This window comes from Passer montanus, unplaced genomic scaffold (assembly GCF_014805655.1).
Source record: "Passer montanus isolate IOZ18808 unplaced genomic scaffold, ASM1480565v1 scaffold198, whole genome shotgun sequence".
In the NCBI taxonomy this organism is placed as follows: Eukaryota; Metazoa; Chordata; class Aves; order Passeriformes; family Passeridae; genus Passer; species Passer montanus.
Window position 1 is genome coordinate 374922 of NW_024366569.1, and position 72089 is coordinate 447010.

Sequence of the window (72089 nt, forward strand, 5' to 3'; positions counted from 1 at the left end):
GGCAATAGGTGACACTTAGTGAGTGCTTATTGAAAGATGAATTTTGTCTTTTCCATCTCGTTGATAGTTTTCCACACTGAAGCATGCATTAACAAAATTAAAAGAAAACCAAAAATTGTAGTCATTAATCTCTGGAAAAATCTTGACCTGCTTCAAAGGCTGAGTACAGTAGGGTCGGCATGGGAAGATTTTTTTCCAAAATGTTTTTACCTCTTGGCTGAAATCTTTTCTGTTGTCAGATTTTCACCAATTATTTTTTCCCTTTCTCTATGAAGAAAAACAAACTTTTGGATGGAAATTTAATTTTACAAAAATCCTTTTAAAAGTAGCATCAACATATAATTTTTGGCTAGCCCTGTATGGAGCACTATAGCAAAATAATACAACCTTAACAAGAGATTGGTATATTTCACAACTTGCTAAGTGATAGGTGACTATTATGAATCAAACAACATTTTCATTGAGTTTTACTTTGCCTAAATAAATTTTCTCCTGTTTTACAGTATAAGCTGTCTTGTACTGAGCATTAATCTAGTTATAAATAATAAACCCAGCCTGGTTCATAAACCAGCCCCATGGCTGACTGACAGAAGCTTCACCCAATAACATTCTTCCCAAGGAAGAATGCTCCAGGACCGGGGGGGGCATGAAGATCAGACCAATGAGCTGTCTAGACCCAGGAGTTTTTAATTGCCTATTAAAAAGTAAGCTCTGAACAATAAAATATGCTGTTTGCTAATGACCAATGGAGGTTTGTTGGTTGTATCTGTCTTCAATGCTTGACCACTGCAGTAACATTCTCCTTACTACTTGTCTGCCTAGCATTAATTTAAACCTGTCAAAATGACAGTTCCTGCTACTCAAGGATCCTAGAAAAAAGCCTACATTAATTGATTAAAACAACCCTTGCAATTAATGTGTTTTTCAAAAAGAATGTGGAAAAATCTTCAAATTACTGGGGGAAAATGGGACCAATTTGGAGATCAACTCCTAACCTTAACAATAATAAGCTGTGGAGATCAGAGTATGCATTTGCACACAGTGTTTGCACCTATGCTTCTGCAGTGTGTACTACCAAAAAACACATCTGTTTAAACAACTTTAGTTACACCTTGAAAAGTGTTCTGGGGAGGCAAAAAGAAAGGATTTTTTTAATTTCAATTTGGCTTATTGAGGAGAGGTGGAAACTCCATAGATCTTTGTAAAATATAGAAACTACCTTCATTTTTTTGGGATCTCGGGAGAAATACAGTTTGTGCCTCTTACATTTCCTCCCAGGTTCTTCTGTGTCACCAGTGAAAACTTAGTTAAATATTCTACTGCAGTTTACCTAGTGAATTGATTTTTTACTTAAAATATATGTAAATTATGTAGCTTAATAATGGTGCGAAGGTAAGGGAAGCAAAGCAGTGGTTGACAGCTGCAATCACAGGTAATGAGTGCACTGGTATTTCCAGTACATCTTTAACATAAGCAAAGTTCATATTGTAAAGGTAAAGGAACCCCCTGCTGATAGTAAACCTGAAGAAATTGAAGACCTGACACTGTACCTGACACTAGGTGATATTCTCCTGGTGATTGCAGCAGTGCTTTAAAGGACTGAGTTATTCTAAGTGGTAATACTGGAGTGATTTTTGCCTTGTGAAAGTTGCAGTGCAGTGCAGATGACTCAGCCTTTATGGTGATATGGTAAGAGTATTGATCTATTTCCTGCATTCAGGATTAGTATTTATGCATTTTTTCCTGGTTTTGCTAGCCCCCTCTTTTTTGGTCACCCTTAGAATTACAATGAATGGTACAGGCAAGTTCTCCTTTGCATAGCAGTAGCACTCTTAGCCACACATCAACAGAATGTAAAAAACTTATTTGGACAGACAACCTACAGAACTGAGACAGTGTTCAGTTGAGGCCAGTGCATGTGCATACGTCTTTTATGTCTGTGATAAGCAAGTGACAGACTTTTTTGTTTGTTTGTTTGTTTGCTGTGCATGTCAAAACTACTCTTCTACTTTGTTTAAAAAGTTCTGGTATGTACCAGAGCAATCAAATATTTCCTAGAATGATCCTTACAAGAAAAATATTGTTGTTTTCTTTTGGCAAAATCAGAAGGATTTTTCTTCACAAAATTATGAAATTCTAAGTAATTCTTTAGAGTTACTGTAGGTACATTCCAGAATTTTCTTGAAATTATTTCTTAAGCATTTTTCTTAATACCTAGTCTTTTCTTTGATGTTTGTGAGAAACCATTTGTTTGGGCCCCTTGAGTATTAAATACTGACAATTCCAGAGATTTATGAATTTACCATTCCATCAGCCCTTTCAAATAAGATAACATGTCTGTTTATAAAATAAATTAACATAGGTTAAAGACCTAATCTATGGCACTATTTTCTTATTTCTTTCACATATATAAGGCCCCGTGGAATTGTATGAATTACTTGCATGAGATCTCACAATTAATATGCATGTTTAAGATTGGTCTCCCTCCTACTCACTATGCTTTATGGTAAACCAACACTGGACTTTATTTGGCTACTATGGAAACTCAGTGTGTTTTGAAGTCTATGTTGTTTGTTTTTCAATAGAGACATTTATATTACCCCCATTAAAACCAAGATCACAAATGAATCTTTTCTTCTTTCAAAACATACCCTTGAAATGTACTTTGTGAAGGCATTTCGGTTTACTGCTTTGAGTGTCACAGTGATCAAACACTGTTATCTCCTATAAAAGCAGGTGGGAAGAAGAAGAGCTTAATTCAGTGCTGTGATTTCTATCAATTAGAGAGAGTAGTGAAAGCAAAGAAGGAAACACTAATAAAGCAGATTTTTGTTGTAGTACTCTGAATGCTTCCTAACAAAAAGGACCTCTTAAATTTATTAGAACATTAATCTGCTTTGAGGTCATTGAAAATGCAAAAATATATCAAAGTCTACATGGCAAAATCTGGACATTTTAAATTCAGCAATACTTTAATACAATTTAAAGGAAAGTGAGGAGCAAGTTACTAGAAAAAAAAAAAGAATATTCTCACTCCACAATTTCCTGTAAATTGAGGTCCTACTGCCTTTTCTAGTTCTAAAGTTGAAGTCTGAAACCTTGCAGAGGGATAATAAATATAATGGACATGTCCTGTTAATTGGTACACAGTAGGAGGCTGACCTAGATTGCTTCTTTTTGGAATTAAATTTCCAGGAGGATAGAAAGAAACTATATTAAACAAAGCCTTTTCCAATTTACATCAGTGAAAGAGAGAAGGGTACACTTCATTACCAGTGTTATATGAGTCCACATTTCGCTCATATAGTCCTTCTTAAAAGGTAGTTCGGGGGATATGAATAAATATTTTTTCAAACTCACTGACCTTTAGTGCTCATAGAAGCTTTTCCAGACAAGTTTGCCCAGGCAACACCTGTTGTTATTAGGGTGTCCCATGTGTGTAGAGAGAGAATTGTGCCAATTTCTATGTTTTGTGGTGATTTTCAGATATAGATAAATGACCAGTAAAGATAAAGGAAGTCTGAGTAATACACAATATTGCTATGTATAGTGGTATCATCTAGTTCTTGGTCCTTAGAGGTGAAAGGGAATTTTACGGAAATATAACTTAATATATTTTTGCATTATTACTCAGTGTGAGTCCAATCATATAAGCTTCATTTAAATAAACTACTCATGCTTATGTAAATAATCCTGTTGGTATTGCCTGAAGAAAACCTACTTGTGGAAGTAAATACTGTTATAAATTATACATCAGCAAGATTATGTTAAAAATTGTATTGTTGCCTGAAACTTCAATGCCAGTTTTTTCATGTTACCTTTTATTCTGTGGTGTCTTCTGGGTGGAGGTTTAACTTTATTCCATTTTCGCAGAATCCACCTTAATGAAGCCACCATGCACAGCTAGAAAAGGCAATGTACAGCACAAGAGAATATCATAAAGCATCTGAAAATACAAACCATTATTTTAATATTAAGCTGTCTAGAAGAAAAAATATAAAAATTGCATTGCAGATTTAGAAGAAATATCAAAATTTTGTATTTTAACTTGCATATTAAAAATTACTGTTATTTGAGTGCAGACATTACCATGTATATGAAGGGTATGATGAGACAAAAAACTTTTGTCCCTCTATCTCTTCCTTCTTCCTGCCCATTCCTACAGGACGACATGATAACTCTTGAACTAGGTGTTTTAGATCTAGCTATCTGCATGAGAAGCTTAGTTAATATTCCAGAGCTCTATCTAAAAAAAAAAAAAAGAAAAAATATTATAGTCTGATTAGTTGTAATAGTAAAGCTGGAAGCTGCCAATACTCATTGACATAGAACACAGAGGAATCCAAATTATCCATGTAAGGCTTTTTATTTTTCACTTCAAATACAGTGAAATCATAATCTTAATAATTTGCTCATAAAATTTAATGTATTTCACTTGTAAGTGCATCTTCCTTAACGTAATCTGAAACATCTCAGGTTTTATTCACAGCTCATTGAGAACCATAAAGGCCAATTATAAGCAAGAATCAAGCTAAGTAATAAAATCCCAACCTATCCTGTGAGAACAGGTCTGTTCTGTTCTATATTCTGTCTTTATCACAAGATATAAAATCAATTTAATATAATCACTTTGAATTACTAAGTTCTGCCAGGGAAATAATCAGAAGTATATACATTAACTAAGGCAATGATTATTTTGTAGTTTACTCCTTGAATTGCACCAGTACTGCATGTTTATTAAATTTTATGCACTACTTTAGTTACTGTTATGGAAAAAGCACTTAAAATAGGACTTCAAAAGAAGATCTCCATTGCAGATAGAGTACTACACAATAAATTCTGCCTGTGCTTCTTCAATTTATCTCAGATGTAACCCTTATTAAAACCACAAATACCTCTTAATTCTCAAAAATGTTTTTACTTAAAGTACATAGAAAAGATTCTGAAAGCAAAAATATACCATTTCACCCTGATGAAAACTGTTGTGGATTGATAAAGCAATGGATTTTCTGACTAAGTGTCAAAAGCCATGTTTAAACATACCAGCATCTCACAACAGGAAAATGTCTCTAGCAGTCACTACTATTCATTTTTTAGGCTCTTGAAGGCCCTGTGAACTGTCACAACTATATGATCATAAGAATTCTTCCTATATTTTATTTTCTTGGTAAATTTTTGCTTCTAATCTACTACATATTCCTAGGCCAATCATTTCAACTGCATGTGTACCAATGCATGCAGCTTGGGAAAAAAATAGGAGGAGCTGGAGCTCCATGGCTGGTCAGAAAGTTGGGATATTGTAGGAATATCTGAAACATGGCATGACAACTCACATGACTGGAGAGTCACAATGGATGACTTCCATAACCCAGGACATCTCCCTGGATGCCCCGGATGACTCAAAATCCTGGCAGGGGTTCGGAGATCATGGCAGGAAGTCAAAGACACTTGGAAATTCAATCTCAACCCATGGAGCAAATTACCAACTTTATATGAAGAATTGCAAGTCACAAAAGTTTAGATAGCATAACAGTAGTTGCCACAGGGTGAAAGGTGAAATATTGAAGAATTTTACTATGGAGGTCTAGGGGGCAAGATGGAGGGATTTAGGCATTGTCCTGTCCTTCTTTCTTCTTCTTTCTAACCTCCATCTTCTTGGTGAAGGTGGCACTTTGGGATTTGTGTAGTGTGGAAAGTCACTGTCTAACATAGGTGATAGGATAACTGTAAATATAGAATACATAGTTTATAGTATAAAAGACAACACCAGCCCAGGGATGGGCAGAGTGTGCCTCAGACTGACCTGCAGAACAGACCTTGGCAGGCCAGACAGAAAATGTTTTAGATAAGAAATAATAAAGAACCTTGAGAACACAAGCCGAAGACTCCTGATTTCTTCTTCGACAGGTGGGTTGGGGAAAAGAGACTTTTTAACACACCCCGGGATCATCTCGACCAGAGGAAATCCTGAGTGATAACAACAGTCTGCAAGATTCTGAGTCTGTTTGAAGCAGAAGATGGCAAAGTGAGCAAATACCTGTTGAGACCTAGAAGTTCACTGCCAGGGAGTGCTGAGATTCAGTCAGAAAAGCAAAATCTCAGGGTGATTTGAAATTACCCAAAGACATCAAAATCTACAAGAAAGGGTTCTATGTAAAGACCAAGCATAAATAGGAGGAAAATACTGGTCCACTGTTAAACAGAAGTGAATTAATCACCAGTAATGCTAAAAAGGCAGGCATAGAGGTTCTTTATGCTTCCTTCAGCTCCATCTTTACCAATGCTTTTTGACCCAGGCCTTGGGAACAACAATCCACATTGATGATAACACAGGCCAAGAGTCAGTGAGGGAAGATTTGGTGTGTGAACTTTCAGAGTTCACACCTGAGACAATATCCACCCGAGAGCTGTTAAGGGTGACATCATTGTGAGATCACCCTCCATGGTCTTTGAGAAGTCATGGATATCTTCCCAGAACCCTGGAACAAGGCTGTCACTCCCATCTAACAAGAATGACTTAAATCAGGAAATTATAGACCCAGAAGTCCTACTTTGGAAAGTTATGGAACAAATGCTCCTGGAGGCCATTACTAGTCAGGTGAAGCACATGACTAGGAAAAGCCAGCATGGATTCACCAAGTGCAAGTTGTGCTTGACAAACTTGATCACTTTCTACAACAAAGTAACCTACTTTGTTGATGTGGAGCAAGGAGTGGACATTGTCTACCTGGATTTCTTCAAAGCTTTTCACAGGGTTTTCCACAGCCTCTTCTTAGAAAAAGTCTTGTGTTTAGACCAGTGGTCTGTGTGGTGAAACTGGCTATTTACCACCAACCCAAGAGTGCTGGTAAATAGTTGCTTTTCAAACCTGGCACAAGTGGTATCCCCAGGGATGAATATTGGGCTCAATGCTGTCTTAATGTTTTCATAAGTGGTATCCCCAGGGATGAATATTGGGCTCAATGCTGTCTTAATGTTTTCGTAAGTCCCTGGAAAATAGGATTAAATGTAACCTGATAAGGTTTGCCAGTGATACCAAACTTAGTGGTGAAGTGGGAACTTTGGCAGGGACAGCCACCCTGCAAGAAGACCTGGATAGGCTGAAAGAGTGGGCTACCCATACAAGTGTGAGGTATTGCACCTGTAAAAATATAACCCGGGAGTGCAGAACAGGCTGGGATCTACCTGGCTGTGGAAAGGTCTTGGTGGACAAGTTCATACAGTATGAATGACCTCTGTGATGCTGTGGCAAAGAATGCCAATGGGATGCTGGGCTGCCTCATAAAGGGTATGACCAGGAGAGAGAAAATAATAATTTTTATTTACTTGGCCCTGGTCAGGCCACAGCTGGAATACTGCACTCAGTTTTGGTCCCTACTATACAAAAAGATGTGGCCACGCTAGACAGGGTCCAGAGAAGTGCCACAGAGATAAGAAAAGGAAGCCTTCCCTCTGAGATAAGGATGAAAGTGCTGGACTTGTTCAGGTTTGAGAAGATTTCAGTGAGAATTTATTACCTTGCTCCAGCGACTACAGAGAAGATGGAGACACCTTTTTACAATAAGTAAAGAGGAAAAGATGAGGGCTAATGGGTTATTCCTGGGGAGATTGAAGTGAGACACTTTTAAGATCCAGGTGGACAAGGTGATGGGTCATTTTTTCTGGACTGTACTTCTGCACTTTTGACAAAAAAGGTTGGTTGAGATAATCCTTGAGATACCCTTCCAGTATTTAATATTCTGTAATTCTATTTTTTCTATGATTTCTCTAATGTGGCACTGAATGACAGTTTTTTTATTTTCATTTCACCCAAAAGGAGTAATGGATGGAGAATCAATACCTTAAAACCTTGTTCTCTGTGGGTTTGTAAGTAGTCCTTGTACTCCTTATTGCACCATGTAAAACCTTAAAACAATATGTTCACAGCATCAAAGTCTTGTTGACAGCTTTAATATGTATTGTGAGACTGAAAGAAGGCTTCATTAGCCCTCTAGCACTAATATTCTGAAGGAATTGGAGAATGAGATATGAACATAGCAGCCATTCCAAGGAATCAAAGTTGGTATAGATGGCAGGAAGAAGCCTTTTTCCCCTCTTCTTCCTATTTCTTACAAATTATTCTGTAAATAAATATGCCTTTTTTTCTGAATGTATAACAGGGCTGGTTATCTTAGGCTCTGTTAATAGATATGAAAATTTTGGATATTATTTGCAAACATTTGATTAAGGAATGTACAGCCTCTTTAATTCAAACCAATTCCTAGAAGTAACCTAATTCTCCTTGTAAGGTAGTGCTGACAAAATTTTCCCTAAACCTTGCACAATTATGTTGGTTATTGCCTTTCTCTTTCCCATGAGGACTATAAAGCTGAAAAGTGTAGTTACATTTTTCTCCTGAGGAGAATACTGCAACTAGATTTAAAACCAATTCTCAAGGAAAGGCCTCCAATTTTTCCCTCTGAACAAGAACCCCTTCTCTCTAAATGCAGACAAACAAACTTGCCCTCAACAAGAAAAGTACTTGGGAGAGAAAGAAGCAGAAAAATCAATGTTCCAACAAGATCAAACCAGCTCCAGATGCTCTCTGGAATTTTTGGGGGCTTGCAGAAATGTTATTGTGTTCATTAAACTCTCGGCAGCATTTTCATTTTCACAATGAAAGTAATGCTTACCTTGCCAGTCCATTAAACTCTAACAAGGGCCCCTGCAGGTTCATAGTTCCAATTATGACACAGTTTATATAGGACCCTAGCAATAAGTATTTTGACTTGCTCCACTGTGCGTTGATCTTTGCTCCTGCAGTTTCCAAATAAACGATGTGCTGGAGGTGGAAACTCAAATGCCTGCTTTTTCTTTCAGAAGTAGAATACTGGAAACACCTTGGCTAACATGTAGCTCAGATTCTCAAGGAGACTTTCCCCTGGGCTTTTGTTGCAGTTAATTACTTGTTTTCGACTGACACAAAAATTTGTATCAAGTCTGAAAATAATATTAGGAAACAAACTAAACAAGCTATATAAATATGTACTTAATGTTAATATACATAGTATGTGATAGTATGATTATTGAGTAATAAAAAGAAGTGAAGAGGTTTGTGCATGGATAAGGTATTAACAAAAATTATGGTTTCAGACACTGGGGTTCAATTTTTGAGAGTATATGTGAAGATGCTAAGAGTAATGTTTTTCATTACAGTTGTAAATAATGAAAAAAGATTTGACTGTAAGACTGATATCTATTTGTTATACCTATGAAAATAATTTTAACCCTAGATATTCAGAATTGCTGGCTATGTTTGCAGGCATTGGCAGGAACACTAATTTAACTGAAAGCAAAATAAGTGCATTGCAAAGTTTCTGTACATAACTAGCATCTGCAAAAGACAGTCTTATAAAAATTGATAATTTTTAAATTAAATATAAAATATTTTGGTTCATTATACAGACATTTTACACTGCCATTGTAAGTAAAAATGGAATATTTTTATGATGGTAAAAGTATAAGAAATGTTTTAGAAAATGTTACCATGTTGTCTCAGAGTGATAAGATGTTTTTCAAGAGGGCCCTTAGGACTGAACTATTTGTATACCAGATGTTTAGGTATGACTGACATCTTCAGTGACATTAGTGGTATTTTATGCCAATTTTTGTCTACAGTCTAGGCTAGTAGACACTCTAGGCAGAGATATGAATAAAATAGATTGTTTCTGACATTCAGACAAGAATGTTGAAGCAGTGGGGAAAAAAAGTGAAACTAGTAGGAAAGTTCATTAGTCTATGAATATTACTTTCATTCCACTCGTAATGTCCTTTTGTTTCATTGATGCATTGGTTTGAATATGGGATTCTAAACCTGGATTCTTCTTATGCTGTTAGATCATACAACTAAAAAGGAAAGTTCTCTTTAGCACTAAATATTGGCAGATGGAATGGCAAAAGAAGGATAAACTGAAGATCAATAATCACTACAATACACAGAACATAAATTAATCACTTTTATACTAAAGGTTTAAAGGATGCATATGCCATGTGACCTCAGAGTTTTTCAGTCTCCTAGGGTTGACATTCCCTGTAGGACACTGGCAGATGTTTTCATCTTGCACAGGTCTTTTAAATACTCAAAAATTGTTGATTCTAATGAGTTGCATTATGTAAAGGGTCATATTTCAAATAACTTGATGAGATAAAATGGGAAAAGCAAACAGTCATTGTCAACATATGTTTTTGTATTGTTAGTTATGTATCTGTTTGCTGTACATCTTCTCCATGTGTGTATTTGGTCTTGTAAGACAGAAACATTTCCAGGATCCAAATGAGTGAAGACAAACAATTGCTAATTCTCATTCAAACACACAGCCTCACATCAAAACAGTTTGGTTGAACAGGAGACAAAAGAAGACAGGCTGAAGCAAGACAGCTACTCCATTACAAAACCCTAAAATATTATCACTGGTTGTATTAAAAACACTATATTTTGACAGTTGGGGGTAACTTCATGAAATAGTAGTAACCTTTAGGAACACATTTAAGATCAGTCCAAAATTAGTCTGTGAAAGGAATAATGAAATGAGAGTCCTCTAAGTTGTACATGCTGAAGGCCAAGCCAAATTCTATAGAAGCAACAGGGTTCATAAACCTTCCTGGTAGAACTTCAACAATCTGTCATTGAAGGTGAATTTTGGCCTGGCTCATCTGTGTCACCTTGGTTCAGGTTGCTAAGGAAATTGCTAGGATGTGAGGAAGTTCATAGACATGTATAGTAAAACAGGTAACATTGCAGGCAGAGATAAGATTCTTCAGATAATGCTAGTTAGCAGCCCAAGAATTCAAGAGAAAAAACACTCCTGTCAGACAATATAAAATCCTAGGATAAAAAAAGAAACAGGTATCTAGAAGATGGCAACTCAGCATCACTTCTACAAGTAGCAAAGATCACAGAATCACAGAATCACAGAATCACAGAATCACAGAATCACAGAATCATAGAATATGCTGAGTTGGAAGGCACCCACCAAGATCAAGTCCTGGTCCTGAGCAGTACCATCCCCAAGAGGCAGAACATGTGCCCAAAACTGTCCCCAGCACTCAAAGTGAAGCCATGCCATTGCAGAGCAGAGTGGGACAATACCATCCATTGCCCAGCTGGCAATGCTGTGCCTGATGACCCCGCAAGACACACTTGGCCCTCCTGGCTGCCAGAGCACTGCTGGCTCATGTTCAACTTGCCATCAACCAGGACTTCTAGGTCCCTTTCCATGGCACTGCTCTCCAGCCTCTCATTCCCCAGTCTGTCCATACATTCAGAGTTGCCCCATCCCAGGGGCAGAATCCAGCACGTCATTTATTGAACTTCATATGGTTGGTGATTGCCCATCCCTCTGATTATTTGCCATCTCTGTGCAAGGCCTTCCTCCCTTCCAGGGAGTCAAAAGCTCCCCCCAGTTTTGCATTAACTGTGATCTTAATACCCTTTCCGGTTCTGCATCCAAGAAGTTAATGACGATCTTGAAGAGCGGAGTCTGAGGATGAAGCCCTGAGGAACCTCACTACTAGCAGGTCACCAGTCTGATGTAACCTGATTCACTGTAACCCTTTCTGCCTGATCCATGAGCCAGTGGCTCACCTGTTGCATGTGCTTATCCAGCTGTGGACTCTTGCTCTCCTCTCCCTACCTCCCCTGATGGCTGCCAGGGCAGAAGCTACTCATCACAGGGTGGTGTTGCGGTGAATGCCCAAGTGTGAGGACATGAGGCTTGACTCCATTTTCATCAGAAGGCTGATTTATTATGTTATATATTATATTAAAATACTACATTAAAACTATACTAAAAGAACAGAGAGAGAGGAAGATCAGAAGGCTACAAAGACCAAGAATAGAATAGGAATGCATAACAAAAATCCTGTGACTGCTCACAGCCTCGGCACAGGTGGCTGTGATTGGTCACTAATTGAAAACAATCCACATGGACCAATGAAAGATGCACCTGTTGCGTTCCACAGCAGCAGATAGTTATTGTTTGCATTTCTTTCCTGAGGCTCTCAGCTCCTCAGGACAGGAAAAATCATAGCAGAGGATTTTTCATAAAATGTCATGGCTACAGGGTGGGGGTTCTTAGTAGGTCTATTATTAGTTAAAACATTTATTATAGTGATGAAAATATAGTGTTTAAATTATAGTAATTAAATTATGATTAATAAGATGTAACAATTACAGTGATTATAATATGTAATTACAAATATAAATATGTTCTTTTATATAATACAAAACTGCCTGAATCTCTGAACTGTATGCTTCTATTATTCTTGGACACATGGAAGTAAATATGAATAAAAAAATTTAGGAAAATATGATCCCTTATTTTTATAATTATCTAAATTGTAAGCATTATAGATCCTAAGTTTTACATTTGTCTCAGGTTTTTGCTGAAACATTTAGAACAGAAAATCACACTTGGCATCTCTCTATTTATATTCAAAGAGAGAATTATTTTCCACATGTTTCTAATTGTCCTGTGTGGAGGCGTAGCAGGCCCAGGGCCTGCAAGGCCTCCTTGGAGGTCAGAAGCCTGAGCTAGGAAATGCGAAATCATCATGACTGGATCTTAGAAGCCCCTCTCTTCCGCCTTTCGGACCCTGCTTATCTCTCTGTAAGCCTATAGGTCACTTTCCCCTGACCCTTACTATTGGACACTTTCCAAAACCCCTGTAGGGTATAAAACCCCCTGATTCTGCCTGGTTTGGCAGAAGAGCTGTCACTGAGAACCTTCGCGGAACACCTGAATAAAGAATCCTGTGGAACCTCACATGGCCTTCTCCTCTCTCCCCCTGTGTCTGCTGCTGCGGCACCTAGCAAGCTAAAGAGCTGAAATCACTGAGCTGATAATCACTAAGAGCTGAAAATCACTATAGCTTGCTTAGGCTGCTGTGCTGAGCCTCCACTGAGTTATCCTGGCTCCGGCACCCCGCTGGGCATCAGCCTGGCAGGAAACTGCTGTTATATGGAGGGATGAACATGTACTCAACAGAGCTAAACCTAAGTAAATCAGCTCAGTAGGAATAAGATGGGCTGATAATGTGGTGTTAATTTTTTTTTCACTAAATTAAAATATAGGAAACTATTGGCAAAGCACAAAATACAAAGCTGAAAAGAATTTTACATATCATTTAGAAACATGTTGACATATTATTTTTATGTATCCTGGCATATGTACAACGAAACTGGAATGAATTCCTATTTCAGAGGCCGCCTGAAAAAGAGCCACTTTAGTTTATAGTGTTTGTACATAACTGATCTAATTTATGTTGAGGTAATATGGCTTTTCCTATCCATCTCACACTAACTAGTGGAGTTAGGGAAATGGAATTTATTTTTGGGACCCCCTACATTCACACTTCAACAGGCAAGGCTGACCTTGGACAACACTTCATAGCAGCAGGTTGACCCTGTACAGCACCTAAGTCCCCATCAAGTCACTTGCCCACTCTCCCACAGAGACTGGGGAGACAGGACAAATGTGAAAGAAACACATGGATTGAGAGATAAAGAAAACTGTTTATGGAAGCAAAAGCAAATAAGGAATTTGTTTGCTATTCCCCTTGGGCAAGTGTTTATACATGTATACCAATGCACATAGCATGGGTAACAAACAGTTAGAGCTGGAGGCCATGGTGCAACAGCAGAATTATGGTGTAGTCACCATTACAGAAACATGGTGGGATGACTCACATAGTTGGAGCATTGCACTGGATGGCTACAAACTCTTCAGAGGAGACAGGAAAGGGAGAGTGGTGGAGGGGTGGCCCTTTATATTAGGGAGGTTTTGGATGTCATAGGTATTGAAACTAATGACGATGAAGTTGAGTCCCTATGGGTGAGAATTAAGGGAAAGGCCAGCAAGGCTGACATCCTACTGGGAGTCTGCTATCGTCCACCCAACCAGGATGAAGAGGTGGACAACTTATTCTGTAAGCAACAGAAAAATGTTTCAGGATTGTCAGCCCTTGTTCTTGTAGGTGACTTCAACCTACCAGACATTTGCTGGGAACTTAATACAGCAGAAAAACGCCAGTCTACAAAGTTTTTGGAGTGTGTGGGGGATAACTTTTTGTCACAACTAGTGGGAGAGCCCACCAGGGGAGGGACTATGTTAGACCTGTTGTTCATAGAGATGGACTGGTGGGTGATGTGGAGATTGGAGGTGGAGGTTGGAGGTGGAGGTTGGAGGACACTTGGGGCATAGTGATCATGAAATTATAGAATTCTGAATCATTGGTGAAATAAGGAGGAATATCAATAGGATCTCTATGTTGGACTTACAGGGGGCAGACTTTGGCTTATTTAAGAGACTTATTCAAAGAGATCCTTGGGAAACAGCCCTTGAAAACAAAGGAGTCCAGGAGAAATGGATGTACTTCAAAGCAGAGCTCTTGAGGGCACAGGAATAGTCTGTCCCTATGTGGCGAAAAATGAGTCGATGATGCAAATGTCCAGTCTGGATGAGCAAGGAGGTTTTGAATGAACATAGAAATAAAAAAAAAAAAAAAAAAGTATCATTTTTTAAAGTAGGGACTGTTTTCCCAGGAAGTATTTAAGGAAGGTGCTAGGGCATATAGAAAAAAAAAAATTAGGGTAGCCAAAGCTCAGTTTGAACTTAATTTGGCAACTTCTGTTAAAAATAATAAAAAGAGTTTTTACAAATATATTAATGGTAAAAGGAAGGGTATAAACGACCTCTGTTACTTATTGGATGAGACAGGCATCCTAGTAACTAAAGACGAGGGAAAGGAGAAAATGTTTAATGCCTTCTTCGCCTCAGTCTTTAGTGGTAAGACAGCTTGTCCTCAAGACAACTGTTCTCAGGGGTTGGTAGGTGGTGCCAGGGAGCAGAATGATCCTTTTGTTATCCAAGTCAGAGAACTGCTGGGACAGTTGGATATTTATAAATCAATGGGATCAGATGGGAATCCTCCTAGGGTGATGAGGGAGCTAGCAGATGAGCTTGCGAAGCCACTCTCCATCATTTATCAAGAGTCGTGGCTCACTGGCGAGGTTCCAGATGATTGTAAACTGGCCAATGTGACACCCATTTACAAAAAAGGTAGGAAGGAGGATCCTGGTAATTACAGGCCAGTCAGCCTGGCCTCAATACCAGGTAAGATAATGGAGCAGTTTATAATGAGTGCTGTCAGACAGCACATATAGGATAGCCAGGGTGTCAGACCCAGTCAGCATGGGTTTAAGAAAGGTAGGTCATGTCTGACCAACGTGGTCTCTTTCTATGACCAGGTGACCTGCCTGGTAGATACAGGAAAGGCTGTGGATGTTGTCTATTTAGAGTTCAGCAAGGCCTTTGATACTGTCTCCCACAGCATAGTCCTGGAGAAGCTGGCAGCCCACAGCTTGCACATGAGCACTCTTCAATGGGTTAGGAACTGGCTGGATGGCCGGGCCCAGAGAGTGATGGTGAATGGTGCTGCATAGCCAAAGCTCAGTTTGAACTTAATTTGGCAACTTCTGTTAAAAATAATAAAAAGAGTTTTTACAAATATATTAATGGTAAAAGGAAGGGTATAAACGACCTCTGTTACTTATTGGATGAGACAGGCATCCTAGTAACTAAAGACGAGGGAAAGGAGAAAATGTTTAATGCCTTCTTCGCCTCAGTCTTTAGTGGTAAGACAGCTTGTCCTCAAGACAACTGTCCTCAGGGGTTGGTAGGTGGTGCCAGGGAGCAGAATGATCCTTTTGTTATCCAAGTCAGAGAACTGCTGGGACAGTTGGATATTTATAAATCAATGGGATCAGATGGGAATCCTCCTAGGGTGATGAGGGAGCTAGCAGATGAGCTTGCGAAGCCACTCTCCATCATTTATCAAGAGTCGTGGCTCACTGGCGAGGTTCCAGATGATTGTAAACTGGCCAATGTGACACCCATTTACAAAAAAGGTAGGAAGGAGGATCCTGGTAATTACAGGCCAGTCAGCCTGGCCTCAATACCAGGTAAGATAATGGAGCAGTTTATAATGAGTGCTGTCAGACAGCACATATAGGATAGCCAGGGTGTCAGACCCAGTCAGCATGGGTTTAAGAAAGGTAGGTCATGTCTGACCAACGTGGTCTCTTTCTATGACCAGGTGACCTGCCTGGTAGATACAGGAAAGGCTGTGGATGTTGTCTATTTAGACTTCAGCAAGGCCTTTGATACTGTCTCCCACAGCATAGTCCTGGAGAAGCTGGCAGCCCACAGCTTGCACATGAGCACTCTTCAATGGGTTAGGAACTGGCTGGATGGCCGGGCCCAGAGAGTGATGGTGAATGGTGCTGCATCCAGCTGGCGGCCAGTCACCAGTGGGTCCCTCAGGGGTCTGTACTGGGACCAGTTCTATTTGATGTTTTTATAGACGATATGGATGAGGGCATCGAGTCCTTCATTAGCAAATTTGTAGATGACATTAAACTGAGAGCTTGTGTTGATCTATTGGAAGGAAGGAGGGGCCTGCAGAGAGACTTACATCAGTTAGATAGATGGGTGAGTCCAACAGCATGAAGTTTAATAAGACTAAGTGCTGAGTTCTACATTTTGGCCATAGTGTTACAAGCTGGGGACCATGTAACTGGATAGAGTGCAGGCTGAAAGGGACCTGGGGGTGCTGGTTGACAGCCGATTGAATATGAGCCAGCAATGTGCCTTGGTGGCCAAGAAGGCCAATAACATCCTGGCCTGCATTAGGAATTGTGTGGCCAGCAGGAGCAGGGAGATAATTCTCTGTGAAGCCACACCTTGAGTACTGTGTCGAGTTCTGGGGCCCTCAGTTTAGGAAGGATGTTGATGCTTGAACGTGTCCAGAGGAGAGCAACAAAGCTGGTGAGGGGCTTGGAACACAAGCCCTATGAAGAATGTTTGAAGGAGCTGGGGTTGTTTAGCCTGCAGAAGAGGAGGCTTAGAGGTAACCTCATTGTTCTCTACAACTTCTTGAAGGGAGGTTGTAGACAGGTGGGGGTCAGTCTCTTCCACAGGGCAGCAACTGACAGAACCAGAGGACACAGTCTCAGGCTACGCCAGGAAAGGTATAGGTTGAATATTAGGAAAGAAATTTTCACCAAAAGAATAACAAAGTACTGGAATGCACTTCCCAGAGAGGTGGTAGAATCACCATCTCTGGATGTGTTTAAAAAAAGGCTGGACATGGCACTTAGTGCTACAGTCTAGATTCTGAGTTGAGGTGTTAGGACATAGGTTGGACTTGATGATCTTAGAGATCTCTTCCAACCTCATTGTTCTGTGATTCTGTGTGATTTAGCCATTTCAATGAAAACAATGCCTCAGCATGTGTATCAGTTTCATGGGAAAACAAATCTGATAACCACCTTTCTTAATGTCCCACCTTTCTTAATGTCCCACCTTTCTTCTCCTTGCCTTGAGCTTTTATTACTGAGTATGATGCTATATGGTATAGTATTGCTGGCCGGGGGCTATGTACAAATCACGAATGGGACGGGACTGCTAGGAATGTGTCTTGCTGGTTTTTTTTCCAGCATCAGTCTCATTACATGGTTATGACAATGGGAAGATGCCAGCAGCTCACATCCCAGGCAGCAGACCAAGAACTTAATGTTACAACTTACATTATAAGTTTTTTAACCAATCACACAAAGCAAAAGCATATTGACAGTAGTTCTATCCAACCACTATAAGCACACGTACCTTTGGTTAAAAAAATGCTTGCTTATCTCAAATACAATTTGTGTTTTTAAGCCTTAAAACACAATGCACAGAGCTCCATTATAAGCTTAGAACTTCCTAATACCTTGCCAGATATACTTTTCTGCAGATTAGGGAATTATTCTAGACAAGTGTTAATACACAGACCATTGTTCCATTTTGTCCTTACTTCTCTACTTTTTACCTAATTTTTCTGCTAACTTATTTTATGGCTACTGCTTAGCTCTAATCACAGTTCTGCTGTCTCTGAGGCTTGCCTTTCACAGCTTTCCCAAAACCCTCTGATTTTATGAATTCCCACAATATAGGATTTCCTCTTGGATGCTTCAGGTCAACTGTCCATGCTGTGGCCCCTCTCAGCCCATTGGAGGTTCAGGTGAAGAAACAGAGAAGGTATTGCAAGCACTACGCAACATCAGCTAGAACAATGGCTTTTTACCAGCATTGCTCTGGTCTCCAGTCTAAAACACTGTATCATCTGAGCTGCTATGAAGAAAAAGTAGCTTCATCCCAGGAAGACTGAGAAAAATTACATAAAATATTAAAAAATCAAAATCAGTGTTTCAAAGACTAGTAAACACCAAACTCAAGCCTATTACAAATCCTTACTGCTTCCTCTCACATTTATACTGTTAATACAAGATATATATGGCCCACAGTGGCTGATCACGAGGTAGCAATGTGCCCGGAGGTGACCAAGAAGGTGTCTAAATGGCATCCAAGAAGGCTGATAGCACCTGGCCTTCATCAGAATTAGAGTGACCAGCAGGATCAGGGAAGTAGTTCTTGCACTGTGCTGGGCACTGGTGATGTCACACGTTAAGTGCTGTGTTCAGTTCTGGGCCCCTAACTACAAAAATGACATTGAGGGGCTGGAGTGTGTCTAGAGAAATGCAATTTATTTGGGACTAGGCAAAAGTCTGATGAGGAGCAGCTAAGAGGGCTGGAAGTGTTCACCCTGGGGAAAAGGAGGCTCAGAGGAGGCCTTATCACTCTCTACAACTGGCTCACAGGAGGGTGTAGCCAGGTGGGGGTCGATCTCTTCTCCCAGGCAACAAAAGACATGACAAGAAGACATAATCTTAAACTGCAACAGGGGAGGTTTCATTTGAACACTAGGAAGAATTTTTTCATAGAAAATGTGATTAGACATTGGAATGGGCTGACCAGAGTGGTGTTGGAGGTGTCTAAAGAAAGACAGAAATGTGGCATTCATGCCATGATCTGGTTGACATAGTGGTGTTTGGTAAAAGGTTGTACTTGATGATCTCTGAGGCCATTTCTCATCTATCTTATTCTGTGATCTTGTGGTATATCAACTATTGTATTTATTATTATACATATGAATTATATAGACGCAGTCATTAATTCTTGCATTACATAGGAATCCTGTTACTTCAGTACAATGAAATCTCTAAGATTGATAGGATATGAGAATCTGACTCTGTTTATATAATGACATATCTTACTACCTGTCTCAGAATGTTCTCCATAGGTGCACCTTCAGCTGGTTTCTATGGCACTTTAAATTTCAAATTAAATATAGGCATTTGACTTCAGTCTCAGATCTTGCTGGGTATGTTGTTGAAGGAAGATGACAAAGTAAATGGCTTTTTTGCTTGATAGTTATGGACTAACTAACATCTAAAAACTGTTTCACTTTGTTGCTGAATTTAATTCAGCTGCATTCTGTGTTCCTATTTGCCTCACATTGCACAGTTAATAGAGCTTCTCTTTCCATCTTAAATTTAAACGAGATTAATGTTGTGAACAGTTCTTTTTAAAAGTTTTGTTTAATAATCTGGAAATCAACCCAAATAATGTACTATAGCTAGCACTAATCTTAGTATTTATTGCAATTCAGTGGAAATGTGTGTGTATTTACATGTGGTTCCCAGGTACACAGGTCATAGATCTAAGACATCCTGATTGTTGCCATAACAATTTTTTTTTTCTCTTTTGGAGACTTAGCCAATGCAGAATATGTTCTTGATTGCAGCAACAGCTGTAGATATTTCCAGGGGTCATATCACTAGCAAGGTGCCTGACATAAATCTTGGATTAATTCAAATTTGGTTTATAGCTGAGTGGACAAGTCCCGTTAATGGTAATTTCCCATTCACCGGAGCTTCTGGCTTTTCTTAAATCCATATGATTAAAAAAATAGAAAAAGTTTAGGAATCATTATTCGAAAAGATTCTATCTTCCATGTCTTATTTGCTTATCATTATTCTGAAAGGTTCTATCTTCCATATCTTATCTTATTTGCTTATATTTCAGTCAATTTTCCTCTTGAGAAATTTTGCTTTGTTCAGAAGGTGGTGTGTAACTCATTCATGGGACATGATTTTCTACTGGCTACGCCTGAAATTAATCACAAGACTACACGCAAAATTGTCCCGTTATCTCTCATTTTGAACTCTCCTATTAAGTTTCCTTTAGCATTTAAATTGAAAACGACATGAGAAGTACAGCCAGCTCTCCAAGATAAGTATAAGTAGAAATATATGTGGAAAACATGGACATAGTTAAGGTTTAAAAGAGTCTGGAGATTTTTAAAATGCATGATTTACAGGTAAGAGGCTGCAGACATCATGTAAACCTCTTTCCTTGCACTCTGGTTTTGCATATCCCAGTCACATATCTGACTTTTTTACACACCTGTGTAAAAAAGGTTTTTAGGTTTACTGTCTTTCAGTAAACCTAAAAATATCTTCTCCACATTAAATTCTCTTCAGCAGTCAAAACAAAACACCCAAACAAAACAGAACAAAAAAAAATCAAGTTTTCCAATAACTACCATTTAAAGGTTTGCAAGATATCATAGTTTTATACAGATGCTGCATAACATCTTTAACCTCACTAAGCCTTTGCAGTGGCTTGAAAAGTATTTCCCCTTGCCAAATAACAGTTTAAGGACTAAATTTTTTGTGTGGACTAGACTTTTGCATTAAAGATGGGAAGCACAAATAAAATACGGGATTAATTCCACTGACTCCACTGGGAATACACCAGGAGTATTTCATTTTTCATTGCAACTATTTTGGAACAATCTCTTTAAGAAGTCACATTTAGAGGACTGGTAATAGCCAATTTGATGGCATAAAATTTTGGAAAGGGCAGATAGAGCAGCTATCTAGCTAGTGTGTACTCAGATGACTGATTCAGTATGAGCTGAAACTTAACTCATACTGAGGGGATTTACTTTCATACATGCCCAATACATTCCCATATCCAGGTTGCCAATTTAAGCTGGTCATCAATTCATCTGTATTTACCCTGGTGAAACAGTAGAAGATGGAGTCCCCTGAGACACAGTATTTAAACTCCTGCCTGGCTGTCAGACCAATAGCAGTCGTAAGTGCTGCTACTCTGGCCACAATTAAGCATGAGTTTATATGTGTTGCTAGACTGCAAGTAGATTGACATGCATAATTCATTTAAATTTCATAGTCTGTTCAAAAATTCTGCAGGTCTTGGGATGCCATCAAGATCCACAGTAAAGCTCTTCCTGGCCTTGTACCAGGGATTGTGGATGTGTGGTAGGGGTTATATAAATCTAATACCTTGAGGATCTGGAGATTGCAATTTAGGATTCCTGTTGTGAAAGATTTACAGAAGTTCTGTAGCAGACATTTGACTTTGTTTTTCTTTCCATTTCAGCATGTTTAAAATTCAGTGAGAGAAATCCTGTAACTGAAGTGATGAGTGTCTTTTATAGCTACGTGGCTATTAATGAATATAAGTATGAAACTGATATGCTAGCCATGAGATTTACTATAACAAAATTCCATCCCAGCTTGACCCAATATAATAACAGATCCCTATATTACTTTCAGATATCTCATCTTGGGAGCATGTGTGTGTGATTATGAGATGTAGTGACGGTAACATAGAATTTCAGAGAATATTCACATTCCTGAATTCAAGCACTTGTCTACATCCTAGGAGATTCTAAGCAAAATGTTGTGTGGAACATCTACTGTTTAGTCTTGGGCATCTTCAAAGAAACTTAGATTACTTTTTTATTTATTCATTAATAATGATTATTGATTAAAAAAAATCAAGACCTTATAAATTCAAACATTTTCAGGAAAGCTGAAACAAAATTATAGCCAAAGTTACACAGCTCAACTATTTTTTTCTAACAAGGTCAGATATTAACAATAAAGCCATGTGTTGATCTCAGGGCATCTATGCAATGCTTGCAATGTTGAAGTTTGTTTGTTTCTTTCTTTCTTTCTTTTTTTGTTTTATATCCATCCTCAGGTAATTAATTTTTACCAATCAACACAGTTTACATCAATTTTGAAAAAGCTTTTGAAGAAAGATATTGGTAGTTTATCCCTTGAGATCTGACCTCACCAAATGTGAATTGCCAGATAGACAATGGAGATTGCTCTGCAAAACAAAACCAACAACAGTAATAATCATATCTGACAGCATCATGCCAAAATAACCAGCCAAATAATCACACTCAGCTAAATAAAATATCTCAGTCTCCAAATGCTGTGATAGAGAACCAATTTGCTAATTAAACAACATACCTGTAATTATATGACTTTGCTGCAGAAATGTAAACATTTAAAAGAATACAAAAATTTGTAGATGCATTGAAATACCTTTTTTATTTCCCATTAAGTCTTTCTAAAATTATTACACATTAATCTCACATTTAGAGAAGTAATACTATCAGATGGTGAGGTTTTTGGTTGTTTTATTTTTTTTTTCAAAATAGATAATTTAACAAATTTATTCTTCTGTGCTAAAAATAAAGCAAATGAACCTGACATGTGCAGGATTAAACCTAATTCTTCCCAAACTTTTTACTTATTATCTTCTTTATGTCTCCTGTGTTAAAAAAAAAAAAAAAAAGTCTTTCAAGTTTTTATTTTCTCATTGACTTCTTTGATATAGCCAAATGTTTCTCATTTTGAATTCCATTGAATAAAGGAAATGCAATATATTTCAATTACAGCTGGGCTAATCTCTGCCAAATTGCCTGGTCCTTGTAAAAGTATAATGTGAGCACTGAATGTAATTCATAAAATTAGACAACTTTAGCTGAGTTGCCCAAATCAGAATTATGAGTTTAGATGACAAAACTAATTTAAAGAATGGTATTTCTGATACCTACTTTATAGGAATATAAATGCCACCAAGAGTCAGATGCATGACAGCATTATTAAAACATAGCAAATGTGAAACCAACTGGCTCAATCTCTAAATTAGATTTAAAAATTCAACCATATGAGAGCAAGCTATGTAACTGGCATGATATCAGGAAACAGTCCACATTAGGGGAAAAGAAAGTGATTGTGGTATTTTTTCCCTACATTAAATTATTGCATGCATTTAACTTCTCATCTTTCACCTTTGAAGGTGATCAAAACCTCATGGGTGATGTATTGTAAAAGCAACTGCCTCTCTGCAGGGGACTAGTGATCAGGCTCATTATATGAAACAAGCCTCACTTAATGCAATAAATGTGTTCATACTTAAATAAAACCAGACATGATTTTTGGCTCAAAACAAGCAACATAACATGTTTCATTAGTGTGGTCGTGAATAGTGAAACAGTAAAAAGAGGTGTAAAGACAGGCTGAATTAATATGAATGAAAAGAGAATATTTCCATTCTTCCTTGCGAGCCAAGTATGTCATTATACTGCTATAAGGGTGTAGCACTTACCACAGATATTAACTCTGAGGCACGTTCAGTTTGCTCATCCATGTAAGTAGCTCTGTGATCCATTACCTTGTATTTAAATTACTCTGAACCACTTTCTGCAGTGAAAATTAATGTCAAGCTTGTTACAAATAATTTAAGACCCAGTGAAATCTCTGTTAACATTAATTGGATTCACCTGGGGAAATGAGTGTAAAAGCCAATGAATATTAACTACCACCCACTTCATGTAGAAGAAGGTGTATAGCTATATCAGATCACTACTCCATCCAGGCTGGAGAGCTCTTCTTCCAAAAGCCAGGTTGTGCCCAAAATTGTGGCTGTACTTCTTCCACTACTGAATTTAGAGTTTATCTGTGTCTCCATGCAGAAGGGCTGCATTGGACTAGGTGTATACCACCAGATGTTTCTGTCAGCTGAGCAGGAGTCTCTGATCTGCCTCTGTGAAGACAGGTAGGGAGTAGGTTGTTCCTGCACTTTTAGAAATGTGGGTAATTTGAAGTCCGTTGTGTTGATGGACAAACTGCCTGATCACATTGTCTCTTTGTGTGCCTGTCTTCAAAATGTTATCATTCTGTCTCTGAAAATGTGACTTTTCTCTCCTTACCATGAAGCTTGTCTCCCCAAAGGTCTGGACTCTTGTGTCAGCACTGTGAAAAAAAAAAAAATGTTGCCTTTATTGATCTTTAGGGACAATGCTATGCAATATTGCTGTGAAATATCAAATGTGAATATTGGAAAGAGAACAAAAAAGAAAAGACTGCTGTTGAAAAAAAAAGGATGCAGAATAAAGGCCTGACAACTAGAAAAAATTGTCCTATGTAAGCTAAGGAAAGATTTGTGAATTTCTGGGTATAATTAATACAGGCATTTCCTGAGCTTCAGGAAATAATTTCCCAGCATTACTATTTCTGGGTATAGATTTTCATAAATGAGAGGAGTCATAAATTCTAGTTTATTCACTGTGCTGATCCACTTAATGCTTTCTATATTAAAATTTCATGGGCACTTGTGACAGATTTAAGTTATGTGATATTTAACTTTCTTGTTTTAATTTTTAATTCTGGGAGAGATGTTACTTTCTAGATCCTTTCTGGCCTTGCTGTTCTGATTAATTTCTCTCTGCAACATCATTAGAGAGATGATGTTGCATCATCTACATCTCATCCCTACATCCATTCCTGCACCAGATTTTTGCTTTTGTATTTTTCCTATTTTGTGAGAGAGGTTCAATTTTGAGAGTTGGCACATTTAGATTCAGCTTCAGATGCTGTGGAAACTTGAGCTTGGCAAAGAAAAGTGTATCTTACATTTGGCAAGAAATGAAGGAACATTATTTTTAAATATTTTCTTTTAAAATTAAAGTATTATACATTTAGAATCTTAAATGTTCCTCTGAAAAAAGCTTTGAACTTCACTTTCAGATTTTGTGTTGCGTTTGTCAGTTCTTTGGATCTACATGTTCCACACACAGCTTTCACTAGCTCTGTTAAAAGAAAAGAATAAAAGCGCACACAAATTTTACGAGAATAAAGAAAGGAGAAGAAAATCCTAATACATCTTTTTAATACATTACTAATACTAAGACATGTACAAATTTCATTTTATTATTTTTGTCAGTTATAGTATTTTTCAACTTTTGGATAATAAAGTTTTTATATTGCTCATGTACAGTATTTTTCTGGTTAGGTGTGGGGATTTAGGGGAGGAATGCAAAGAAGAAAGCTAAATGTAAATTGTAGAAAGAGCAGTTGTGTTAATAGAATTCAAATCAGCACTTTGGATGAAGATCTGAACCTCGCAACTTTTCTGAATATAAGTGCAAACCCCAGGGTAATAATAGCTCAGTATTTCAAAAGTCGAGCAGATATACAATAACAAACTCAAGCTTTTGAAATTGAAACACTTGCCTGGTTTTCATTTGCTATTCCCATATAAACACAGAACATAAACTGCTTCCCATTGGCACCATTTTTACAAGGCACGAACTGTATAATTTGGGAGCATGAAATGTGAAACAGGCTAGTTTTAGGAATTAAACAATTAGCTAAACCCACATTTAATTCCAAATAAGAGTTCCCTTTTCCTTTTCTGTAGTCATATGCCCAAAATGAACTATTTTTTATATTAGAAACCAAGACTTACCTCCAACTCACTTGGACAGGTTAGACTTTTGTTTGAAAGAATAAAGTTAAAATCCAATATGATATGTTATGATGTATTTGAGCTTCTTTACATCATCCTTTGCTGAACTAACATATATTTTCCCCATCCCAAGCCTGTAATAGACTACTCAAGCTTGTTTTCAAGACCATAAGACTGAAAAGGAGTATATCCTTGGGCTCATCTCCACTTAGCCTTATTCTAACTACCAAGGATGCTTTTTAAAAGCCTCTTTATCACTGTAAGTATATTTCTGTCCAGTGCCTGCTCTAAAATTAGAACTGAATTAGAACTCAGTGTCCAGTTCTACAATGTCCAGGAACCTATGAAATATCTTTGACCTATAACACCTAACACTTAACTAGGAAGCATCAAGAAATGCAGAATTCAACTTGAAAGAACTACTTATAATTGTTAATGAGAAACAAAAAAGTGGAAATAAGAAGGAAAAATGGAACAAAACCTGTAGTTGTTTTAATTGCCTGGATAGTAATGGAGATGTTATATATAAGAGACCATATATGGCTTAAATTAGTGGTTAAAGGTTCAGTAAAATTTCCTCAGACGACATATTTTGACAATAGGAAGCATAGAAGAGAGACAAATGTATGTTATTTCAGCCTTGGATCTGATATTTAAGAGCTCTAGCCAGGGAAGGGCCAAGGGACTTTTGCTGCAGTGAGACACCTGATTCAAAAAAATAAGCCTTGACAACCTGTGGTATATTTTCAAAAGAAGAGGCTGACAATGGAGCAGAGTGTATGCTTATCAAGTTTTCTGATGACAGATAATTGAGAGGAGGGGCTGATACACCGGAGGCTACTGCTGCCATTCAGTAGGACTTCAAGCAAGAATCTGAAGAAATGAATTGACATGAACCTCATGAAACAATGGGAAGTGCAAAGTTCTGCACCTAGCAAAGAACAACTCCAGGCACCAGCTGGGAGACACCCAGCTGCAAAGCAGCTTGGCAGAAAAGGACATGTCAGTCATTCCATTGGACACCACATTGACCCTGAGCCAGCAATGCCATTTTCTTTATTCCATCATAGTTGTTTCTGATTGCTGAACTAAATATCCATTAAGGTAAGGAAAGATGGAGGAAGGGAGAAGGATTGAATCCATACTTTTGTTATTAGTGAGTTCAGCTGATAAATGAGATTTGTCAGTGGCTCTTGGTTGCCCCAATAAATATTTGCATAAAATGGAAGTCCTCCAATTGGAGAGTTAAACACCCAGCCTGTTGTTCACATTTGTCTGAGAGCAGCATTCTATTAATATGTGCAGAGCTGGTTTAGATTTTTTGCTGTAGTTTGTATTAGCTTTAGGTTTCTTAGGTGATCATGCCTAAATGGATTGTCTGCCTGGAGAGGTCTACTCTCCAGCAAAAGAATGTCTGAGCAGCCAATCTTGACAGAATTTTTAGAAATGCTGGTCATTAGACACCCAGCAGTTTTGGAATGATAAATGTGAATGTAGCTTTGTACTTAAAAACTGGTAGAAATGTAAATCTTCCTGGGAATTCTGAGTAGTCAGTAGGACTTACATGGTGAACTTGCATAAATGTTAATGTGATTTGTGTATAAATTGTAATAGTGCATAAATGGGGCATAAGTGTAATAGTGCATAAATGCTAATAGGTAACATAAGAATTGAATTGGGGATGAAGTTTTTTGCTGTTTAAAATAGTGTTTTACTGTGATGTCAGATTCACAGATGTGGAGAGCGCAGGTCACTGCGGGACAGTAATGAAGTGTGGAAGGGTGTAAAGTTCTCTTTCAGCCACAGGTAAGGTAACTGGCTTGGCAAAGTGGTGCTGTGTTTAAATATGACTGGTTCAGTCCTTTCTCCAAAGAATTCTCTGAGCACATATCAGGAGCCAGAGTAAGTATACAGCATATCCTTAAAGAAAATGTGCAGCTAAGCAGTGCTGAGGATGCTGTACTCAAATGATAGAATGATGTGCATCATCAATGCCACAAAATTACAGAAAAAATATCTGGAGAATTCTTGTTTGTCAAAAGATTTTAATGCCTGGTATCCTATGCACTACATAGCAATGTTGTCATTCTGTGCATTTCAGTTTTTTGTTAAAAAATTATACTATTAAATAGAAGCTTCATCTGCTTTTATAACTATTCCTCCTTACAGAGAAATTAATAACATTGTTCAAAGGCATACACATAACTTTCTTTCTCTTTCTGCCAATTTTATTATCTCAATTAACTAATGGTACTATTCCCAGAGCCAAAGATGCTAATGCAGAAAGCAAGATGTCTCAGCAGGTCAAGGCATTACATTTGTTTACTGCTACTTAATAAATAAAAGCAAGAGTTAAAAATTAGATTATTATGCTGTCACTCCTTTAGTTCACTAGGCTTGGTTATAACTATATTTACTAGTTCTCCAAACAAGCATCTGCAATCAAAAATCAGATCCTCTGTTCATTCACTTCTACTCACACACTCACTACACACTTAGAACTGAACAGGAAATGGTGTCACCTTCTTGTATCTGAAGTCTGGACATTCAAAAGCCACAAATTACTTCATATTTTTCCACTAGTAGTTATAATACAGGTCTATGACTTTGCATGAATTTATGAGAAGCAAAAGATGAAGCAGCAAGGAAGGGTACAGAAAGCCTAAAGACTCCTAGGGTTTCGTTCTTCCACTGGTACTATATGTGTGTACCTCAGCTGGTTTGGAGGAAGCACTGTTGAAATCTCAGCTGTTTTTCTGAATTGAAAGTTAAAAATTGCTGTAAAGCAAAATAGCTCTCTGGGTTTTGATCAAGGGAAGATCTTATATTTTTTACTTGAGGTAAAAGGTTGCTTGAGGTCTCTGTACATAGGTCTCTCCTTTAGTCCCCATCCCTTCCCCTTCTCCACTCCTCCTGTATTTACCTGTCCCTTTTCTAGAAAAACTCTTATTCGAGGAACAATAATAAAACAAAACTCACTTTTTAGGCTGCCTCCTTTCCTTTTCACTGAGACCTGAGTTTGAGCTGCATGATGTGTGATGATGAGCAAATACTATACTAAAGTAAATTTTACAGGTTATAAACAACTGAATGGTGCATGTTTTTGAAGAAAACAGGAGTAAATCTTCAAGGCTGTTAACTTAACAACTTTGTGGAAAAGCAATGTGTTGCAACAACTGTTGCCAAGACTGTATTCACTCACAGAAGTGCATGAGGTTGTCCATGGACTCTACCACCTAAAGACACAAGCACTGGATTCTAGCTTGTAGTTAGTGCTCATGGTAGACTGATGATTTTTTAAAAAATCAAAATCACATATCTATAAAACATAGAGGTGGAGAGGGAGTTTTTTCTCTTACAAATACATTACAATTCCCTGGGGATATGCCATCTGGAAAAGTAGATCAGTTGACCTCTTCATCTAATTATATGCCTCTTCTGTAAACAGTGAGAATGTAACAGTGCTAAATGTACTGATAAATTTGTAAAGTAGACGTGTCTTTGTCCTTTGAATGAGGCAAATATCCTCCACCTCTCCATTTACTATTAATCAGTACTTGTGTTAGATCAGTGACCTACATTGCTTGTTTTCTTGAAAAAAAGCTTTCTTAGCCTAAAAAAGGACCCTTTTTTACACTAAGAAAAAAGGATTTTCAAATCCTGCTCACCATCTAAACATATCCTTTAAGTCTACACTTTTAAAAATACAAAAGAACAAACATAAGGCACAAAGAAACAAATATAAAAGAATGAAATTAACATCGGCCACTTGTTTTGCAGTGTTCTTGTTTTTCACCTTTCATATATCCTTTTTAATTTTAATAAGCTCTGGCTTCAAAAATTGCTTGTGTATTATTCTGAAAGCTTAAGACTTACAAAACACAGAAAGTCACCTAGACTTTGGACTGTGATAATACAATCTCCAAGTAATTAAAATGAGATAAAATGGTTGAGGTTTTTTTAAATGTTTTTCCTGTTTAAAAAAGTGCTGCCTTTTGAAGGACACAGAAAATCTTGGCCATAATGGAGGCACTTTAACCCTTCAATATTCTGCACAAGAATCACAGTATCGCAGAAACATTTTGGTTGATAAACACCTCCAAGATCATTGAGTCCAGCCTTTGACTCATCACCATCTTGTCAACTAGGTCATGGCACTAAGTGTCATCCACTTGTTTCTTTAATACCTCCAGGGATGGTGATTACACAACCTCCCTGGACAGTCCATTCCTGAACCTCCCCTGGCACAAATTAAGACTGTATCTTCTCACTCTGTCACTTGTCACCTGGGAGAAGATACAGACCCACACCTGGCTACAACTGCTTTTCAGAAATTTGTAAAGAGCAATGAGGTTCCCCCTGAGCCTCCTTCAGGATAAAATCCCCAGTTCCTTCAACCTCTCCTCATCAGACTTGTGCTCCCGATCCTTTACCAGATTTTTTTGGCCTTCTCTGGACATGCTCCTGCATCTCAATGTCTTTGTTGTAGTGAGGGGCCCAGAACTGGACACAGAATTTGAGGTATGGTCTCACCAGTGCTGAGTACAGAGGGACAGTAAGTGTCTGGATCCTGCTGGCCACACTATTGCTGATACCGGCCAGGATACCTTTGGCCTTCTTGCCTACTTGGGCACAGCTGGCTCATGTTCAGCTGGTGTTGTTAGTCAGCACTCCCAGTTCTTTTCTACCAGGAAGCCGCTCTGCCCCATTCTGTACAACTGCAAAGGGTTGTAGTGACCCAAGGGTAGTTCCCAGCACTTGGCCTCATTGAACCTCAGGCCACTGGCCTTGAACCATTGATCCAGACCCCTCTGCAGGACCTTTCTGTTCTCCAGGATATCAACATTTGCACCCAACACAGTGTTATCTGCAAACTGACTGAAGAGCCACTTGATACCTTGTCCGGAACATGAAAAGGTATAAAAAGGACTAGCCTCAATAGTGAGCCCTGGTGAACTCAACTGGTGACCAGCTGACAGCTGGATGTGGCACCACTCACCACCACTCTCTGTGCCCAGCCATCCAGAGAGTTTTTAACCCAGCCAAGAGAAGACCTGTCCAAGCTGTGGGCTGCCAGTTTTTCCAGTAGTGTGCTATGGGAAAAAGTGACAGAGGCTTTACCTAAGTTGTTTGATACTGAACCATACTAGTATATTTCTAAGCAGTTGTATTCAGTGACAAGTATTCCTGCCTTAAATATGGGCTCCTTGGAGTGTCTATCAGATGGTATTGAAGACATCACAACACAGACAAAAACTGTGTCTGAAGTAAAGCCTTGTTCAGCTGCCTTGCTCTGTGACTGAGTTGACAGGGGTAGTTTAATCCAAATTTGCACTTGAGAATTTGAACTCAATGGTCAGTCATGTGCAAAAATCTCTAGATTGCTTACATTTTTCTTTACAAAACTTCCATCAGTTCTTCTAAACTTCCCAGTATTTCCAGATATCTGCAAATACTCTACAGTTGTCCAGCTTACAGATATGGATATAAAACTGTGAAAGTAGTGCCTGTGGGGACAGCTGGCATCTGTAGGTCATCTGAATATAACATGTGTAATAAACCAGACTGCTACTCTGTCTTACGGTTACCAGCCAGATGTAGACTTTGGGTCACTGCTGTGCTCAGTTCTCAGCAATCCAGAAAAGTTTTAAATACCCATATGGAGGAGCCTATCAAATGCTGTTTCTCCCAGTTGTCATATCTTTGGCAAATAATTGGAAAGTGTGTTTCTGAAAAGCTGAGTAGCATCTGGCACAATCCAAAATATCGGAAGAAAAAAATGCATGTCTTGAACTCAATGATACATTTAGGTACTGGATTGAGATCTGATAAATAAGGACTTTCTTAGTTATAAAATCAATGCATCTTTCTTTGGCACTGACTTAGCTCTTTTAATTTAGACAAGTTGTTTTTTGTCTTCTATTGTGGGCCATTTGAAATGTAATTTTTTATGGTTTTCAAGCGCCAGACCCAGCTTTTCCAAAAAGAACTTGTTTTAATTGCAACAGATAGGTTGACTGAATTACTTTGTCAGGTTCAGCTTTGAGGTCTGGCCAAATCCTGAAGTCTCTAAGAACATGTCCACTCACTGTTTTACCTGGGAAGAGCTTAATGAGTTGGCACTGGTTACATGAAAACTAGTGGAAACTCTGAGAAGTCTTTAATAAGGAATCCCCACCTTGTGACACCTAGTCTTAAACCAAGAAAAACATCATCTTAATAGGCTGTTCAGCAGTGTTTCCTCTCACTAGAGCATGAGTGATGAGTGTTTTCATACTTGATATTATTTTCCCTGTTTGCATTATTAAGCCAAATTTCAAAGGTTATTGGGTTACCTGAAATTTAATATGACTTCACCTGATTCTTTGAACTGTGTGTTTCAAAATGTCTTCATGTAAATTCTATATGCAACCTCAAGAAATTTTTCTGTGTCTTGGTTTGAAAAGAAAGGTGTCTGCTAAGGAAGGCAGGAGCTTCCCCTGAAGTGGAAAATGTAAACCCCCTCCTTATGAATAACTATAATTTTGAAATTGAAAATGTAAACCCCCTCCCTATGAATTACTATAATTTTGAAATTGAGACGCCCTCAGGAAAAGATATGGGAGTAGGAATAACAGTTCTTTATTAGGGAAGAAAATTTAAAAAAAATAAAATAAAATAGAAACTACAGTAATACAAAACAACACTGAACGAGTCAGAATATGACCTGACACCCTGTTGGTCAGGGTGTTGGCAGCTGTCCCATTAAATGGTGGCTGCAGTCCTCCTGGAGGACATATGTAGTTCTGTTGAAGCAGTGATCCTGTAGAAGGGTATAGTTTTCCTCTGGAGATCCAGTGGTGGTGTAGATGGGCCTGGTCTTCCTCTGGGAATCCAGTGGGAAAAGGCTGCGTCACTGTTCCAAATCCCAGCTTATATCCAGGTAGGAATAATCCAGGTAGGCTTGGCTCCCCCTCCCTTGGTGGAGCATCTCACAGTGGGATGATGTAATTTTATCAGTCATGCAGTGAGACTCAGTGGCCCATTAACAGAAGATATGTCCTTGGAGGGAGAATTGGTTGTAGAAGAGGAAAAGTAAACTGCCCAATTAACAAAAGATAATTGTCCCACCTCTAACAGATGGAAAATAGAATACATCCCCCAAATGATATCTTACAACCCAGGAAATATCAAAAAAATTACTTTTAATTAACAACCAGTTGAAAAAACAGCCAACAAACACAAAAACAAAGCTCAACTACTTCCCAAGGGCAGCATAACTCAAGTCCCCAGTCCTTGTACAGATATGGCCATCTGCAATGCAAGACTAGTTTTTAGCAGAGGATATAGAAGCAGATGAAAGTTAGGGCTATGTCTGTTGTGATATGTAAGTATTGCAGTCATAGAGGAGCACCTCCATCAGCAGGGTTATATAATGTGTCTTTCTTTATCTTCCATTCTCTTTTTATTCTACAGCATAACTCAATGAAACAACTACTAAAGTACTGATTCTAAGTAAAACCTAAGCTTCTGTTCTTGGTCTTCTATGATTTTCCCTCTATAACTAGCCAGAAAATAGGCAGAAAATTATCTCTAGAGGATGACTGAAGAGTGTCCCATTCTAAATTATTTCCCAAGGTGGCATAGAGCAGGAAGACATGCATGGAAAGGGTCAGTTAAGGGTAGGTTTGAGATATCCTATCTGATTGCTGCAGTCAGTGTAATTTAGATCAGCTAAAACTGAAATAATAGCTTTGAATCCCTTTCTTGTAATGGTCCCTTTCACATCTGCACTAATCACCATTCTGGGAAGTATCTAAAACAATGGAGGCTGTAGCACCTGATTACATGGTTTAATGGAGACCATGGTGGTGTTGGGTAAAGGGTTGGATTTGATGACCTCAGAGGTCTATAAACATGATTTCAGCATAAAACCTGAGACTTTGCATGTGATAACTCTGCATTGCTTCAGTTCACTTTCTCTGAAAATCTTATAATAGTAAACTAGTAAACTCTTTGAATCAAAAATTAAAAGAAGAGTTAATTACTGGAATAACTGACTCAGTCACCTGTGGAAGGGGCTAACAGCAGGCCTGTTAGCTAAAGGAGCGAGAAGAAGCTGAGAAGAAAGAAGAAGCTGAGAAGGAGTTCTCTCCAAGGCTGTAACCAAGGAGACCAAGAGAACTGAGAAACTGAAGAAAGATAAGAAGAGAACTTCACAGCTGCACAAAGTATTTTTAGAAAGTTAGTGAAGTCACTGTAACTTTTCACCAATTATGTTATATTGATTTATTGTGTCCAATAGTTAGGGTAGAAGAAGCATAAACAATTAGAAAGTGTTTAAAAGTCAGCCATGTTCGATAATAAAGAGTTGCCATCTGAGACTGCTTGTGGTCTCTACTTTGTGTGGTGACCACCTCAACAGCGACAGTCACCAACTCTAAACTGCTACAAAGTGTTTGTCTCTCAGGAGAAAAAAGTGTATTGAAATGAATGTTTTCTTGTCCAGCATGAGTCTGGTTTGCTAAGTGAAAAAAAAAAAAAAAAAAAAAAAAGCCCAAATCAAACCATAACAAAACTAAAAAACCCAAGAACACAATTGCTGCCATCCTTTGGACAGTTGTCCTTACAGAGAGATGCCAAAATTATTCTGACGCTATTTTTTCTCCCTAAACGAAAATATGGCGGTAGCATGTTTAAAGAAGTGTCACCATTTTGTTGTTGCTCTTTGATCAGACCTTCTGGTCATGCTTTCCTGCTTTCTTCTCTGTTCTGCAGAGCCTTCAAAGCAGCATTGTGCTTGAACTTTAAATGGTATTTTAACTTACTGCAAAACACCAATGCATGGGCATATTACCAAGGCATTTAGGACTTGCCCTTTAAAAAGAGAAAGGAAAGAAAGTGTGCAAGAGAGGTGAGAGGAACAACTTGTAATGAATTCCACACCTGCACAGCTGAAAAGCATTTTATTACTAGAAGCCTCTGCAGTTTTTCAGTTCTGGAGATCATAATGTAGCTGTTAAAGCAGGTGTTGTAGTAGGACTCATTATCTTAGCAGATAGTTAACATCTATAATTGACAGAGAATGTTTAATCTGAGACATTTAATAAAATAATGTCTGGATCAGTTACACTAAGGAGAAGGGAAAAAAACCATGGTTCAAGTACTATTACATTTTCAAAGATTAAATAAGCAATAATTCTGTGTAAACTTCCATTTCCAATGAACAAAAACAACACAGATATGGTTCTTTCACTAAGAATAAATTTGTGGGGTTGACGCGTAAATAAAAGGATTGATTGCCAGGTTTCTTGGGTTTGGCCTCAAATAAGTAATTTGTGATTTTACTTCATCCACTAACCACAGCTGCTTTCACTTCATGTTTTACGTAAATGCTTTACAAAAAGAAAGCAGTCATGGAAACACTGAAGGAAATAGGTGAGGAAAAATATTTTTCTGAAGCTATATTTTAAAAGTGAATATTAGTTTTATCAAAGCATCAGCAAACACTCTAAAGTACTCCAGCTGGGGTCACTCTCTTAACAGTAGGGTAGATGTTTGGGATCAAATCCACCATAACAAGGGGAAACACATTCCTTTATGTAAAACTATCCTTTTTCCAAGAGGTGAACCCAAATGACAATAAACAAAGTTATCCTGTCACTACATCATACCCTACTACAATTCCCATCTTTCATATATTTCTCTATGATCTAGAAAGAAACAAGTACATTACAACAGCGTAATTGGTGTAAATAGACCACAGAGTTGAAACTGCCTTCAGAGTTGTGTTTACAATTTAAACCACAGCCCTGGCATGGTTAGGCTTATTGCAGCTGATATTACTTTTTTTGTCCAGTGTGTGAGGGAAACTAGGGACATCAACAGCTACTGCTGAACACCAGCTCACAGGGACTGAAAAGTTTTATAGATTTTGGTCACTCTTAAATGGAGAAACAGGAAAGAGCTGTGGAATGTAAAATGGAGGAAAGTTTCTTGTTGAAAAGTTAAGAGTTTATAAATCAGAAATTCAAACAGTGTTATTTAAAAATATTAAAGGTAAACTATCACAGAAATAGCAAAAGCTCTGGTACTCTTTCCATCCCACATTTATTCTGACAATTCTATTGTATGAAGTTTGGTAAAAGGCCACATTAAATGAGCAAATATTATTAACTATGCCTGATTTTCTTCCAACCATTCTTACAGTTTATCTCACAATCCCATTTTCTCAGACTCTATTGGATACAAAACAGACCTGAGTCACATGTGGAAGAACAAAACCCACTTCTCTACCTGTTACATAGCATTAGGAGATTGAGAATAATGTGAAATTTATCATCTAAAATTTGGAAGTGCCTGGAGTAGTTTGCTGTTTCTTCACTTTATAAAATATTTTTCTCAATGTGAGTACAATGAAACTAATTTGTGGCTGATACGTTATATTCATACTCCTCAAAAAAGTACACACAATGCACGGTCTAGTGGAGATTGAATCCTTCACTGAGACAACCTAACTGTTTAGAAGGTGCTAAGGATATCTATACCCTATCTTCCACAGATGCACTGGAATGGTATGCTGTTTTCCTTTGTATGTTCTACCCAAACCAAATGACTGCAGTAACTTGAAAATTCTCTTATGTATGAAACAGCCAATGTTTCAGCCTTTTTTTTTCCATATTGTAATTCACGGACATTGACAAATTTTTAAGGAAAAAACAATACCAATTCTTTTTTAGCTCAAGACACGAAATGACCATCAAAATTATTTATGTCACATTAAAAAAAAAAACCCTGACTTCTATTTCTCTTCCAGAAAAAATTATGGCAGAAAATAATAGGAAGCAATTTGAAATAGAATCGTAGCACCAGGAACATGTAGTCTGATTCACAAAACACAGAGGGGAAAAAGGATGGCTTTTTCATTATTTGAAATAGTGAGATAAGAGATAAGAGTACTTGCAGAACTTTAAAGGCATGTGGAATTTAGTTTTTCATAAAGTACTTGTTGTCCATCTGCAAAGAGATTCCTTTGTGCTCTCGAATAACTCCAAAAACATAATTTAGGTGGAGTGGCAAGATGAAATTCATGGGGCAAGAGAAAGCTCATTCATGCAAGCTCCCTGCTGACCTTGGGAGCTGGTACAAGAGATCCTGGCTGCAGAAGGCAGGCCTGCTGCATGCAAACAGCCTTTGCCAGAGTGGGTTATCCCAGACATGGTGGCTTGATCCACCAGCTGTTTGAGGTCCAGATTATGTCCTTAGCCATACCAGCTTTGCCAGGATTTGTCTCATTTGGTACCCAGTAATCAGTTATGATGATTCTGTCCAGGGTTTCATGTGATAAGGGAGGGCTAATTTAGAAGAGAGAAGACAGTCTCTTGAATACTGAAACTTTCATTGTTATCAATATTTTTATTGAGAATAACTCTTGAAGCCTATATATACTTGCTTTTACATCGTTTTAGTCCAAAAGTGCTGCTTGCATTGATAGAAATCTGCAGACACAAGAGTCACCATTATAATATAAAAAACAAAACCAAATCCAAACTCAAAAAATGCCAATTTTGCTCTAGAGAAGATTGAAATAAATGGGCAAGAGATCTTTCTCCTTTTTAATGCCTTTATTAAGAAGAATCAGCTCAGGTGGGCAGAAGTCGATGAGTCGCGCCCATGCCGCCGCTGCTCCCAGGCGTGGCACGGGGAAGGAGGATGACGCAGCTTTGTCCGCTGGTCTGCAGACAGAGCTGAGGATTCCGCCCTCACGGGAGAGTCGCAGATTCCTGGCTTGTTTGTCTAACACCCTGGGGTGTCTCTTTAATCAGTATCTTTTCAGGTTAGGGTGAGAAGCAAAAAGGGTCCATGCAGGTACGGGACTACGCTCCCATCCTTAGACATCACTTAAGTCACTTGTTGGCTCATGATTTTAGGGGTTTTTCTTGTAAAAACTGTAAAAATTCGGGGCGCAAGGTATTTCTCATCTGCATACTGGCTCTGATGTCACTCCTATTCTGGGTCTGTCCCCATGTCCGTCCCTGGCAAGCAGCTAGCATCAGGGAAACAATGGTTAATCGCCGGCCATTAACGGGTAATTAAGGAGCCCCTCTCCCGCAGTGAAACCAAAGAGGTCTGACTGGTCTGACTTGTTTCTAACTCTGAAACTCAAAAAAAATATACAACTTTCTATTCATAACAAAGATGAAAGAGTTGAGATGTGGCAGAGGATAATCTAAAACACCTTTGCAAATGTTTAAGAGAAACACACACTTAGATTTTTTAAAATAATTTTGTGGGGCAAAAGAATCTAAGCCTGCATCTGCTTAGATCCTTTAATATTCCCTTTATCATGACAAAAAGTCACATTTCAATTTCTCTTTGCAGAATGGCAGGAAATTACCTTTACCCTAAAACAAGAGCTGCACATGATCTAGGTGAAACCAGCTGTATAATTTCAGGCCCAAATGAATACTGTTTTAGCAGTATTTTCAATTACATGAATCAGACCCAGGCAGTAGGCTGTATCTTTATAGGTAAGTGCATTAAAATGCTTAGATCTCTGAACAATTAACAACTTATTGGACAGCACTAACAGTTTGCAGCTCCACTTTAGGCTGCTAACTTTGAAAATTACCTTTAAAGCTCAAAATTATACATTTCAATGACATTATTACATTTACAATGATGATGTCACATTCTGTAAGATTCTATAGTAACACAACTGGGAACTATGATGCACGATCTGATGGAAGACTGAAAAATTAATGTGTACAATAGTGTGATCTTTTACTATATTAGCAATAACTTGATTATAAAGAGAGTTCGTGAGAAAAAAATAATAAGGATTGATATAAATGGGCAGGAGATCTTTCTCCTTTTTTTCTGAACTGTTTGACTTGATTTTTTTAACTCTGAAACTAAAAAAAATACAATTTTCTATTCATAACAGTCCCCCCTTTTTTTCTTTGATCAGGCTTAAGCTTAAGCTTGCATCAACTTGTAATTTTTGGCTCATTAACATAGAATTTCCTATATTTTATTGTATTGATTATACATTTCCTCAGCACTCAGATGATCATATTTACAAAACTTCATTACCCTTTTCGGTTTTTTCAGGTTAATTCCTTTAGAGATCGTTAGGTTATTCTGTACAGCAGATGTCACTATTTTTGTCAAACATGGACATAAGAACAGACTAAGAAGCGTACCCACAGTGAAGGTTATAGTTTTCCAACTTTTTTTGAAAATCCATAGATTATCCCACCAACTGGAATCAAGTGTAGAAGTCCTTTGATTTCTTAAATATTCTAGTTTTTTTATTTTGTTTAAAGTGTTTCTAATGATTGCTACTTTTCTCTGGGAGTTTCTCTCTGAGAGACAGAGATACCCCGAGAATGGGGGACAGGGAAAAGACCGGATTGGGGGCAGCTGCTCCTTCTCACTCTTTGGCATCAGAGGAGGATGCCCAGGCTGTTGCTTTCTGTGGGGAGAATTCACCGGCCCTGCTGGAGCTCAGCCCTGAGGAACCGATCACCGTCTGCTCTTCTGCCCCTGAGCTCGCCTCTCCTCACCCTGCTGGGAGCCGGGCTGCCGCTGTCCTGTCCCCACTGTTTCTTCTGTACTGCTCTGGGTTTCCCCACGCGGTAACCCGCACCCTTCTGCCCTGCCGGCACGTTCCGCAGTGCTGGCTAGTGCTGCCGAGCTTCTGATAACTCTCCTCCACCAGCCTGGGATTTTTGCTCATTCCTGCTGGCTGTGGCTGCAACTGAGAGGAAAGTGCTGGCAGCCAAGAAGGCTATTGCCAGGTCCCTGGTTTTGTTTGTTGTTAAGGCCATAAATATTGTTGGGGTTTTGCCTTGCTATACATACTAGTAAATAATTATTATTCCGAGTCTCACATCTCTGCCTGAGAGCCCCTTAATTTCGAAGTTATAATAATTGAAATAAATAGGGCAGGAGATCTCCCTCCTTTTTTAAGGCCTTTATTAAAAAATCAGCTTTCGTGGGGAGAACCAACTGGTCGTGCACACACCATCGTTGCTCTCCAGGAGTGGCACAGAGGAGGAGGATAAATGCAGCTGTGTCCGCTGGTATGCAGGCGAACTAGGGCTTCCATCCTCATGAGAGCACCAGGAGATTCTGAGTCTTCAGTTTGACATTCAAGGCTGTTAGAGATATAGTTAGTAATTCATGCAGATAGAGTTATATAAAAGGAATATGTATAAAAGCATCTCTAATTCATTGTAAGCAGACAGAAAACAAAGTGGCACCTTTTCTTGCTGGTAATTTGGAACTAAATGGACATACAACCATAATAAAACATACTTATAACTTTTAGAAGGGAGAAGACTGTGATTTTTTACAATATATTTAAAATGAACCTACTGTACATAGGGGAAAGGAGAAGGAGGAATTTTTATCCTCAGGATGGCGAAACCGCGGCAGACGGACAAGGAGGCACCACAACATTTACATGCGAAGGAAACCTCGGCTGTACAGGAGATGGGCATTCATGAAAGCATGTGCCCAGTGACACCCAAGAGATGATGGCCCGGACAAGATACCTATCTGAGATAACCAGAGCCATCAACACCTACCATCTGAATACAGGATTCTGGGAATTGGGGAAGTGTATTAATCAATTCCCAATTCCCAGATGAAGGCTTTGTGCAGCCCGGACCGAAGAAAGAAACCAACTTGAATATGAAGAACTCAGAAAGAAACAAAGGGACTCTGCTGCGGGCAAATTAAAGAGTATAAGAACCACTGCCTCATAGCAGCTGGTGTGGACGAGTGGGATTGGGTGCGATAGAGGCCATTTTCCACATTCACCCAGCTCACCTCCCAGGAGTCTTATGCTGTCCGTTTGATTGTTGGATGTCGGGACTGTATTATGGTCATGAAATAAATTCTATTTTTATATTTTTATTATAATTGGGCATATTTTTCATTTTTACCTATAACAAAGGTCTTCTTTCTAGCCAACATCCTTTAGGTTAGGGTGAAAGGTAGAAAGGATCTTAACAGATATTGGATTCAGTTCCTCACCTTTAGACATCACTTAGATCTCTTAATTCCATGGTGGCACATTGTTTTAGGGGTTTTTATTGCTACATTTGGTGAGGTGCTTCCTCATCTGCATACCAGCTCTGATGGCACCTCCCCTCCTGCAGTCTCAGGTGTCATCCTCCAAGAAGCAGCAGGGGGACACTGGATGGGAGAGGGATTAGCAACCATCAACAGGTAATTAAAGAAAAACTATTAACAGGTGATTACAACATGAAGTTATTAACAACAAATAGTTTAAACTCCAACTTAGCAGCAACTGATTTAACTTGTTAACTCTGCAACCTAAAAAAAAATTGACAACTTTTCTATTCATAACAATAATTAGGAGGGAGGGGGCTTACATTATTCATTCCAAGGGAGGCTCCTGCTTTCCCTAGCAGACATCTGTTTTTCAAACCAAGACAGTATTCTAAATTATAAATCCTGTCTCAGCATTGTGTCCTGGTAATTTTTCTTTTCCTGTCGTATGAGACATTGCTATTTAGCCAATGAGAAGTATTCTGTGTTAGTATTTTTCCCACCCTAATAGCTTTGAGATGTAACAAGAGAAAGCAACCCAGGACTTTGCAGACTTGTTACCAGCAACTTTTTGAGTGTGGGAATATCAAGTTACACTGGTATTCTCAGTATTCTGAGTTCTTTTTTTTCCTAGCTTATTTTTTAAATGGAAATATTTTTGCATGCTTTATGTCAAATCATTCATTATTAGAAGATAAATTATTCACCACTGGCTAAATGCTATACTTTTAGGGTTGTGTCACATAATTCAATTCGGTTTTATACTAACTTCCTGTTATTTGAACAGTAAAAGGTTGGTTTGAGATATCTTTGGGTTAATTGCTTCTAGACTCTATTGTTTTTAAGAATTTATGCAAAGAATAGAAAAAAACACCGTAATTCACAAAACTTTCTCATACTATTACTCTCCTCTGCAAGGAGAGGGGAAGGTGATGGCCTTGGGATAAATAAACATGGTCAACAATGGCAGAAAAGTGTTTTCACAAAAACTTCTAATAGATTTAATTCCAAGAAAAATTTCACACATTTTGTGTTCTGAAAAAAAGCCAGGAGTCTTATTCTACAGCAAATTGAAAAATGATAGGATTATTTTGGAAGTTTTCACACATATCCCTACATTTGGAAGGAGAGAGATGAAATGTTTCTTCCAATATGAGTCAAATTAGAAGTGGAGGAAGGTGAATGTCCACGGTAGTGATGGTCTGCTCATACAGTAGGGGCTGCAAGTACAGGACCAATGTATTAGTAGAGTACCTGAGTGGAGCAGGATCCTGATTCTATAAGTACCTAATTTTCTGGTATCTTATTACATAGCAACCCTATGTAATAGGGAGGTTTAAAATGTACTTAAGCTTCAGCGAACTTAGACATCTAAAGTGGGTTTTCTGGTGCTGATTGCTCTCTGTCAGCTGCCATTTCACCCTGGGAATACTTGTACTTAAATGTCACAGCCAAGGGGACTTGAGTTCTTAAATCTTGTACAAGGGCAGTTCAGTGCACGCTAAGTTGACACTGTAATATATGATTTGGAATAATTCATGCTTATGTGAAATACACGGGAAATGAGTTATGCTTATAAGAAATATTCTTAAAGTTTTAAACCCACAAGCCAGAGCGGGGAGAGATTGCATCATAAAATTGTGAAATCACAGATGGCAGTGGAGAGAAAGACCTAATACACAAACAAAAAGATGTGGCTCCTGCAGAGATGGGCCCTTTCACGGGACAGTCCAGGAAACACCCAAGCGATGAATACTCGATAAGTGTCTAAGATCAAGATAGCCAGAGTCGTCAGGAATGTGTATCCCAATGCCAGGTTCCCATAACTTGACGATCGGCATTCATCCCTTCCCAGAAACTTTTTGATCCCCATATTACTCCTCATCCTCAAACCCGAACTAATCCTTGGCATCCCATATGCAGGTATAGTTTCAAACAAAACATTAGACAGTGATTCTAAAAACAGAAGTTAAAACCTTACTCGCCAAGGGGAGGTCAAACCAACAAGAAATACTAACTCTTGTGTCTGAGCATAAAACCTCAGTCCCTTTACTTTAAAAGAATAACAGTAATCCAATGGTCTTAGGAGCCACTTATCTTGGTGCAAATCCAAGTGAAAGTAATGTACCTATCACTAGTCCTAAACATGTTCATACTTCTCACCCTAACAACCCTCACCACCCCCATCTCCAATTCCCACTCCTATCTGAGAACCTCAAGAACTCCCCCACTATCATCATAAACACAGTTAAAACCTCCTTCCTAATCAGTTTAATCCCCATAACAATTTACATCTATTCAGGAACAGAAAGCTTAACCTCTTTCTGAGAATGAAAATTCATCATAAACTTCAAAATTCCTATCAGTCTAAAAATAGACTTCTACTCACTCACCTTCTTCCCTATTGCACTACTCATATCATGATCCATCCTACAATTTGCAACCTGATACATAGCCTCAGAACCCTCCATCACAAAATTCTTCACCTACCTGCTACTCTTCCTAATTACAATACTAATCCTGATTGTCACTAACAACATATTCATCCTATTAATCGGTTGAGAAGGAGTTGGAATCATATCCTTCCTACTAATTAGCTGATGACACAGGTGGGCAGAAGCCAATACTGCTGCCCTCCAAGCTGTACTCTACAACTGGGTTGGAGACATCGGCCTAATCCTGTGCATAGCATGATTAGCCTCCACTATAAAAAGATCTAACAACTCTCCTCCCCATCCCAAACCCCCACACTACCTCTACTAGGCCTCATCTGAGCTGCAACAGGCAAATCTGCCAAATTTGGCCTCTACCCATGACTCCCAGCCGCCATAGAAGGACCAACCCCCGTATCTGCACTACTTCATTCCAGCACAATACTAGTAGCCGAAATTTCTTCCCAGAAAATTTTGTCCAGCCCAGCACAGAGAAAGTAGACTACATGAATATGTGAAGCCATGAAAAGAAAAGGAAAGACTCTGCCCCAGGTGGAAAAACTGTATAAAAACTACCCGGAAAGGGGCAGCCTTCGTGAACAGAGGGGATCCAGTGCAATAGAGGTTGGATCAGCGTTCACCCAGCACTGATCCCAGGCTCGACACTGTCCCTTTGATTGTGGCTATTGGAGACCGTAACTCGGTTGCAAAATAAAACCTATTTTATTAATTATTAATTTGGCTCTATCATTTATTATCTATAACAACACTACCAGGTGTGACATGGATCCTAAAACTGAATATCCCCCAGGTAGATCCTCTTAAGCAATCTACTAAAAGCTAATGCAAAGGAATAGGACAGAGCACTGTACAAAATGGATTTTTGGCTACCCTTTTTTGGAAACATACTCACAAAAAGAAGGGAAGTTTAGATTTCCTTTTCCTTCAGTGTTTGTATATGAAATCAGAGACCCTTACTTTACTCTGCAGCTTGCATGGGTTTAAACACTTGTGTTCCACAGATCTCCCATATTCTTTATGGTCTGTGTTTTAGTTACTTTGCATTGTTCATGATGAGTAAATGTAGGAAGAAATAGAGATATTCCTCAAATGCCCCAGTTCAACAGAGCTGGGATTGAAGAGGAAAAGGTATATGGGTTTTAGTAGTCTAGCATGCAATTTGCTAAGTGCATGGATATTTTAAAGTGTTTGGACTGTAGCAATGCCCCTCCCCCCTCAAAAAAAAAAAAAGGGGATTTTAATCTAGAAGTAGGTATATAGCAATGTGGCATTAAGGTTTCTGTATCATGTCTTTTAGAAATAAGAGGTTTAGAGCTATGTAGGTAGACATACTCAGATGATGATGATGTGTCGATAGAATCAATATAACTTTGTACTTCTGAATTTTGTCCCAGTCTATCTTCTGTTTTCATCTACCTGATGGTGCTTAAGATACCAGTAGGTCTGTTTTATTCACTGTCTGGCAACCATAATTTCCAAGTATTTTGGCAAATCATAATTTCTCAGAAAATGCCTTTTGTTTACATTAAGAACCCATTAAGGTTTCATGAGTTCAGTTCAAGACACCAAATTATCCTGGCAGATACATTCAGAAATCAAACTGGTCATGAAAAATAGGTCTCAAGTTATTAATTTAAAACCTAACATAGACAAGGGTACACAATACCTAAAAACAAAAACAAACACAATATAAAAAAAAAACAATTAAAGAAAATGAAGTCGATTCAGTTATCAGTGTATTCAGTTATCTATATGGCAATATCCTGTGGTTTTTACTCTACATGTGAGTCACAAAAAGATAATTTTCTGGACAAGTCATCCCTTAGCTGATCCTAACAGAGGTATTCTGTGCAGAATATTCAGAAAAATCACTTGTCTTCAAACTAGAACTCTGTCTTGGTTTGAAAGACAGGGAAGGTGAGAACCTCTTGGAATGGAGAATATGATGCCCTTTCCTCCGAATTATCTTAACTTTGAAATTCAGGGGCTTTCAGGAAAAGGAATAATTCTTTACTAGTATGTATGTGTATAACAAGGCAATCAAACAACAACAATGGCAGCAATAACAAACAAAATAAAGAATAAACCAGAAAACTCAATAAAGTCTCTTTGTGCTCTCTAAGCACTTTCCCTTTGGTGCAGTTCCGGTCATGGCCGGCAGGGGCGCTGGTGGTTCCCGCTGGGCAGGGCAGGTGCGGTAATTCCCCCGGGGCTGCAGGGGGTGCTGTGGCACAAGCTTGGAGAACACGCTGTCATGGCGGCTCGGCTGAGGCAGAAGGGATGGAAGAAAGGCTTTGTTTCACAAACCCCCTGGGCCGGTCAGTCTCGGTGCCCCTCTGGATAGCAAAAGGAGCTGTAACAGGAACCTCGGAAGCAGAAAGTGGGAATGGCAGAAATGAGCATAATCTCAAAGTAGTATACAAGAAACTCCTCGGCAGCTGCTGGAACCCAGGGGGTTCTGGGCAGGCAGGGGGTGAGTGGGCTACAGTGTAGCAAAAAACCCCAGGGCAGTGGCAAAGAAACTGTGGGGGCTGGGCAGTGGCAGCCCCCTTCCCAAACAGGAAGAGCGCTGGGAGAGGTTCCCTGTGAGGGGGAAAAGGGCTCCCAGGGTTTTCCCCTGAGGTACTGGAGAAGATGGTGACAGGCCGTTTTTAATGAGGTAGGCTGTTACTAAGGTGCCAGTTCACTGGCTGCTCTCATGAGCAAAAGTCCATCTGAAATAAATGGGCAGGAGATCTTTCTCCTTTATAATGCCTTTATTAAAAAGAATCAGCTCAGGTGGGGAGAAATCAACAGGTCATGCCCACACCACCGTTGCTCCCAGGAGTGGCATGGAGGAGGAGGGTGATGCAGCGTTTTCTGCTAGTCTGCAGGCAGAGCTGGGGATCCATCCTCACGAGAGATTAGGAGATTCCGCCTTTTCGGTCCAACACCTCGGGTCCTCTCTCTAGTCAACATCCTTAGGTTAGGGTGAGAAGCAAAAAGGATCCAAGCAGGCACTGGACTACACTCCCATCCTTAGGCATCATCTAGGTCCCCTAGTTCTATGTTGGCTTGTTGTTTTTAGTGGTTTTCCTGGAAAACTGCAACTTTTGGTGCAATGCATTTCTCATCTGCATACTAGCTCTGATTCCACTCCCATTCTCCTGGTACCTGCAGGGTCCCAGTGTCACTCCCTGGCAAGCCTCAGGGGGGCAATGGTTAATCACCAACCATTAACAGGTAATTGAAGAAGAACTCTTAACAATGAAGCTAACTTAACAGCAACTGGTCCAACTTGTTTTAACTCTGCAACCTAAAAAAAAAAAAAATAGCTAACTTTTTATTCATAACACATCTATGGCAGAAGAAGCAGGACTGGGCTCGGGTTCCACATCTATGGCAGAAGAAGCAGGACTGGGCTCGGGCTCCAGCGGCAGTGAATTCCCCCTCCTCCAAGCAGTAGCTGGCCTGTCTTCTTCTGAAGTCAAGAGACCAAGAGAGTGAGCAGCTGCCCCAGCCCCACCCCCCCATTTTGTTTTTTTTGTTTTTTTTTTTTTTTTCTTTCTGGCCCCAATTCTCATGGTATCTCTGCCCCTCCATGATCCCTTCCTGGGGCAAATTCTTTTGTCTCTCTTGAGTACCCTGTCATTATTATCTTTTAGCAACAAATTCCCTAACGGAATGAAAAGGAAAAAGCCTAACCTCCAACATTTTCCTTAGTGAGTCGAGCAAGTAACATCAGTTATTGAAATTAATTAGGAGATTGTTAGTGTATATCCGTAACACAAAAGATGCACCATCATTTGCTTTTATTATAAGCTTTCATCTTTCTCACTCTAAAACTCCTAAACATTATGACCAAGTACTGAATAAATTAAGGGATTATGTCATGGATAAGACTTGATGACCTCTCAAGGTCCTTTCTAACCCTACATTTCACTGATGATAGGGTATCTTAAGTTCCAAATGGGACTCCATAGGGCCCTATGCCTGTTAAACATTTTTTTTTCTGGAAGGGAAGTTAATATGATCTGAAGACAGCCATATACATCATAAGAAACCCAGATGCTAGGCAGGTAAGTTATTTCTGGAGAAGTAATTTAAGAGATACAAAGGCATAATTCAATGTTTGGTAAGGAAGCAATAGTTACCTCAGCAAGTCTATCAGGCCTAATACCTCAGTAAGTATAAGTCCCTTAAAGGTCCTGCTAACCTAAATGAGTGGAAAATTCCTTGTTCAACCACAGAATAAAAGTATGTCTGGTGTGAACCTGTAGTTGATAGAGTCTATCTGTCATCTCAGAGCACAGACATGGTCAGGGCTGATATGTGACTCAGAGGAAAGCAAGGAAAAAAATTCACTCCCAGACATCAAACTGTCCATCAAAAACAATTCTTTCCTGATCCCTACAGATTATTAAAGGAAACTCTGCAGTATGAAATGTGATTACATTCATTAGCTAAATATAAAACTGCAACTGTTAGAGTGATGTAGCTTTTCATTTTTTAAGTAAAATATATGTGAGAAATTGTATCTTACTAATTAGCACTATTTAAAAAATAATACTTGCATAAATTAATCTGGTTCTAGATCAGTCTGATTTTCCAAGTTTCTTTACAAATCTATTGCTGCTGGCAAGCATTAGAAAATCTTCATTCTGTAATCATACAATGTAGCAATAACTGAAGTTGTAAAAAAAAAGAAAAAAGGAAAAAAAAAGCCCACTGTTGAGTCACAAAGTTGATTCCACAAATTCATAATGTTGATTCTACAAATCTTTAGAAAGCTGTTAAGTGTACGGCAAGGTTTCTTTGAGATATCTCATGGCTTTTGAGCTCTACTAGCCTTTTGAGTATCTGTTATTCATGGCTTTATATCTGAGGGATAGTATTCAAACATTCTAGAAGTTACTGAATTTCTGTGGATAAGAACATCTCTTAGCATTTACTTTGCTTGCTAGGCCATTAGACTCCTTTGTAACCTGTCCTGAGGTCCCTTTCGTCACTCAGGAGATAAATAGCTGGATGAAAGGAGTGGTACGTTCATTAACGGGGTAAGTTCTTAGCTCCATGTCCACAATGTTTTTAAATGCATTCAGTCAGGCAGCTGCTCTGCATAACCTGTTCAACCTGCTGGAAATATGTGCTCATTGCACATACCAAATGGTTCATGGTCCATTAATAATGGTCTGTTATTAGCTCAGCTACATCTTCGCTTACCCTTACATCTCTCTGAAAGCATAGGTACATCTATACATGCTCTTTATCCTTCTGGGGCTCTCCTCTTCACAGATTTTAATTTTTTTAAATGCTGAATATATGGTTTGATACTAAGTGTAGCCATGTGACTTGAAGTAGAGATGTTTACACCACAATTTAATGTATTTTTTACACAACTTTTTGTTTTGACTCTCTTCCACGAACCAGCCTCTGCATTTTTCCGTTGATCTGCTCTTAACCCAAAAAGTCAAGGATGCAGAAAACACTGGTATACTTAATTTTCTCTGCATTAAGATTACTGCAAGAAAATTGTGATTGTATAGCTGTGAGGAAGAAAATCATAACAACAAAGTAGGAAAAAAAATTATGTGGCCTTTGAAATGCCATCACTGAAATCCTTGTTTAGTAAACAGTGCTTGTATGTCACACCAAAAACTGATCTCTCAATTCACATGAACTCTTGTGTTCCTCAGATATGCTAGCAGTATTTTGTTTAGATATAAACATAATTCAACATCCATAGGTCTTTATCCTGAATAATTCATTTCCATGAGAAGCAAGTTAAAACAAGTTTTCACAAGTTGCATGTATGCTATATACATAGCAAAAGTCTTTTATTGTGATGCTTGAGGGTTTATTTCTCTCTGCTGTATTGGCAGATCCTGTAGCTACCTGCTGGCTAGTGAAAAAGACATTCAGATGGATAACAAATCAATTGATCTGTTCATAGTAGTGCCCTGTAGAAGAATTCTTGGCAGGACAAGGGCATGCTATACCCCTCCAGAGACTGGACAACGCTGGCCTGTAGATTGAAGACTTACTCTAAAGACCATGTACCATCCTCGAACAAGAACAACATAGACCATGTATCATCCTTGAACAGATACAACAAGGAAGAATGAGCATTGTGCAAGCATGAAGCTGGATGCCAAACACGATATGAGAACTGCTAATTTAGCACACCTTAGCTAAAAATACTTATAGTGTGACAAGCAGTCAGAAATAACATGTATGTGCGAATGCAACCACTTAACCAATGAGCATTAAACAGTAGTGGCGTGGAACAGTGCATACAGAAGCATAAATATGCCAAAGTTACTTAATAAAGTAGGACGACATGTAGCCCTATTGGTGTGATTGTTATTACTCGGCTGACTCTCCATGGGACCCTCTTCAGTGCCCTTCATAAGAGGTCCTGTGGCTAATAATAGTCTGTTTCTTATTGCTACACAGCTGACATGAAAATGACCACAAGTTATCTTTTTTTTCCCCTTAGTTTCTTGCAAGAACTCTTCTGATAATAGTCATGGTAACTCAGAAGGCTTTTGTATTCTAAAGAGGTTAAAAAATAGGATTGAGATTATCTTCCTAATACATGTTTTGCTTTTCCTTTGGGGACTGGTATACATCACCTCCTCTCATTATAAGAAATGGATAGCATTTTCATATTTATGTTATAAATTAGGTCTGGAGAACTTCCCTTTAACTCCACTCAGAAATATCTCAACCCCTGAGTTTATAATACTGCAGTCTTAGAGGTCCTTATTCAGTGTGGAAATTTATGGCTTCATTGCTGTGATCTCTTAGACCTTTCTGAAGGTTTCTGGGATAAGGAAATAGTCTCTCTGGGTTGACATTGGGTGCTATAGACCAGACAGTTATTTTCACTTGTTATCTTCAACATGCTGAGTTCAAATCTTCCCAGTGCTCTATTTTCGCTATCCAGAAAGAGCAGAAACATAATTTTGAACTGAGTGATTGCAGCACCAGCATTCACTCATCTTCAAAGATCAGGTCATTCATAATAGTTACATTATGCTATATATAAGCTATCTTCCTGGAATGTTTGGAAGAGTGCCTTTTTGTAGACATAGTGATTTTTAATTTTGGCTATGTAATGTTTGTTGTTTTGTTTGGTGGTTTTGTGTTTCTTTTTTTTCTTCTTGCTAATCAAGCTCATGAAGGTGTTAATTTGCAATGTTAAGCCCCTGGCCTGGCCCAAAGGCACAAGGGTTGGAGAACACCTTTAATTTATTGTAATCCATTGTTTGGATTCTACATTATAGGAATTTCTATAAGAACTACGTGGACCAGTGGTGGATGAGCTTCACTCATGGTAGCACAAATGCAGCTACAGCCTGATCTGAGCTGGCTTTGGTGCCCAGTAACTCCACAAAATACACACTTCTCTTGTCCTGAGTGGCCACTAAGACAGGTGGAGTCTCAAGTCATGGACTTAATGAACACGGTGGACAGCTGTAGGCATTTTATAGACGTTTTATAAGGATGGTCTGGGGAGTAGGGGAATCATATCAGCATATCCATATTGTGGCAGGAAGGTGGAAGGGGAGTGACATTTGAAGTGATGTAACTGCAGTTACACATGATGGAGCTCTGCTCTCCTGGAACACCTCTCTGTCCATAGGAAGCCATCAATGAATTCTTTGATTTGCTTTGGTTTCTTGCATGTGTGGCTTTTGCTTTATTTATTGAACTGCGTTTATCTCAATCCATGAGTTTCTCAGTGACTGGTAGACAGAGAAAGTCTGGATGGCTGCATTCAGTTATGTCAATGGCTTAATGACCAAGTAGAAACTTGTATCTAATCATGTCCCTTAATGCACCTATACTATTTAATATCTTCCTTAATGACATCGTGAGAGTTAATTTACCCTCAGCAAGTTTGCAGATGATGCCAAGCTGCCCAGTATATGGTTGATCTGGTAGAATGAAGGGATTCCATCCAGAGGGTCCTTGGAAGGCTTAAGGAGTGGCCCGCAAAAACTTCATTAACTTTAACAAAACCAAGTCCTAGGACTAAGGTACTCCATCTGAATTAGGGTGACCCCCAGTATCCATAGAGACTGGATGATTGCTTGATTGGGAGCAGCTTTGAAGGGAAGAACTTGGGAAAAATGCTTGATGCAAAATTGCACTCTTTCTGGCAATGCAGGCCAGAAAGTCAATCACATGCTGGTGCTTCCAGTGCAGTGTTCATGGAGGTTATTGTCCCACTCTACTCCACTCTTGTGAGAGCTCACCTGAAGTAGTGAGTCTAGCTCTGTGATCCCAGCACAAAGATTTGGATCTGTTTGAGCAATCCAGAGAAGGTGACAAAAATGATAATCTCTCCTATGAAGACAGGCTGAGAGAGTTGGGGTTGCTTAGCCTGGAGAGGAGAATGCTCTGAGGACAACTTTTTAGAGACGATATATGTAAAACAGGCTTATAAGAAGGGTGGACAAGACTTTCTATCAAGGCCTTTTGTGAAAGGACAAGGATTATTGGTTTTAATTTTAATTCTTCAGTTTGTACTGAAGAATTATGAAGATTTTTTTTTACATTGAGGATGGCAAAACACTCAAAGAGATTTCCCAGAAGAGTCGTCCAATTATTAGCAGTGGTCAAAGTCAAATAGCTAGGACTTTGAGTGACCTGATCCAGTGAAATATGTCCTTACCCAAGACAGGAGACTTGGACTAGATCACCTTTGAATGTCCCTCCCAAACCAAAATAGAAACATTCTCTAATTCCTTAGTTGTCTTATTTTCTGATAAGCATGAAGTAGTTTAGCTATTAAACACTATTTTTGTTAACCCAGATTTTCCATTAATCTCTATCTGTATCACTAGGGACCTATTCTACTTATTCTATTTTAAGTGAATATTTTTTGACCTTGTTAACTTCCTTGTTCTTGTCTTCTTGTTATGGAGTCTTTTTAATTATTCCCTTATACCTGATGCAGAAATCATTAGTGTAAATGTTCATTAGATTTAAGTACTCTTTAAGATACATAATGTACTCTTTAAGATACATAATGATTTAAGTACTCTTTAAGACACATTATGTAAATACATAAATATTTCAGATACATAATGTCCCAAGTTCTTCCCTTCAAAGCTGCTCCCAATCATCCAGTCTCTATGGATAATGGGGGTCACCCTAATTCAGATGCAGTACTCTTTAAGACATTATGATTTCTGTATTCCTTATACCTGATGCAGAAATAATTAGTGTAAGTGTTCATTAGATTTAAGTACTCTTTAAGATACATAATGTAAACATTATTCAAAATTTGCTTGTATATATCATATGTATTTTGTAAATGAAAATAATTTAGACATATCAGAAACTCTGCTAGGCTTCTAAAACCAGGGAAAGAAGATATATCACAGCAAACTTAAACCGGTTTTAAAATGACTGGGAGAGTTTCCAACAGATTGGCCAAATATTTTGGATTATTTTTGCAGGTAGATGTTTAAGTGGAAAATGACTTGTTCCTGGTTTTGATGTAAAGTAAGCCAATATTTTTTTATGGTATTGAGATCTTGTCATAGGATGCATGCCTAAGCCTTATTTTGTCTTTTACATTAAGTCACATAGAAACCAAAAGTAAACATCCAGGTATCAAAGATCATTTATTCACATTATGTTTAAGGTTTTTAAATATTTTTTTAAAATCTATTTATAATGTTGCCAAATAAATATTCTTCCTGACTGTTTTATTCTGAAGATGGGCATAACATTTTCTACTCGTACAAGTATGATATTTTACAGTTAACAGAATTTAAGGCATTTTTATGTGAATAAATTATATTGTTGAGCTAAACAAAAAGCAAAAACCCACACCCCCAAAACCCCAAATAAAACAAAAAATAAAAATAGAAGAAATAATCAAGTAACCCTTGTGCTACTCAAGTATTAATAATATCTTGCTTGTTAAAAGAGAGATCATGTTCCATTCATGCTCACAGAATGAGAGCTGACAGTGACAGATTGCCATACCAGGGAACAACTTGCCCTTCCACTGAGTACCTCAGTTGATGAAAATAAAGTTTTGGAAAAACAGTTATGCTGATGACATGTTTATATCCGATTTACTTGTATTTTGAGTAACTTTCTTCTGTCCTTTCAGCTTCAGAGAATTTCACCACTTGCATTTGGTATTACAGGCTGAAATTTTACAGACTGTCAAAGTCAAACACCATCAAAATGGGATGAAAAATAAGATCCTGCCCCTATTACATAATATACATTTACACAAAATGAAGAGAGTAAAACAATATCTTGCATAATTTTCTTGTTTCACTAAGCTCAAAATGAAAAGCTCTTTTTCTCTTCAGCAACTCTAGTTCAAGAAACTGAAGACTAGAACTGAATAATCTTCTTCCTCTGGTGAAGAAATCCCAGACTCTGAAAGTACTCTTTATCTTACCTCTTCTGCCATTATATACTTCCTCCCTACTTAAGCCAACAACAGCTCCTGTTGAGAACAGCTTGATGGCAAAATTTAATTACCAATTTGATTCCCCTTCTCGATTTAGTACTTCATGCAGGCTTTTTCCCACACAGAATATATGTGATAATTATCAGGATAAGTGCTAAGTAAACATTGGACATGAAGAGCTTTGAAAGAATCAGGATATTATCATTTTTGACATTATCCTAACACTTGCTCTGTGGTCATTCTATGCTTTCATATTTGTTGTAGCACATTTAAAATGCAGACTTCTAGCTATCATTTTTCACTACTTACATATGTTAAACATTCTTACTGAAGGCACTTTATTTTTCACTTTTTTCTCTTAAGCTATCATTATTGTTATGGTGTATAAGTACGCATTTCTTTGTCCTCAGTTCAAATTCCTTTTAGGTTGGCAGTATTCCTTCTGTAAGGAATAGTAGTAATAGTAAAATTATAATAGTGAAAAATAGCAGCAGACAGTCCTTCAGAAAGTCCTTGAAAGGCTCAGATTAGAGATGCTTTATATATTTATTTTTTAAAATATTTGATTTGCCATGCAGTTACAATCCCAGTGAAACATTATTTCTTATTTTTCAACAGTCTGGCAGTCTGTGTCCTGTAATGTGGCTAAACTATTTTATGCCTCCCCTTCTGTGTTATCAATTTGTGCTAATTGAAATGTTTATAAAATGCTGATTCTGAAGTACTGCAGCTTAACAGTTCAATAGTTCTTTAATGAGCCCTCTGTTTTATTAATAAAATTATTTACAGAAATATTTAATCTCACTGATTTACCATTAATATTAATAAGTTTAGTTATTAAGCACTTTATTTCAGAATACCACGAAGATACAAACCCTTGTAAAACATGCAGTATCTTGTACTACATTATTTTGTATTTAGAGAGAATGAATGATTTTGAAATCTTACAGTTTTTCCTCAGTGAAACATAGTTATTCATTAGCATAAAATTAATTGACGTTTTTATATGCAGTGTCTTTGTACTAAGTTATTTTATATTTAGAGGGAATCAATGGTGTGAAATCTCACAGATTTTCCTCCATGAAACAGTTATTCATTAACATGGAACTAGAAGACTCTTTTATATAATTTCTCTGCCATTATTATAAATTTTATGCAAATAATTTATCACAGGGCAAATCACAAAAGTATTCCCAAAGACTGAAAATAGAAGTGCATAACAAGTCAGTAGAAATAAAAGTGATTCCATTGTCCTTGACTATTAAGCAAGGACTTCTTGATTATCAACCCTTAGTAAGAATCTGTTTCTTTATTCCTTTAAATCTAATTTCTTGAAAGAAATAATTTTCTAACATGTTGTATGCATGTTAACATGTAAAGTAAAGTTACTTCAAAATTATTCAACCATCACTTATCTTTTTATGTACCTTCCCTGTAGCTGGACAGGTTTCAACCAGCCTTATATATTTGAAGTTAATATTTTGGGAGAAACTTCCTGCCATGATGAGTTCAATGCAGAAGCTGCAAAAGTGATTTCCAGAGTCCTGAAAGGTGCTGCAGACATTTTGATTTCTCATTGACCTCTCCTGGCTATGGCCTCAGACATCTAGGAAAAAGAAATGGTTGGGGTAGGGGGGGAATTAACTTCTTTGTTCCATTAGTGCATTTAACCAATTTTTTTATGTCCAGTAATGGTTTTAATGGGAAAGAAGGGAGACTGTTTTCTTGTTAGTCAAAGGACTATGACTACATTCCCTCTCAATGTACAGACTCTGCTATGTAAAATTTGCACATATGCATTTTAATTTGCATTTTCTTTATTTGTAAAATTTGTTTAATGGAAAATTTTGGTATAATTAAAGCAATCCATTTTCAGTGTAAATACTTATTTGCAATTTTTTCCTTTAAAATAAATCAGTAAAATGCAACCTTTCCACAAAAGCAACTGGATTCTCCATAATTTGACTTCATGTGTATTTTCTGGAAAGTTAACCAAGAGTTGTAGATGGAGTGGGAGCTTTCAATAAAGATTATCAGAGAAGCCCTGCAGTCATAAGATCCCTGCAGAACGGGCCCTCTTGTGTTTTAAACTCCTTAGAAAGGAATGAAGGCTTGGTTGGATCCAATCTTAGCCCCAGGCTTTGTCAAAGGTTTAATCCCTCAAGATTAAAGATTGCAAATCTGATCTATTTGTATAAAATTACCTATTGACAAATTATTAGACAAAAGATCTTAATCATAATTATTTACTACATAGTATAAAAGCTAAAACTACTATTAGTGTATAGTATATATATATATATGTACAGTATAGTGCACTATATTAAAGCAATTATGTTAAAACCAAAGCTAGCTAAAAGAAACAATTATTAAGTAGACATTGATATAACTCACCATGCAAACACCCATTCAAACATGGGCAGGTCTTTTTCACTCAGCCTTGGAGTATTCTTGGGGGGCATCCCCAAATCCAGAGGAGGAATCTCCACACACGCCAAGGAGGAATTGTTAGAATGTTAGAAGAACCTAACTATGCGAGACTGACTGGGCTTTTATAGTGTAAAGTGATTGACTGCCATTCACACGTCTCTGTTTGTCTCATTATCAGGATGTTAATTTGAGGTTGATGAGTATACTGATTTTAGCATAGTTTACCATCAAAACCAACATGACACCCCTCTCAATCCACTACCCAGAGACTTGCAAACAGGGCATTGTCTGAGTTGCTTAAATTCATACCAGGGCAGAGCATACATGCTACCCCAAGGCCTCCCTAAATATTAGTGAATGTCATTAGACCTTCTGAGGGATATCATAGACTGGTGGGTATGTGACGAATCTTCAGTATGACATGTATAACCAGACTACTCAGTGGTTTTGTGGGAAATTTCTGCAGTCTTAAACTCATTTTGCAGACTCTCAATTTGCTCAGTTTTTCTGTTTTTTGGGACTCACTTCTGGTAAGAGAGAAGTCTTGCTGTCACAGTTGTGATTGCAGAGGACATTCATGTAGGAGCGTACACAGGCAGGGACTCATATCTCCTAGACAAAGATTTAATTACACAGAAAATGCAACATTCACTACTTAAAAAAAATATCATTCTTAATGGGAGATTAGACCACCCATTTTATATGAAAATGGACTTATGATAGAGTCTTTTTTTTGCTGGAGCAGCTTTTCTCTGTCTAGGCAGGCGCACACATGTGGTGATTTCATCAGATTGTAAACTATGTTTTCCAGTGCCAAAGGAAGGAGACATATAAGCTCCCTTTTCTCAAGGGTAAATAATTATATGCTCTGAACTGACTTTTTGTATACAGAATTCACTTTTTATACCCTTTTGGTTAATCCAGGCAGTCAGGCTGTATTCTGTATTTATTCTCTCTTGCTATATTCTAAATTGCTTCATCTGTTTTTCCCATGCTTCAAGGCATTTACAACTAGCCTGGGATTGACACAGGCTGCCTGCACTGCAATTATTATCATCATTATTTCTATTATTATTGCTTTTTCCACTATTAGAATATTATAGTCTCCAAGCAAAAGAAATGCAATATCTCTACTTGTTTGGTTTGTTGTATTTAAATACAAAACAAGAAAAAAAAGAAAAAAAATACATTGAAGCTTAGAAACATGCAAAGTGAACAAATCCCTCCGAAATAAATATTTTCCAGACAATATTAGCCATTAAATTAAGCCATGGGTTTGGTTTTTGCTCTAGTTTCTTCCTGTTCCTGTTTAATGTGAGGTGAAACAGCCATTATCCTTTTTCAACAGAGACAGAAGTGAAGGGAATGCTGGCAAGTTTAATTAATTTTGATACATACTGTATGAGTTTGTGTCTGTGGATGTGTGTGACTGTTGATGATGAGGCACTTTCATTTTTAACAGTGTGCTGTGTACCACTGGTCAGTGTATTTTAAAAAAGTTGTTGTGAACATATGGTACTTCAGCCTTAAGCTGTCAAAAATGAGATTCCAAAGTAATCAGCAGCTCAAAATAGGATAAAAAGGGCTTTACCACTATTTATCTCTGCTTGCCAGCTTGTAATGTTGATTTATGATATGTCGAAATAAAATACTGAAATGAATACAGCCACATAGAAAAGCGAAGTTACATGGCCACAGACAGTGAAATATTTCTGATTCCTCCCTGGCTCCCTCCTCCATCCATATACGCACACATACTTGAAGTCAACATATTCTCACAGAGATCCTATTGTAATTCTGCTATTTGACAACATACCAATATGATGCACAGAGCCTTCCAAATAATTGCAAGTAAAGTAAAAGATGTTTTATGTATATTTCAAATTCATAGTTTCCACTGACCTCACAGTGGCAACGTTTAACAGTTTGTGAAATCCAGGGCTGAGTTTAATTTTCCTCCTCCTTACAATTTCCATACATTTCAAATTTCCTCTAAATTATTTAGTGTATGTTTATATATATGTGTGTGTGTGTGGCTTTTATCTTGGAATAATGCAGAAACTTTGCTTTTCCCCCCTTACTTCTTGATATGAATAAATGTACAATATACATCTAATATTAACATATAATAATAAATGTACAAAATAAATATAATAATAAAGCAAGAAACTTCATATAGTAAATTTAATTAATTTTAATGTTTATATAGGAAAATTTATGTAGGAAAATCTATTCACAATAAATCACTTCTCCAGATTTCTCAGTATTGTGAGAAAAGATGCTATGCCAGAATTGTTCATGCTTATTTTAAGAAGGTGCTCTGCAAGAAATGGAATTAAGCAAAAATAACTACAACAAACACACTATGTAATAAGAATTTCAATAAACAATATTGCTGTGTTAAATAGTAATTTCCTCTTTAGCTGTTGACCTGGCAGTAGATCCTGCCACAGACCCCATTGTAGAAAATACAGAAAAGTACAGAATTATTATCCTGAAAAAAAAGTGACACTTTTATGAATTTATGAAAAAGATAATGCTTTAAAATCTATTTCTTATAGCACTTCACCTGGTCTCCAACCATTTTTATATTATGAAAATATTAGTCAGATATAACCCCCTTAGTCAGATATTCTGCTAACTGTGGTGGAACAAACCATATGAAAACTGGTCCCATAATCTGTATTTTGTCTAACCTTAACAATTTTACAGAGAATTGACTTTCAGATAACATATTTAGTTACCTGAGTGTAATAGGAATTAATAGAAGACCTAGTTCCTTTTAATATTACATAAATTTTTTCAATTTAAATACATTTTTTAAATTTCCTCTCTTCTTTATTTTTTATTCTGTTGCTGTTTCTATTCTATGGCAAACACCTGTCTACATTGAAATTAGCAATATCATTTCTGTTTGCCTAATAAATAAAATTACAACAAAAAGAATATTCACAATTGTCACATGTGCCCATCATGTGAAAGGAAACTGGCTATTGTACTTATATGCAAATATTATACCATACAAATTTCACCCATATATACACACACATTCAGAGAAACACGTGAACTTAGTTATAAAACTGATTATAAGCACAGAAAAAGGGAATATACAATGTAACAACATCCAGTTTCTGAAAGTGTAGTCCATCTTTAAAGTAAAAAGAAAACAACAGGTTCAGGTGAGTTACCTCTTTCTATTGGAGAATGTTAGAAATAAAAAAATGTCCTGGAGGCAGTTTCTATTTCTTTCATTAGCTTTTGTATTTTTTAAACCTTACAGAGACCTTAGATATTCAGTGAAACACTGCTGAGGTATTTTAGTCATGGTGTCTTTGCGAAGATACAGATTTCAGCTCATTTCCACATAGAGAATATTACATGTTGGAATCATTACTCTTCCTGACATCCCAAAGTGTTATCAAATGAAAGCAAATTACTGTCAGAGGACAGGGCATTATGTTCACCATTCTCCATCTTGAATTTAAGCTGCAGTTTTCAGTGTGTCTCTATGGTGACCAGTCCATTGTCGATCTTGGGTCCTGATTATATTAGCCGTTTTATGCTGTTGCTATGGTCACATATACTGTGTTGCAAAACATCAGAGTTTGCTTTTCCTTCCGTTTTCTACATGTTCTCTACTTTGGTTTCAAAAGGAAAAAAACCCTATCAACTGATCACCCATTTAGTTTGAAAAAATTCAAGGAATAATTGCAGCTAAAAAGTAGGTTTTAAAAATTTCCCCTTAATATATATGCAAATAGAATTGTGATATGTTAACGTTATACTGGTCTTTTCCAAATTAGGACTTTAACATGGCTTTAAAATTTACTGAAAAGCATGATCAACAAACCAAAATTCCTGGTTTATGAGAGCAAGAGAGGTAAATGTCACAAGGAGATGAGACCTTAATGTTCAGTACGTTCAATTCCTTGCCATTAATCAAGGAAGTCGAAATACCTTTTACAATATTCTTAAGCTCCGTTTTAAGATTAGCTGGATTTCTGTTAGATAGTAGCTCAATTATTTATGGAGGAAATTTTCTTTGAAATTTAAATCCTCTGGTAAAAAGATGTTTTCTTAATACTAATTTCATACATCCATTGTTACACTAGCTCACACATTCATTTTCAGAGTATTTATATAATTGTGGAAATTCATTTTGAGGCAGAACCCAGATAATGCCTTTATATGGTTAGACTGCAAAAATCAAAGTCCTCTAGTTACTTCACATAAAAAGTGGCCCTTCTTTACATCTGCTCTAAAACAAGTTTAATTAATCTCTTTTCTTTCACACAGCAGAGATTAACAGAATATATCACAAAATTTCTTGTATAAGAAAGTGAATGCTTTCCAAGTCCCTGAGAAACATCTAAATTTCTAAGTTAAAATGTTATTCCTTTTCATCCATGTCTGGCTGAATGGGCCTAGGAGGTGTCTCATTCAACAAAAATTAAACCTATGGTGATAGAAATTAAAAATTTATTTGGCAACATACAGGAAGAGCCTGGCAGTATTTGACAGAAACCAGACTATCAGATAAGAATTTCTAAGACAACACAATTTAAATCTGGAGAGGACATAATAAAATGCTCAATATGTCACAAATTTAATAGAAAATTTTTCCAGGGTCTACTAGGTAGCCAATGACTATGTACTGTGGAACTTAAAGAGAAGTAGAGGGCGAAAAAAGCACCAATCCCCTCCCGCCACCCATTCCCCAGCAAACAAACAAAACAACAAAGGAAAGCAACCAACCAATCCCAAAACCCCCCAAAAGTTCAAGATATCTGAAATTAGAATTTAATTGGGTTTGTGAAATGTGGAAAAAGTTTAAATCCATTTTAGATCAACTTTTAAAAATATTAATAAAAGTATATATTTCTTCTTATAGTAGCAACTGCCTTTTTCCCTGTGAAATCTTCTTTGTCTCTATTAAGGACTTGATCATATCACTACAGAGTGGTGTAAAAGTGAGAGCTCCATTTTATAACCAGTGATGGAGATGCATGGAAATTTTGAATCTCATCCATGAATGGACACTGAAAATGCCTCTTGTATATAACATGTTAAACCGTAATGCTTTCCATTTTTAACCCTGTGTTAAAATGTTTACAGATCTAAATTTAGATTATAATTGAGAAAGCACCACCATAAAAAGGCTAATGGAATAGCAAAGAAATTTTTTTCAGAAATTCCATCATAAAATTTGCTGACCTAGCAACAGCTAGAAAATACAGGGTACTATATATTTTTAAATGAGACCATGTGGCTTCCACCTTGCTCCATATTACTCTCCATTGCCATGGTAACACAAGCCACCAAAAGATCTCCATCCAGTTTCCACGTATGCATCATGACTTGACATTTTATTCACTGCTTCATGCTTCCAACAACAGTTTCCTCAGTGAAAGTCATACACGGCTTATAACAAATTATATAATTGGTTAGAAGGTTCTGTAGACAGAACTCCTATCACAGTTATTAAATCTTTGAAACTGTACTTCCAAAGGCTGTAAATCAGTAAATCAAGTTTCCAAAATACAGATGTCAAATTCATACTATGGGTGAATGTGGTAGTTTCTGGGGTCCCCGGACAGAGGAGGAGATGATGAATCTGACTCCATGTTCTTAGAAGGCTAATTTATTATTATATTATATTATATTATATTATATTATATTATATTATAACTATGGTAAAGAATAGAGAAAGGATACAGCCAGAAGGCTACAAAGAATGATCATTAATGTAGCCATGATATTTTATGAAAAATCCTTTGCTAGGATTTTTCTCCTATTCTAGCTGAGAAGTCTCAGAAAAGAAATTTAAATAAATAACTATCTGCTGCTGTGGAATACAACAGGTGCATCTGTGATTGGTGCATGTTGGTTGTTTCTAATTAATGGCCAACCACAGCAAGCTGGCTTGTACTCTCTGGGAGTCAGATTATTTTGTTATCATTCCATTCCAGTTCTTTCTAGCCTTCTGATGAATCCTTTTCTCTCTATTCTTTTAGAATAGTTTTAGTATATAATTTTAACATAATATATATCATAATATAATAAATCAGCCTTCTGAAACATGGAGTCAAGATTCGTGTCTCTTCACTTGTTCTGGGAGACCCCATCAGCCCAACCATACATGAAAACTTGTGACTCTCCTCAGAGAGTACGACACAGCTGGACAGTGATTGGTCATTAAGTAAAAACAATTCACATGAAACCAATCAAACAATGACCAGTTGGTAAACAATCTCCAGACCACATTCCAAAGCAGCAAAAACAGGAGAAGCAATCAGATAATTATTGTTTTCATTCTTCTCTGAGGTTTTTCAGCTTCCCAGGAGAAGAAATGCTTGTGAAGGGATTTTTCAGAAAATATCATAGTGACAGGTGAAGCTATCTAGAAAGCTTGTCTTTGGAAAACAGGGTTATCTAAATAAAATATAACAAAATTAAAATACTTGAAAGGAAATATATCTCAGAGCTGAGAGAAAACAAGAGATATGATGAAAACTTTCTCCAATATATGTATAAAAAATCAATATAAAAATCCCCTATATGTACATGAATATTTATATTCAAGTTTTCTTCCTTTCCTGTGATATAGAAGATCTGTGCAGGGGGTAGGGAGAGAGAGACAGAGAGATGGGGGTACAGGAGCTTCCTTCCTTCTCTGTAATCTAATCTGAAAATATTCAGACTAATTCTACCTAGGAAAATCTCATCCAGGGTTGTAAACAAACTTTTTCACTTTTTTTTTTTCCCTTCTACATATTGATATTCTTTAACAAGCTTGATTTTTGAAAATGCATTGTTGAATGTTGGGAATATTCATCAAGTATTTTCCTTGAGGATCAGATTTATATCCACAGACTTACCACACTCTGGAGCTCTCTGTTACCCCTTTTTTTGACTTAGAAGGAGGGAGCTGGCAAAATAAGGGATGGGAACAATGGTTTTGCCCAAAAAATAAAAACTTTATTAACAAAATAATAAATGTGGAACCTGCAGAGTACAGTGGGCAAGATCAAAAGGCCTGGCAAACGCAGACAGGCATAGGGGTCTTTTAGGGCAAAGGTCCAATCACGAACGTGAACTTGGAAGAGGACCTTATACGTACCAGGTGCCGAAGCAACTGAGAACAAGAACCAGAAACTTGACCAAATACAGGATGGTTCTATTAGCATACTGACTGCCATGACCTCACTCTTCCCACTGTGATTAGGTGTGACTAGGTGTGACTAGGTGTGCCCCCTCAGTATTCTCTTTCCCATGGCCTGAGGTTGATGCCTTCTGTAAATGCTACTCAGGAGAAGTCCCAGCTGGATGCAATTCCATACAGACTAGTGTGAAAAAAACCCATAACAATCATGAACCAACCTGAAACTATCTCTTGGTAATCCAAATATCCTAAATAAACAGCAATATTCTGTTTTGTGTGGCAATTCAGCTGTTGGAACAGTCTCAAAATTATCTGTGGAGGTGTGATAACTGGAGGTTGTAGTCAAAATTTCATGGCAAATGAATGTGATTTCTACTAATTTTTTCACTTGTGCTCAGGAAGATAGTTTTTATGGTACACTGAAAACATGCAGCTGTGGAATTGAGGTGTTCTGAATGAGATCTGCTTTTGCTTTACAAAACTGTAAGATGTAGAGCTGCTTTCAGTGCTTCCTCTAACACTCTGTACTATGATTGCAACCTAGCTCTTTACTTATAAAGCCAGGCCAAAGAGCATCCAAAGGTGGAAACATTTGCATTAAAGATGCTTTAAATAGTTTAAACACTGTGGATTATGTGCCGTGTTCTTGGACTGTTGTAATAGGACGCACAATTATGTGTGAGCATACGTAAGTACTTTCTTGAATTCTTGCCCTCTGAGATGAAAAATCCTTTTGACTACAGTGAGTTTATTAGTATAGGATCCTATATGATTGAGACACAGATACTTTGCTTTCTTCACATCTCAGATTTCTATAAATCTTGTTCTTTGATCCAGAGTTTTATCTGGATCCTGGATTTTGTTTTACTCCCTCTGACATTTTCATCAGTATTGAATCAGGAAAGTAATAGTGTGTATACTTCTCAAGACTTAAGACATATGTAGTCCTACTTCTCTGTTTTTACTTGCATACTTTTACATCAGTTTTTCTTCTTCAATGCTAATTTTGTGGCAAACCATTTTTTACTCCACATTGAAATAAATTTCTTCTTCCTCTTGTAGGCACACATAGGTGTACACAATCCTATTTTGGGTCTACTTTGTTTAGTCATTTCTCAGTAAATAAAATCATTATTTTCACTACTCTTAATTAATTGTCTTGCTTCCTAAGTAGTTTTTTTTTTGTTTCTGTGAGTTGAATATCTTTTTTCTTTTTCTTCTTCAAAGTGCGTGGAAAAACAGTATATGATGATGTAAAGATGACCTCCTAATCAACAAATGGAAGCAGAGCACAAACAGGCTTAGAAGTTAAAATTTCAATCCTGTTATTATTTTGAAGCCATATCTTTAAAAAAAACCCCAGTTGTCAGATATAAATGAAGTGCTATGTGCTATAAAATATAACCATGAAACACATCTACTTCAGGCCTGCCCTTTCTGATTTGAAGAGCACAAGAGTGAATGCCAAACTTAATGTAACAATATGATAGTTTATCCAATAGCAGTCTCATATATTGTGATTTCTTAATAAGGCAGGCTCTAAATTCCTCTGCTCAGGGAAACAACAACACATCTCCTGTGTGTTGTGGAATTAAAAGCTTCGAAATTCTTCTGCAAGCGTATTTAGTTAAAATGTTGGTACTTTTAAGTTTAAGCTTTCCAAACCAATCAGTTTCTATCAAATTTCACAATTACTATTTTCGTTCCTCAGATTTTCATTTACAGGCAACTCTGTGATAAACAATCTCCTCCTGTCACTGGAGGCTTTATTTTACAACCAAATTGGCAAACTATATTCCTTAGAGAAATGTTTATGAGAAACTGATTTTGCATATGACCACACTGTTCTACAGTGCTTTTTATTATTTTTTCCATTTCCATGGAATGTTGACTTCTGTAAACTTGCTTTTATTACCATCATCTAGCGTACTTAAATGAGTAATATACAAATATAACAAACAATGTAAAAAGGCAGATCAAGCATTTATCTTTGTGGTTTTCCTTCAATTTCATTTTAATTTAAGCTTACATTTTCTCCAACCGACAAAAATCTTTTTGTCGCAGGCCTGTGAAAACTGAATAAAGAAGCTCATTTATAACATTCCTTCCATTAAGGAACCCATACAAAGCAAGGAAAACATACTGGAAACCTCATTGCAATTTACTTTGTATTATGCTTTCAAACTACCTTAACTAGCTCTTTGGATGTCCTGCAATGTCTTTTCTTGACAAATGCCAGCTATATGCATCCAAAAGAATTATTTGTCTCATTCAGCACTGTGCCATTAGAAAAGTTAGTAACTTTGAATTGGCAATAACAAGGACTGTGCTGGATTTTTACTTGTCATTATTAAATACTGTAATATATTTATAGTAAATAAATATACTAAATCAATTAAATTAGTAAATATACTAAATAAATTAGTAAATATACTAAATAAATTAAAAATTCACTGGGAAAATTGAGGGAGTTATGTGTGAGCATGGGTGTTCAATGAACTCTTCATCTCTGCTGACAGGTGATGAATGAAATCTCCTTAACATACCAATGTGTTAAGAGAGAGAGCAATAACAATGAGGGCAAGAAGACAAAGTAGGAGACAAATAACAACCCTTTTCCTAAAGAAAAACAATGATGTTTTCAAGTACTCAATTTTCATCTTTGAGAGACAACTGACAAGTCTGCCTTGTACCACTTTAGATTTTCTTTCATGTTAAAACCCTGTAACTGTATTGTCCACCCAGCGAGGCTTCACTCATTACTAATTTCCCATATCAACTCTTCTTTTCCACTGGGCTTGCTTTTCTTCAAGAGCTTTTACTCTTCAGAAAGAATGCCACAACTTGCAGACCCATCTTCTGTTATGTGGAAACTTTTCCATGCTACAGCTTCAAGTAGTCATATGGGAAATTTGCTCATCCCATGCATATTTATAACACCAGTAACTTTCCCAGAATTGCACATAGTGCAAACATGCCCATAAAATACAGAAAAACAGAAAATATGAGTACAAATACAAATACAAATACTATGAAAATATTAAATGCAGAATTAACAAGTATCCGTGACTGGTTTCGTTTAGTTCCCCTTCTGTGCATCAGACAAATAGAACTTTCTCATAACTTTGCCTTCTAACCCCATTAGTTTCTCTGTGAATCAATACAGTGTGTCTTAAAACTCATCAAACTTTGTGCTTTCAGTCTAAGACAGAGAAAACCAATAGATGCTCCTGAGCCTGGCATCTTAGGCAAAAACTAGTTTTCTGTGAACTTCAGCAATAATGCTCCAAAACTACATTAACATGACTTAAATAAATGAGACACATTGTTCAAGAATTGGCATATCTATGAGATGGGTTTTCAAATTATTTTGAGATTGAGAATGTGTTTTTAAAGTATATTTTGACTCACACCTTTCTTTTAATCACAAGCAGAGAACTTTAAAAATGGAAGGGTAATTTAGATAAGTTGTGTGAAAAGAGAGATAAAAATATTTTCTCTATTTTTAAGGTAAGACAACTACTAAAATTGGTGAACTTATTGTCATATATAATCTAACTGTAAATTCTCTTCAAAAAGAGATTATTCAGGGTAGGACTTACTACCTTGGTAATCACTTGCAACATTAATTCATATCAGTAACTGAAAAACGTTTTCCATTGGATTTTTAAAAGAAATTGAGTATTTTAATTTAATCACTATTTTTGTCCAATTTGTACTGATTTTACTTTCCAGAATAGGTAAAAACTAGAGAAAAACACACGCCTTTACTCTTTATCTTTCATTGCTCATCCACATAAATGGAGGCTTCTTAATTTCAAAATTTATTTCTGGGGCCAGTAACTCAAAAAAAGCTGGTATTCTACAGGGAGGAAGTCTCTTAGCTCTATCTAAAATGTTACTAAAATAAAAAGGTTCTTTTTTTCAAAGAAAAGAACAAATATTTTGATTAAGACTCCCATGGGAAAACCTAACTTCCACAGTTACTATTTCTAGGGATTTTCAAGTTCAATTTACTTACCTATTCAGTAAGGCAAAGTAATTGTTGTCCCATTTTTTTCATTATATGATGCAAATCATATATATATATATATATATATACGCAAATATATATATACTATCTCTACAGTACGGCAATGATTATTCAAATTGGATGTTAGAATATAGGGCTCATTCCAGCAGTTTTAACATTCCTTTAAAGATAAATCAATCTGTTTTCAATTAAAAAGCATTTTTTTAAATTCAATGTAAAAATAATTATATGGAAGGCATAAATATGAGGGGAAGAATGTTAATACAGAGCAAAGGTGCTTAATCTGGTTTTGCTACTTAGTTTATGCTTCCCTTCTATATTTTGATTTTCTTTTCTGAAAGCCAAATCCAGTGCTTTGTATTACAACTAAATAAAGGTATGTAGAGTAATGGGTTTCTATTTCAGTCATGGTGCAAGACACAGGACTCTCACCACTGATTTGCAGATGCTGGCCTAAAGATAAAGCATTGATGTGTCTTCTTAGGGAATGAGATAATATGTTCTGCTTGGGATGAGCTGTAAACTCCAATCAGCTGGAGAAATTGTGATCCAGAGCAAGGACAAAAGACAAACAGAGTGTTCAATGCCAGTATGATTTTTTTTAGGGCAGCTGGATGTCATTTAGCCTTGAGGACAGTTCCATGATGAGTGGGGTGCAAATGTGTTCTGAAGCTACCACTGTATTTTCTCTGTTATCAACAAGATAGGAGGATTTCATTACAACAGTGCTAGAGCTTCTGCCAGAAGCTTTCATTGGAAGGGTACAAGTATGGTGCAACAGAGGGTATTTGGATAAAAGAGCTAGAAGGTAGTGGACATGAGTTAGTCTCAATTGTAGAGGTCTCTAAGAACACAGATCAAATTCACAACAGCTCTTACTCCTTTACACTTGAGTAAAATGGTGTGGTCTACTTTTGTGACGTGGTCTGCTTTTATGACTTGTGTATAGTTGTGTATAGTTCACATTTCTTTACTAGCTTTCTTTGAAAACTTTAATCTTTTCTCTTTAGACAGTCTTTTGACAGTCACAAACCATGTATTCATACTATAGTTTTCTCCTCGAAGTGCCTGGATAGCTGTGTCTTCAACAGGCATTGCAATTACTTTCACCAACAAGTGTAGTTGCAGACAACAAGAGCAGAGGCTTTATTTCATCTCTACTGTCTGCCAGCCTTTGGAACTGCCTTCGTATTCTAACAGAACAGCACAGAACAGAGCACCTGCACTGAACACCAATTTCAGCTGCAACTGATAGAAAACCCCTTGCATGATACAGATCCAGGCACCATAGTGTTGGAATGCATGGAACAGAAGATTCTATGAGTCCTTCAGAGCGAGAGGAAGAAATGCAGGATTTGAATTAGAACTTCTAGAGACGCTGAAATATATTAAGCCACACAGAGATGAAATAGAAGTGTAAGATTAGTTTTAAGCAAGTAGAAATAGATCTTAAGTGCTTAAGAAACTGCATAGGTAGTAAGAGGCCCTAAAGCGTAGTTTAAAGTCCAGTTAACTGAGTTGCATGTTCTTAGTTACCGCTTGTTTTCCTAAACAGAACAGATAGAACTATTCACGTGAATAGATAACATACGTGTAGGTTTTGTGTAAGAACTCACACTACTTTTGCACATTAGAAATTAAGCTTAGATTGGTTTAAAAAGAATGTTTTAGAATTGTGTTTGTAGCTGATTGGATGATTTATTAATAAAACACTCTGTAATGGAGTGTGGATGATGAGATGAAGAAGAAACAATAGGGATAGTGCTGCTTCTGCTGCTTCTGTTTCTGCTCAGAACTTCAGAACTCTATGCCAGAAAGCTTTTAGCACGGACTTTAATACTTTGAACTCTTTGCCTTCAAGACTGATGTATTCATGAAACAAATAATTTCATAACAACCAACAAGTACTCCTGTCTCTTTGAAGATCCAAGACCTACTGAAAATCTCGACACAATAGGATAACAAAGATGCAAAATGAACCATGATTATCTATCACTTAGCTAGTCCTGCCACTAAAGATGTTAATATAGATTGGAAAGGAGTGAGCACATTGCTTTCTAACAGTGGCAAGTTTGATGTAATAGGTTTTATAGATGGGTAATGGGATGATTGCCTCTCACAGTTAAGGGATGAATATTGTGTGTATGTTAAGAGAAGCTTTATTGATGTTTAGTTATGTTATTGTGATTTGTTGTTTTGATGTCCTCTGCTCTCCATACAGTCCCCTGCTTCCCTCCCCCCTCCCCCCACCCCATACTGCTGCCACCAAAGTGCCTGAATTGTCTGGGACACGTGGAGGGAAGGCAGGTAGCTGTTCCCCTTGCAGGGGGCAATTGGGAATGGAAAATTAAAATTGTTACTAAGGAGGTGCAGTATAACAACACCTGACACCAATCAAGTTGCAGGAAAGCAGTCTCCACCAATAGGCGGTGACTCACAGACTTTGGGAGGGGCAGTGTTGCCTAATACAAGACCCCTCCCACAGAGCCCCCCCCCCCCCCCCCCCCCCCGCAAAGGGCTATAAAAGATGAAGCAGCCATTTTGTACATTAGTACATGGCAGATGGCCACAAATTCCCAGTGCTGTAATTTTTCCATATTCAGTCCTTTGTTTTATTTGTTAAAGTTTTAATAAAGCTTTGAAAATTTTAAAGTGAAAGGTCATTTTTCACATAGATATTTGTGCTTTGGAGATCCTGAAGAATCTTTGAGATGAGCTCTGAGACCTAAAAGGCTTTTCTGTAAATAGGTCTGCTTAATGTGATTAAACATGTGTGACCTGCCATGATTAGAAGAAAAGTTGAAGTATGTTCCTATTTCTGTCTTTGTGGAGTGGTGTGTAAATAATAGCTCAGACTTCCCTTGCTTGTTACCTACATCCCTACACAGATTTAGCCCTATCTTTGGTTGTACATCTTATCTGTCCCAAGAAAAGTCAATTGACAAGGTATTTTTTGATACAGATATAGAAAAATACCACTGATAGATTAAGAGGGTAAGAATTCCTGGGTTGTAGTAAAATTAAATGGAATGTGGATTATCTCCTGCCCTGTCTCACTATTGACAAATAGGTTGGAATTGTTTAAACGACCACTGGCATCATCTCTATCTGCTTGCTGTTCTTCAAGAAAAATGTCCTGCTGATATAAATGATTGCTATTCTCTTCAGAAAGGCAGGGAAAATGAAACAACAAACAAAAATCCAAACCTCATGCTAAATTTTTTAAAATGCTGTAGGCAGTAAGAATGTCGTATGGAAGTTTTCTTAATCTTTAAAAGAAGGTAGTAGAAATACATGTTTTTGAATAAGTTTTCTGTAAGCAAGGTAATAGACTATTTAAATTAAGGAACTTACTCTGAGACACCTGTAGTTCTGAGAATGCTGGTTTTGAAACAAAGGAGAGCTGCTCAGCATTGAGAAACATTCTTCTATGTACTAATAACAAGACTTGGTGGAAAAATTTAGATTTTATGGGGTTTTTGTTTGTTTGGAGGGGGTTTGTGGTTTGGTGGGGGTTTTTGTTAGTTTGTTTTGTGGGGCTTTTTTGTGTTTGTTTTTTTTTTGTTGTTGTTGTTGTTGTTGTTTGGTTGGTTTTGGTTTTTGGTTTGGTTTTGTTTTGGTTTATTTTGGTTGGGTTTTTTAGTCATTGTGTGTGGGGAGTGGAATTAATTGAATGATATTTTTTTCTCATCACTTCCTACCCACTCAAGCCAGGATGTGTATATTTTGTTCCCCCAACAAACACACAACAAATAAGCAAGGGAAAACCCCCTCCACCCCCCACCCCCACCAAAACCAAAACAACAAAAATTAAAAAAAAAATCAAACCAAAGCAAATAAAAACAAACAAGCAAATAAAAACAAACCAAACAAACTAAACAAAAACAAACAAAACAAGGAAACAACAAACAAACAAAAAAACCCCAAACAAACAAGCACCAAGAAACCCCACAAACCAAAATCAGCTCCTATAGTAAATGTAGACTTAGTAATTCTGCTTTGTAAAGGATGAGCACTAATTTCTGTGGCTTTCCAGAGATCCAACAATGTCACAGATTGTGAAGAGCCAGATGAATTGATAGCTATTGCTCTTGGCTTCTTACCTATGTTAAACCTTTACACAACTGAGTTTTGTAGTCTCTAATCATTCCTTTCTGAGATGGAATTTTCACCTTTAAATCTGCTATATATGATTTAATGTTCTCAGTTGTTTGACTTTGTCTTTTTAACTCAAGAGAAAGCTGGAATAAAATTTTATGAAAAATTATTATACCTTAATTACAAGTAAATCCACACATTTATGGTTTTACCATATTAAAATAATATTTTCCCTTGTTTCGATAAATTCTCTGAGAAAAGCAGCACTTTAAATTGCTGTAGACCTTTGAATAAACACATCAAAAAATAATGAGGGAACTACGAGGATTTATAGAAAGGCTGCCTCCTTAACATAAATTACATCATTACATTTGTAAAATGTATTTTAGAGTGCATCATGTATTACTAAGTTGAGACTGAAAACTGAGCACACTAGTAAGAAAACTAAAATTGTATCTTGAAAGTGTAATAAAGCCTGTGTAAATATTAGAGGCTTTTTTTCTGTTTTCTTTTGTCTCTTCGTCTTTGCTTTTTCTGTAGTACTTCATAAAATGTGGGATATTTTATGACATGGAAATAAGTAGATGTTAAAAATAGGTTAGAAACTGTTGTAAAATGGTTGATAATTGTTATGCATGTGCTGTTAGTTTAGTTTTTATATTGTAAAAGGGGTTAAAAGGGTAGTTATAAGAAATACAGTACTCAGCGTACCATAATACACCTAAGCAAAGTGCACCACCCCCTAAGCAAAACGAACCAGCCTGGACAGAACTGTAATGGGCAAATCAGCACCTTATCCTTCATGCAAATGAAGGATCCAAACAGAAACCAATCCAAAGGGACAAAAAAAAAAAACGGATAAAAA